The following is a 53,281-nucleotide window of genomic DNA, read 5'->3' as shown; positions in this document are numbered from 1 at the left end:
CTAAACCCCCCATAATGCCGGCGCGATGTCTATTAAGTAAAGTGGGGGGGTTCCCCAACAAAACCCCCCGTCAGAGCCCCTAAAAACTGTAATTTTCTTCGGCGCGCGCCTCCATCTTGCGCTCAGTTGTCGGCGCGCGCCTTTGTCTTTCGTGGCGTTGTCTATGAACCCATCATCTTTCCTTTCTCCCCCCCTCATGTACAGCATCTTTCCTCCCCTCCCTCCCATCCCCCTGTGCAGCAGGGATTGTGCCATATTGGAGCAGAAATTGAGTCTGCACATTTCTTATCCGAAATGGAGTCAATATGATTAAGTGCTTGCCAAGTGCTGAGCAAAATTGGATTTAACTTGGCAGAGGAAGAAAAAGGTATAGTGGGAGCGAATTGTTGGAAGAATGGATCTATAATCGAGTGTTCCCAAGTGCAACCAAGTGGGAAGTTTAAGCGGAGAATGGATATTCAGCCAAAGAGATCCATGTGACATCAGAAAGGCAAGGTGGTATTCTGGAAAGCTGGAAAAATTAACGCCTCCTTGATCTCTGGAGCATTTTAATTTATGTAATGCAATACGGGGCTTTTTACCGTGCCATAAGAAATTTGTGAGGAGTCGTTCTTTACGAGAGTAAACAGAGTGGAAAAAAAGGAGAAGGAGCATACTGAGAATGTAATTAATTTTAGGGGTTATCATCATGCGAATGGTGGAGAGTCTACCCCACCAAGACAGATTGAGGGGAGACCATCTATTCGTACACGTCTGGATAATAGAGAAAATAAAGTCAGAGTTAAGTTGTGAAGTAGATTCAAGAGAAGGTCCAAAGAATAAGCCAAGATATTTAATTTTAGCTGGAGACCAAAGGAAACCCTCAGTAGAAGAGTTAGTTTGAGCATCAATGCAGTTTAGCGGTAGGAGTTCAAATTTTGCGACATTTAGTTTATAACCCGATAGGGCACCATTAATTATTTATTTATTTATTTAAATATTGATTCAGTTATTTATTTATTCATCGATTATCTATTGGATTGACAAGCACTTTAATTGAATGTCACATGATACAAGTGACTTCCCAGTGGTCATAAAATAGCATAAGAAATTTTTGTTCTATTTTTGTATCACTGATGATGTCATCAGTGATGGCAGAGGAAGGCCCCCAGCAGGGAAGGCCGCAAAACAGCCCATTTAGAGTGCTGCTGCCACTGCTGCTGCTTTAGGAGGCCTTGGAGCGGAGGTATGTCAGGTCTCACCGGGGTGGAGGTCGCTGAATTGTTGAGTCTGGGTTTTTTTCAGCACTAGTGTTAGGAATGGAGTTGGGGAGTTTCCGGGGTCGATCTTAACAAGGATTAATTTTGGGATAGGGCTTATATTAGGAGCATTTTTAAAAATCATGCTAGGGCTTATAAGAACCACCTAAATTTAGGCACCAGCAGGCACATAGATCCTGCCTGCCAGTGACTAACTTAAATTGATTTAATCAGCTTTAAGCAGTGCAATAATTGATCGTGCCATTAAAAGCTGATTAAAAATACAATTTTAGAAATCCCTACGCTAGGTGCCTTCTGGGACTGACAGTTAACACCTGGGTGCTTAATAGCACCTAGTGATGCCACACTCCGACGTAGGCATGTTTAGGGGGCGGAGTTGTCTTTAGGTGTCACTAAGTGCTGCCAGGCGTGATTCTTTGATGAACCAAGGCATCGGAAATGTACAAGGGAGTACTGAAAAGTTCTCAGACCAACTAACCAACTTCCTAAATTCTGAGCGTTATTTTGCCGCTGTAGCTGAAGAGAGAGTATTGTCTTATTTCATTAAGGGGTCCTTTTACTAAAGTGCGCTAGCCGTTATGGCGTGACTAAATATTAGAGTGCGCTAAACACTAACGCATCCATAGACTATAATGGACACGTTAGTGTGTAGCGCATGCTAATATTCAGTGCGTGCTAAAACGGCTGGCACACCTTAGTAAAAGGACCCCTAAGTGCAAATTTGCAGAAACAAAATTCTGTTTTGACATTGTTTCATTGATTGAACTATCATTCTCTTCTTGGCTAAGCTGAGAACTTTTCAGCACCCCTCATATGTGCATTTGGAGCAGTTGATCCAGCAATAAGAATGTAATCATCAAAATTTGTTTTCTTTTGGGATAGTAGTGGAGTGTATAAGGACATTAGGGTATTTTGGCCACTTAATTGGCAGATAATGTTTCTTATAATTCCTTATATTCTATTCCCTTCGAATACTCTGTCTCCATGTTTCCAATTTGTATAGCAATATTTGGATTTCTTAAATATTACTGATGTATGTTACGGATCCCCAATGCTGTTTATTAGTAGTTATTATGACTGGTTAGCCATGTATTTTTTTCCTTTATATTTGTTATTTTTGAAGACTTAATAAGTATAAAGTTAAAAGCAGAAATGGCCCCTTTAAGATTAAAAATACAATAGGCATTTATTCAAGTCACTCATAAGATTCCCTACACTGTACAGAAACCAAAATATCAAAACACAAAAGCTACTACTTATGCCTGCAGCTACTCGGGCTAGATACAAGAGAAACAGCAGAGAGACCAATTCAAAACTAAAACGCAAAACTTTCCAATGCACTCTTTAACAGAGTAAATACATAAAATAACCCAGGTCAAAAAATCTTTGCAAAGATGACATTTTAAAATGAAGACCTAAGCTTACCTTTCTCAGCATTTGTGTTCTTTGCCCTGTATCCAGATTCAGTTGACAATTTTATATTGATATTTATATTAGTGCTGCCTGATTCAGGAAAAAAAAATTTTGATTCAATTTGATTCAGCCTATTGAATCGATTTGATTCAGCCTATTGATTCGATTTTCCTGTCCAATTGGGTTGTTTTTTTTAAACATCCTGGTGGGTTTATTTTATAGCCTCTTCACCCCCTTTGCCTTCTCCTAACCATGCTGGCCCATTGGTGTAAACAAAATAAACAAACAAAAATACTTTTCCTCTCTCTATTAAATCCTAGCTCACGTTTGCGGTCTAACACCAGCTCTGGAAGGATATACATTTCAAATCTGACATATTGTAATCACAAAACAGAAAATAAAATTATTTTTCCTACCTTTTATTGTCTGGTCATTTTTCAAATCTTGTTGGTCTGGTTATCTTCTGATCAGGCTCTCCTTCTTTCTTCTTTCTCCGTGCTAACCATCCAACTTACATCTTACATCTCTGTCCTCCCCTTCTGTTTCCCTTTCCTCCCCCAGAGGTCTGGCATCTTTCCTTTTTTTCATTTCCATCCCCCCGCAGCTGCAGCGATGGACCCCACCATCCACAGATCTACCATCTCTCCTTTTCTCAACTACCCTTTCATCCAGCATCTCTCCCTATATCCTGCTTCTTTCTCTCTTCCTTACTTCTTGTATCCCCTTCCCCAGGTACAGGCTTTCTCCTACTATTAAGTGAAGACTTTTGGAAAGTCTCTAAATTGTAGGGTTTTTGGTAAACCCGCCGCGGTTACTGTCCTTTTGGCAAGGACAAATATTAATGTGGAGTTTTCGGTAAATTCCCACCGCGAAAATAAGCAGCTGCCATTCTTTCGGGAAGAATGAAATTAAGTGAAGACTTTTGGAAAGTCTCTATTGTGGATTGTGGATTTATAGAAACGTCTGCGCATTCTGTCATCTGTACCATTCTTTGCATGCGCTTTTCTCTTCTATCGCTTAGATAAGATTTTATAGAGTATAAGATTATATTGTATATTATTAATGTACCTCGCTTATAAGGTAAGGTAAGCGAAAATTTCTGCATTGTTATATTGTTTTTTTTATTGAAAAAATTCCTGCATTGTGATATTGTTTTTCTAATGGGTCATAAAGGCACTTAGGATTCTCCACCTCCTAGACAGATGAGACTTTGTTCACTTCAGTAATAATAATAATAATGGTAATAACTTTATTCTTCTATACCGCCACAATCTTGCGACTTCTAGATGGTTTACATTTAAGAGAGCTGAACATTCAGCGATTTACAATATGTGGAGGGAGTACAGAGTACAGAGACTATTAGGAATCAAAATTACAAAATATAATGTTTGCTAAGAATTTCGGAGCTGACCTGTAAAGAAAAATCGCAGCTTTCCTGGAAAAATTACAATGTACAGTTTGTTTAGAGATTCAGAAACAGCAAGAATTAGGATTTCAGAGAGCATTGTGAAAAGAAAGAGTACTTGGTGAGGTTCTGTTTAGGTGATGTATCTGTCGAATAGGGTAGTTTTTATGAGTTTTCTAAAGGCATTGTAGGTCAGTTCTGTTTTATTAATGTGACTGTCTAGCCAATGTTGTTGTTTATTTGCTTGGAGCATGAAGGTTCTGTCCAGAAAGGTTTTGTATTTTCAATTGGTTATGCTTGGGTATGCAAAAAAGATAGCTGTTTCTGGTTTGTCTTGTTGGGTTGTGGAGTGCGAAATGGGTTTGTAGATATGTAGGTGCTGGTCCCCAAACTAGTTTGAAACATATGCAGGAGAACTTGAATAATATTCTTGCCTCGACTGACAGCCAGTGCAGTGGTTTGTGGTGGGGATGACATGGTCATTCTTTTTTAATCCATATATCAAGCGGACAGCTGAGTTCTGAATGAAACCCAAATAAACGATATTACAATAGTCCGGGGTAGAAAGCACTAGTGACTGCATTAGTAATCTAAACGATAGTGGGTCGAAGTATTTTTTGATGGTCTTTAATCTCCATAACATCGTGAAACATTTTGTTGCCACTATATTCGTGTGTTCAATCATAGTGAGGTGTGTGTGTCCAATGTGACTCCCAATATTTTTATTGTGTTGGTAATTGGGTAATCGGTCTTTTATATGTAGCGTTGAATTGGCAATTTTATCCGTTGGGCTTGCAAGGAAGATTTTTGTTTTTTTCTGTGTTAAGTTTCAGTTTGAAGTTGCTTGTCCAATGTTCTTTTTCGGTCATTATATGAGTAATGTATTTTGAGGTTTCATTTGTTATGCTATTCACTGGGATTAGGATGGAGATGTCGTCTGCATATATGTACTAGATCAGGTTTGGTTTTTGCAGTGGGTGTCCTAGAGAGGATATGTAAATGTTGAATAGGGTAGGTGAAAGTGGTGAACCCTGTAGGGCTTAATATGAATTGAATGTGAGTGAACCAGGTTGTGGATGTGTGGTATGGGTGAAGTGGATGAGTTGGAGTCGGAGATCTGATTCTGATTCTGTGGCAGTCTTTGGCGGGAAGAGGGGGAGGGCAGCCCCTCCTTCTCGTCCTCCTTCTCCTTTGTTGTAGTGACAAGCAGGCTGACTAGTTTTCAGCACTGTTTGTAGGCCGGCTGAGAACTTTTCAGCAGCTTGTTTGATACATAGACAAATTGTCTGAAATAAGTTTTTAAGAATGATAAAAGAATATTGGAAATGTTATAAAATGTTAATGTATATTCAGTGGACAGAACGAATAAGAGCTCCCTGTAAGTAGGTTTCAGGTGTGTTTGGGGAACTTACCGAAACAAAATGAAAAAGGGTAGAAATACATTTGTGTAATTATTAAAACAGACAGTCAGAAAGGCATATATTTAAAAAACAAAACTAATTATAATGAAAAAGAAAGAGAGAAGGATCAAAACAAAAGGGAGGAAACAAAAAAAAATAAAAAAAAGATTAAATAAATAAATAAATAATCTAGCACTTTGTAGAAAAGATTAAAATGAATAAGAAAAGCAAGGAGCAAAGTCTCATTACAGTCCTTAAAAGGACTATTCTACTTCAAATGCGTCTTTAAAAAGAAAGGCCTTCAAGCTAGTTTTAAATTTATCAAGTGATGAACTTTCTCTTATATAGTTTGGTGCTGAGTTCCAGACGATAGGGGCCGTCACAGAAAAGATATTAGTATGCATGGTGCCAATGTGTCTTAAAGAGGGTCAGGATAAATTAACTTTAATTAATACAGGGGCCAGAATCAGTTTTACAGATAGAGCAAAAAAAATATGGAAACTTGTGAGATTCAAGTTCAAGTTTATTTTTAACTTATTGAATAGCTTAATTTAATTTGCTAAGCGATTTACAAATAAAAAACAAGGTGTACACATAAGCTTATTTATAGTAAATTACATGAGTTTGACATATTGACATACAAACTAACAGATACATAAGGAAAAAAGGGCAGAACTACAATTGTATTAATAAAGCACAAAAGAAGACATGAATGGTGAAAACAATAGGAATAGGGAATAAATAAATTAAAGGCGTCTTTAAAAAGGAAGCTCTTCAGATTGCTTTTAAAATGGTTTAGGTCATTTTCTTCTCTTAAATGCTGAGTTAAGGTGTTCCATAATTGTGGGGCCATTACAGAGAAGATATCATGATGACGAGTTCCGATAACTTTCAGTGATGGAATTGTTAAGAGTTTTTGATTAATGGATCTTAAAGAACGTGATATACTATGGGGAATAAATAGTTATTAATGAATTGGGGTTCGTTCAAAGACAGTGTTTTAAAAACTAAAAGTAGGATTTTAAAGGTAATGCGATGAGCAACAGGAATCCAATGTGATTCGATTAGGATTGCAGACAGAGCTTGATAGGTGTGGAAGAGGTTTAATGAAACCTGGACCCAAGAGGCAGGACTTAGTGCCCATGCAAATATGGATTCCCTACTTCAGACTTTCCTTTCTAACCTCCGTTCTCCTTTACAGATTCTGGTCAAACAAATGATTTCAGAATGGCCCACTAGTTCTCGTGCTTAATTTCAGATTGAAAAAAGGAGCAGTGCGGGGTTTGAACCCCCAAGCCTCAGGTTCCTTAGGCTGTAGCGCTAACCACTACGCAACACTCTCCTACGCTTTGAGATCTCTAAGCCTCGGGAAATCCTGCTTTATCAGGGCCAGCTACCTGGGGACCGCGCCTGTCCGCTCCTCGCGGAAGAGGGGGTCACAGGTTTCGTAGCGGGCGGGCCCCTGTCTCCGATTGAGATGGTAATAATCCATCTAGAAGTACTGGATGTTTTAATTGCGGAGACCCTGGTCACTGGCTTAATCAATGCCCATCTGGCCGGTGCCCAAAGCCGCCCTTCGGACGGACTTTGGTGCAAAGAGGGGAAACCCTGTATACCAGCTGCCCTTGTTATTGTTGACATGTTCTCCCGATAACCTGAAGTTTTTTCCCACTACAAATGAAACTGCTCAGACTATGGTGAACATTTTACTTCGCGAAATCATCCCTAGGTGGGGATGTCCCACACACATCAACTCAGATAATGGTCCTGCTTTCACTGCCAGAGTATGCAAAGATTTAGCTATCGCATTCCGCATTGAGTGGAAATTTCATCTCCCATATCACCCACAGAGTTCCGGTATTGTCGAACGCATGAATAGGACTATTAAAGATAAAATCTGGAAAGCCACAGCTGGCACATTTGTGAATGGAAAAAAATTCCTTCCTATTGTTTTAGCTGAAATTAGGATGTTGCAAAATTAAAATGTGTTTTTCTTTTCTTTTTCTTAGCAGCGGTTCAGATATATGCATGCCCATCCCAGTTTTTGGCACTAGGATATTTCTGGTGTTTTCCAGGGATCCTCTTTGTCACTGCAGAGATAAAGACGATCCAAAGAGACATTAGCTTTTCTAAATATGAGATGGTTATGCTATGCATTATTTGTCCATATACTTTACTCATGTGTTCATCTCTGTTTTGTTTTTCTATAACAATGTGTTTATTTCCAGAGATAAGTTCAGCTCTGAACACTTGACCGATGGAAGAATAGTTTGAAGCCTAGAGCTATGTGTTTTGTGTTTTGTCTGTGCCATGTGGTCTGTGTTTTGTCTACTTGTTTTGGTTTGAGGGGTACCCCAGGATACATAATATTGGCCATTTCTAGAGCTAGCTCTTTTCCCACTTTTTACTAGCCCAAATGCGCAATGTTCTTTTTCCCTATAATTTGCATATGCTAAATGTAGCTTAGTTAGGGGTTATATTTTAAGAAAAGGTTTTATTCTATATCTATATTCTATGGTGCTCACTTGATATGAACCATTCAGTACACATTTCTGACATAATTTTTTTAATATATTCAGTACAGAATTATGGTCTCTCTGAATTGCCATAATAGTTATATGCAGCACACAAAATCATATCTTTTTGGAATGTCTGATTAAGAACCTTAAGTACTTGAATATTGTCTCTCTTTTGCCATAACTATAACAAGTAAATGTATTAATATTGTCACATGTTGCCACATTCAGTACAGGCAACCTAGTCTCTCTCTCTCTCTCTCTCTCTCTCTACATTCAGTACAGGCAACATGGTTTCTCCTCCATTTTCTATCTCTTATTTGGATCACACTGAAGTACAGCTGCTGAATGATATCGGGACTCTTTTCAAATCCCTCCCTGTATGCACAAACATCATTCCATCTCAAGGGTGAATACCACTAATTTGCAGTGACTGAAAGATCCTGTGCAAACATCAGATCCTGTGCAAACATCATTTCATCCCATCTCACCAGTTTAAAGAGACTGCCGGTTCCTGCTGGACTAATTCATCTTCCTGCACCCTGACTGCAAAGACTTTTCCACACATGCTGTACACAATGTTTCCTGTTCATCGGAAATAGCCACCTTCCTAAGAACGCTTTGCTGTACAATTCCTCCTATTTAACCTATTCTATGGACATTTCAGACTTTATTTCATATGCTGTACTACCTCTTGGAATGGGGAATGAGACATTCCAAAAGCTGCTGAACTTTACTGAACTCCATACTTACATTGAACAACTTAAGAAAACCTCCAAAGAAGTGAATCATACTATCACTTTTGAAAATGGACAGATTGCACAAACTATAGAAAATTTGCTACGAGACGCTCATGTCTCAGTTTGGGAACTTTTCTTTGGGTATTCGCCCACTGCAAACCATGTATTTAATGTTTTAATTCATCCTATCTTAACTATTCTACAAATTTTGCTATGTATTGTTATGATTCTCCTTTGCTGTAGAGTGAAACACGTGTACATTTCTTTTCTCACAAAGTTCCTTCTAGTTTTAAGGCAGTTATACATGAATTTCCAGTATCTTCTCTGACAACTTGCTAATTTGGTTCTAATTTGGTTTTAATTTGGCATGGCCTATTGCATTACCATTACCAGGGTCAGAGATAATATTATCCCATATCCCATACTTACATACTCTCTTATGACATCCTTGTACCTTTTTGCCTGGGCCTCCTGAGAAAGTTTCCTGCACCTCTTATGCACCGTTCATTCGCTCAACGACGGGTAAGATATAGATACGACCTATGCAACCTAAGACAGAGGTTTGAACTCATAATGGGAACTGTTCGTCTTCATAGCTTGGAGGACAGCTATGATATACTGTTAGAGATTGGCAAGGCATAAGCGAGGCAAGCTGGCTAAGGGTACCACAAGTTTTCTTTCATTTCAAAGAATATGGAAGATGTCAGCATAGCCGTTGCAGGCGTTCAGCATTTTCAGTTGGCATAGCTGGTGTCACCGAGGGCCTATGGGAAATTGTATCAGTCTGACTCTGGCATGGGGATGCAGATAGACCCTGAGGGCAGGAAGACGGTTTCAAGTAGTCCTGATTAAATCATGATTAGCTAAAATGTGTTAATGTATTAATCAGAAACTATTGTTCGAGGCATACTGGAAATTTAACTACAGCCTAGTATTCTTTTTTGGAAATTATAGGTATGCTTCACTGTTGCCGCATTAGATTTTGCTTTAGGTGATATTTACTGGCTCTGTGGAGATCTCCGGCTCCGTGTTAAACTACTCAGCCAGTAGATAGGCCAGTGCGCTTTAGCTATGAGATAGGGGTCCCAAGAGGGGTCCCAGATGAATTCAAGGCCTGAGACCAGGTTAAGGCTAGGTTTGAGTCCCTTATTACTATCAATAAGAATGTTGATTGGATTAATTACATTTATTATAATCAGCAACGCTTTGTTGGGTGTCTGTAAAATTCTCCCCAGTACTTTATCCTGTTGCACCTTTATTCCTGACAATGCAGGTCCCACGGGTAAGGTTACTATGGCCATTAAAAAATTAGAAGACCTCTCTGCTGAACTTAAACGTAATTCTGGTTTATCTAATCCTTGGGATCTGTATTTTATTTGGATGCAGGGGTGGGTGAAAGACCTTCTTATTGTTATAATCTTTATTATTATCTGCACTCTTGTTGCTTATGTAATTTTTAGACTGTTCCTGCGCTGTTTGACTCATATTACAGCCCCTAAAACTCCTCCTCAAGAGACATATCTAGAATATCTCTCCCTCCACGCTCATGCTGTGCATTTATGACGTCATTTTCATGACGTAAGAGGGGATTGAAAGGACACATTTTAATGGATAAGTTTTCTGTCTCTGTCTAAAAGGATGTCTTTTGTTCCTGCCTGTGCTGGAGGTAATCAGATGCAGAATGTTTGTGTTTACTCTCTCGATGGTTTGGGAAGAGGTCATTTAATCATGTTAATGAAGTTTCGTCTTTAAGACAATACATGCTCAAACCCCCTGCCATGTACATATCCTGCTCACGCACCCCCTCCCCTCTCTTGTCCATCCCCCTTTTCCTGTGATGGTTACCACTGACCCATGTAACAGATATATAAATGAATGCACACTCATAATAAATCAGGCAAAATCTCTTTAGAATACTGGCTACCTATCTTTCTTTCTAAGGGGAATTGCCTCCAGATGACAGAGTGTTTTGCAGGGCAGTTTCGGGACCAAGAAACGGATCCTGTTCGTTTCATTGCTCCTGCCATCCTGCACCCCGCCCACCGTCTTTGGATCAGTATCTGTCCCTCTTGTACGCTTCCCCTTGTGGGCTTGCATTTCTCTCTCCTTCTCTCCCCATTAGTCCAGCACCTCTCCTCTGCTTTCCTCCCCATATTTTTGGTTTGGTCTCTCTCTTCCCTTCACTTCACTCCAGGTCTGGCATCTCCCCTCCCCTCTCTTACTCCTTCCTCCTCCTCCCTCTGCACAGGCCTGCCTCCCTGCCCTGAAGGCCTGCTCCCCACCACGAAGGCCTGCTCCCCCCAGGAAGGCACTTTCTTTCTTCCTCCCCGCGCGAAGGTCTGCTCCCTCCACGAAGGCCTACTCCCCCCTGCCACGAAGGCACATTTTCTCCTCCTTCCCGCCGTGAAGGCCTGCTCCCGCTGCGAAAGCCTGCTCCCCCTGCCGCGAACGAACGCCTGCTCCCCCGCAGCCTACACCTTCCCCGCTCTTACCTCCTTAACGCTAATAGGGCAGTCTGCAGGCTCGCTGATAATATAAGATAAGATAAGAATTGCCGCTGCTGGGTCAGACCAGCGCCCTAACTGACCATTTAACTCTACTCTCTGTTTGCTATGTATCTTTTAAACAGATCTTAATCCATAATAGAACATTACCTCCTATCCCATAACTTTTTTTTAATTTCCTCAGAAGTCATAGAAACATGATGGCAGATAATGGCCAAATGGCCCATCCAGTCTGCCCTCAGTAACCATTATCTCTTTCTCTCTTTGAGAGATCCCACGTTGCTATCCCAGGCCCTTTTGAATTCAGACACAGTCTCTGTCTCCACCACCTCTTCCAGGAGACTGTGGAGACAGTAAGGCAATAATGCACCTATAAGGCCCAAGGCAGCTAGTTAACCCCATTCTAAGGCCCAGGCTCTCGTAATATGGCAGCAGCACGGCTATAGAGCCCACTACTGACCGGTGGTGACTCTCTGCAGTCTCAGCACGTCTTCGGGGCTGACTGCTCCCCCACCTGCACTGCAGCTCCTCCTCCTCGGTCCGTTGCGGCAGTGGCGGGTTCCCGAAGGAGTTCCCGCCCTTCACCTGCATGTCCGCGGCGCTCTCCAGTGCCGGCTCCTGCAGCCTCCGGCTCCCGGCCAGAGAGTCAGCGGTACTGGGAGATGAGCAGCTCATCCTCCAGGCCTGAACCTGCCTCCAGGGTCTTCTTTCAGCGGGGGTAGCTTTCCAGGGCTCGGGTGCAGCAGAGAGGATGCTCTCCCGCTATAACACTCCTTGTGTTATAGCGATCCCTGCAGCTGCCCGTGGTCCTCAGCGGCACGTTCTCTCTGCTGCTATCCTGCCCCTGACGTCAGAGCAGGGGCAGGATCGCGGCAGAAAGAACATGCTGCTGAGCTGCCCTTTTAGCCTATAGGAGGTAAGAACGGGGAAGCAAGAGCGGGCAAGCTGGGGGAGGCCTTTCTGACCTCAAGCAGGAGCAGCAGCAGATGGCCAGCGCTGCAGCTCCTGCTTTAGGAAGGCACAGGGGAAGGGTCGGCCATTGAATTGGGGGGGGGGGCCGATTTTTTTAAAAATTGAATCGATTCTAATCGATTCACCTGATTCGAATCGGTGAATCGATTCGAATCATGAATTGGGCAGCACTAATTTATATGCCTTTGCATTTTCTCTTTTATAAGGTACTTACAATTCAGCTGTCAATCAACTCTACGAGGAAAAACAGTTGCATCTGCCACAAATGCAGATTCTAGGCACACTCTGTATATCTAACATACCTTAAACTCGCGAGAACTGACGGCAGCCATTCAGGGAGTGGCATGGGACCAGGCAGGAGTGTGAAAATCTCACACCTGCCTTGTGCGCCATTCTGCCACAAGAGATGATGACACAGCATCTAGCAAGGGAGGGGCAGCAGCGTTTGAGAGCTCCTGGTGATATAGCGCAAGACCACCAGAATTTTAAAAAGGTACCTTGGGGGGGGGGGGGGGAGGGGGGAGGAAGGCTGCCTACCACTAGACCTGCCCTGTGCCCTGTACCCTATCCCAGCCTTCTACTAGACCACCTGAGGGGGTACAGAGTACAGGGCAGGGCGGTAGGTTCAGAATTTTTTTAAAAAAATTTTCCTCCTCTACACGTAGGTGCGTCTTATAGAGCAAAAAAATACGGTTTATACATTCTACAACACTCTCTTTAGAACAGGTATTTTTCTTACAATGGACTTACAAATTAAGGATATACACAGACACACAACAGCATTCAATTCATATTGAAAGCCGCATGTTGCAGAGACCACGTAAATACTCTTCATTATCAGGGTCCAGCTCTAGGGCTCTCTCATAGCATTCAATCGCCTCTTTCTTTTCTCCATTCAGCTGGTGGACAAGGCCAAGGATGCCAAAACCTGAAGCATCTGCTCCTTTCCTCTGAATCTTTCTTTCAGCAAGCTTTTGCAGAGCTCTTTGGCACAAATCCTTTGCAAATTTTCCAGTCTGAAGCCTTAGCCCTGCTGTATAATATCTAATGGCTTCAGATTCTGACTTTTTGTGGTATTCTTCATATTGGCCACAGCTTAAATATATCTCTTGCTTTTCTACATCGGTAAGCTTCTCCATTTTGAGCATTTCCTGAAACATGTTTTCTGCTTTGTCATGCTGATTCGCTTCTACATACATGTTGGCTAAGTCTATCTTTGCATACACAAACTTTGTTGTCTGCTCCACCACAAATACAAAATGATAAATGGCATACCAAATTAGCTCTTGAATCTGCTTGGAAAAGTCATCCCTGGCACTGTACTTTGATCTTGAGGCATGGGTGTTTTTTTTCAGTTCTATCATCTTTTTTTTGTAGCAAATGCCTAGCTGGTGGTGCAGGAAACCAGAGAGTGGTGTAAAACTTACCGCCCTTTTCAACAGTTTAATGGCTTCGTCCACCATTCCTTGCCGCCGGTAAAACTTTGCAGCATAGCGCAACAGGTAAGGAAGATTGGGAGTTTTCTCCAATGCTTCTTTAATGTACTTTTCTCCTTCTTCTGACCGATTCATATCTTGAAGTTTCAGACCCAAGAGTGCCATCAATACTGTGTCTTTAGGATTCAGCTTTATAGCACGTCTCAACAGTTCTACGGATTCGCAATCCTCTTGGGTACATTGTTTGTTGTTAATACCTTTGAGACAGTACACAGCTGTTGCGTAGCCAGAATTCCATTCTGGGCCTTCAGGATCTTTTTCAAGAGCCTTCTGGAAACATTCTTTTGCTTTTTCATAATATTGTCCACAAAACTTTAATAAGGCCCATCCTTTTTCACCATAAACATCAGAGACTGGAACTTTATAGGGAGATGTGCTCAATAACATTTTACAAATATCTTCCACCTTCCCAAGGTAGGTATTGGCATTCTCAAGCTGATCCATATCATAGTATATCCACGCATAGTTCCCATAGGTGGTAATGATTTTTTTGCTGATATCATCATCCTGGACCTCTTGAATTAACTCTTCAGCTTTTTGAAGATTTGCAAGGGCTTCGTCATTGTTACCTTTCAGATGATTCACATAGGCAAGCAGATTATAAACCATTGACCTGCAATTTGGGAATAAAATTTCAATTTGGTCATGAAGTCTATCCTCCAGATCATTGAGATCCGAATCATCTTTCAGTAATCCCCATGTAAAATGGCATTCCAGCTGCAACAGCTTAGTTTTCAAGGAGTCCTTGGAAATCTCTCTGCAATGAAAAGAAATGGGTCATTAGGATGATGCAAAAGAAGGAAGGAATTAGTGCAAAGACCTCCTGTTTAATTGCTGATATTGCTTTGTTATTCCATAGAGAAGTACTATAGGTGATGAGCTTTAACCTCTCTGGCGTGAGCTTCATCTGGTGGCTTTTTTGACTGTTACTAAAAGAGGTTTAAAGTTATACCTCTCTGGTTTTGTTGTCTCTGATGCAGCCTTTGGCAAAACATGGCCAAGTCAGGCATATAATTTATTTTTGATTAAAGTCTTACTTTAAACTACGCTTGCTTGGTCTGCTCTGCGTCCTTTCGAGCAATTGGTTATTAAATTTGTACGTTTATACCTTATGTTTATTTGTAATAAAATTGTTTTATTTTTGTCTCCTAATTTTAAACTGTTATATGCATTGAAGTACTTGACATTGCGTGTACAACAAACTTTTAATATACTTGAAACTTGAAGTGGTTTTAAACATTATATACAGGTACAGTCAAACCTTGGCTAGAGAGTAACGCAATTTGCGAGTGTTTTGCAAGACGAGCAAAACACTTTCTTAATTTTTAACTCGCTAAATGAGCGTTGTCTCACTATATGAGCATGTATGCATGTGTTACGCACAAGCATGTCACGAGCGCGTCACACACGCACGTCGATGAGCACGATCCTGCATGGATAATGACTCAGCTAAGCAGATTTCCCACTCCGATCCCACCATAGCCTAGCGCCTGCTGGCGTCTGAAGTAAAATCTCAGTTTGGGAGAGGGAGAGAAGGATGAAAGCTAGGGGAAAGAAGGGCTGCTGATGACAATGAGTTGTTAACTCATTGCTGGCTTGACACCGAGCTGGCAGGCACGGCGTGGGGAGCACATTGGCAGGCGTTTGGCAGCTCGCTGCTAACGAGTTAATAAAGCAGCAGAGCCTCACGTGGGCTGCAGGCTCTGAATAATGCACGCACAATATTGAGCCCAAAATGCAGTCGCACAACCAGTGCATGGTATACTTATATGCACAACTTATGTGCACATCTTACACGCACAACTTCTCCCTCACACCAGGGAACGAATCGTCCGAGTTTCCATTACTTCCTATGGGGAAATTCGCTTTGCTATACGAGCGCTTTGGATTACGATGCTTCTGGAACGAATTCTGCTCGCAAACCAAGGTACCACTGTACTTATTTTATGCCTGGGGCAATGGAGAGTTAAGTGACTTACCCAGAGTCAAAAGGAGCGGCAGTGGGGAACTGAACCCAGTTTCCCTGGTTCTCAGGCAACTGCGCTAATCATCAGGCTACTCCTCTACTCACGAAGTAAAATGTTAAAAGAGATACAAGGAAGTGTATTTACACATTCATTAATTTCAATGCTTATCCCATTAGCCTTACAAAAAAAAGTGCAAGACAAGCCACAAAAAAATACTTTCACAACAAAACATACAATGAGGGGAGTTCTATAGGGCTCACCCATTTACCTATGAATTGGGGAGATAAATGTTAGCAGTATTTATGTGCACACATACCCGTGTAAGTACTAGGAGGGTATTTATGTAAGGAGGTATACACAGGGAGTTTCAAGTTTATTAAAAGTTTGTTGTACACGCAATATCAAATACTTCAATGCGTATGACAATTTAAAATTAGGAGACAAAAATAAAACAATTTATACACATAAACATACAATATATGTACACAAGTAATTAGCGATACAAAAGGGAAAAGGGGTGAACTACAATCTTTGAGGAAAGTAAAAGTACATTTAAGGAAAAAACAACATCATGAGGGTGATGAAGAATGTTTTATAAATATGGCTAAGCCTAAAAAGAGGATAGGGGAGGTTGTGACCTATACATAAGGTCTGGTTAAAATTAGGTATTTGAGCCTGGATTAATGATAGATGAATTATCCTATCTGTAACTCAAATGCGTCTTTGTACAGGTAGCATTTTTATGTGCTTTTAATTTTTTTCTAATGAGGTTTCTCCACATAGATAGATTGGTAAGTTGTTCCAAAGCTGGGGTGCAATGACTGAAAAATTGTAGATCTTCTGCTACCTATTATTTTTAGAGAAGGGATAGTCAGCAAATGCTGTTCCGTTGATCTAAGTGTCCTGGCTGGAGAATATGGTATCAAAAAACAATCTATAGGGTGTACGGGAGAGACTCTCACACGGTAGCATATAAAATACCATATATTATGCATTTCCCTGCTGCATTTAGTTATCAGCCCTATGGCTGGTGTAATTATAGGTACTGATCCCGGGTTATGCTAACATTCTATAATGGAACCCAGGCACCAAGTTTCCATTACAGAATAGGCACGAACCATATGGTCTTGGCATGCATAAATGGAGGCACCCACTTATAAAACAGCCTCCAACGTGACCATTTCCAGCAGGCACAGAGAAAAATCAGTAGCCAGTGAAACAAACTGGTAGTCAACCAACATGTTCCTTGTGGTTTGACTTGCTTTACTTTCCCCCACTCCCCTCACCCCTTTTACAAAAGTATGGAAGAGGTTTGTAGGGCTGAATGGTCTGCGCTGCTACGATGCTCATAAGAACTATCTGACTGTTAGAGCAGCAGAGAGCATTCAGCACTTCGGCCGATGCAAAAAAAAACCAAAAAACAACTCTTCCGTGCTTTTGTAAAAAAAAAAAAAAAAGGGGCGGGGTATTTTGCCCTTCTCAGTTGTTGCTTCTCTTCTTTTGCATACCTGAGGCCAAAATATAGATCACATTCATTAGGCCTGTATTCATTGGGATGGTCAATGCATAAAGTTCTACAGATATTTTATCAGCATAACTTCCTGTAGATTTTCAGCTAGGCTGTGTGTTCCAACCTGAATGCTGAAAATGCCAGCGTAAGTTAAAACCTTCACAATCCAGTCCTATTCATATTCAGCTTTCTGACTTCCCTTTATTAGAATTTGATTCAAATATAAATGGGAAGTGTCTTCTCGTATTTTAGGGGTAGAAAATAGATGGTCATTTAAAGTGATCAATAAAGTAGTGAAGAATGCTTTTCTGACTTTGAAGAAATTGGGGTATGCTAATAAATTCTTTGCATTTTTAACTTTAGACTCTGCAAGTTTGGTGCATTTGCAAACAGATTATATCAATGTTGTTTATATTAATTGTTCAAAGAATCAAAGGAGCAGACTTCAACTAATACAAAATACAGCTGTGAGACTAACCTCCCCCACCCCTTTTACTAAGCTGCGCTAGAGGTTTCTACCATGGCTTGGGGAGCTAAATGCTCCAATGCTGCTCTGACATGCATAGAACAAACTGCCAACATACCTAAGACAACCCAATTACCTTGACTTTCGGAAGAAACTTAAGACATATCTCTTTTCTCGTCTATAGCCAACTTTCTGTCCTTCACCTCTTCCCTCTAACAACCACAAGATCGGGCTTAAAAATGTAACGTCAAGAATTCAATTTAATTCATATTGTAAATTGCATATACAGTATTCCTTGTATAGAATCGTATTGTATTTTAATTTAATTATATGAGGGGCCGCTGCAAACTTCTCAGCCCAACCAAGAAAAGAATATGGAGCCATGAAACTTACAATTTAATCCACACTTTTCTTGACACTTTTCATTTCAATGATATGAAATGAAAGCGTCAAGAAAAGTGTGGAATAACTCCACATCATTCTCTTGGTTGGGCTGAGAACTTTTCAGCGGTCCCTCATATGATACAAACTATTTTAAATCTGCTGGCCATTGGTTTCATGGACTGTTATCTTGTTTTTGTGTTGTTTGACAGGCTAAACAACTGTTCCCTATTAGACTGTGCCATCTCAATCATAATTTTGTTGTCAAATCCTCTCTGTCTTTTTAGCCTCTTTTCTTAAGGCAGGTGTTCCTTGCCCTTTATCATATTTTTTTGCACTTCTATGACATTTTCAAGTTCATATATCTTCTTTGACATGGGGGAGCTGGAGTCGCACAAAGGATTCAAAATGCAGACAGAACAGGGACCAATATAGCAAAGTCACGATAATCTCCATGACTTTTTGAATAATTCCAACATTATATTTGTTCTATTTTCCCAGCATGGCTAAAAATGTCAATGTTTTGTGCAAAATGACTCCAAGATCTTTTTCTTGGGTGGTGTTTCCTAACTCGGAACCCAGCATTTTGTTTCTGTAGTTGGGGAGTCATTTTTTTTTTTTTTTTTCCTGAGCATCACTTTGCATTTTTCTGCATAAAATTTGATTTTCCATTTAGATGTCCAGTCTCAGAGTCTCACAAAATCCTTTTGCAACTTTGAATGATTTTATGTCATCTGCAAATATGATCACCTCAATCATTGCTCCTATCGCTAGCTCCCCCTTTTACTAAACCGCAATAGTGGTTTTTAGCACAGGGAGCCGCACTGAATGCTCTGCGCTGCTTCTGATGCTCATAGAGTTCCTATGAGCGTCGGGATCAGCACAAGGCATTCAGCGCGGCTCCCTGTGCTAAAAACCACTATTGCGCGCCGCTCAAAATTAATGTTTTTAGGGCTCTGACGGGGGGTGGGTGGGGGGAAACCCCCCCACTTTACTTAATAGACATCACACCACATTGTGGGGGCGTTGTGGGGGGTGTGGGGGGTTGTAACCCCCACATTTTACTGAAAACTTCACTTTTTCCCTGTTTTTAGGGAAAAAGTTAAGTTTACAGTAAAATGTGGAGGGTTACAACCCTCCAAACCCCCCATAACACCGGCGCGATGTCTATTAAGTAAAGTGGGGGGTTCCCCAACAAAACCCCCCGTCAGAGCCCCTAAAAACAGTAATTTTGAGTGGCGCGCGCCTCCGCGCTGTGCTCAATTGTCTGGGCGCGCCTTTGTCTTTCGCGCCATTGTCTATGAACCAAATATTTGTGTGACGGATTTGATATAATCATGACATGCAAAAAAAAAAAAAAAGACTGCTTTGCTGATATCAAAGTATACAGCACAGAATGTCTTTTTAATATATCATGATAATGCAGTATTCTTCACCTGAATAGTCAGAGGCGTGTTATCAACATGGGCTACTGTTAAGATGGGTTATTTTAACTCGTGTTATTTTAACAGAGTACCCATTTTATGCAATGAGATCCAGAGGGGAAGTTATCAACGATGGCTACCACTGAGACGTCTTTACCCCATTTATTACTAACTAGGTCTCACCACGTAAAATGGGACCTGTTGTAAAACAGCACACATTAGTGGTAAAATAAGCCTTTTTAACCTTAGTCCTTCTAGTTATAAATAACTGGGATTAACAGTAAAATAACATGCTTTAAAGGTAGCCCATATTGATAACTACTATATTCCTCAGTGATGAATAGTGTATGAATGAGGGATATGCAACCCCAAAATATTTGGGTTTTTTAAGTTGCCTGTGCTTTTTTTCACAAGAATTTTCATTTTCTATGGGTTTAAATTTTTTATTTGTCTGTTTCAGGGCCAATATCATTATTGTGCATTCGCCAAATTTCCCAGTACCACTACTTATCATTTCAATAGCACTAATAGATGAATACAGCACTGTACATGTTATGGGCCTCTTTTATCAAACCAAATAGTGTGGGCCGATGCGGAAAATGCATGGAAGCCCATAGGGATTGAATGGGCTTAAGTGAATTTGCTGCATGGCACTCGCTACCATGGCTTGATAAAAGTCCTGGTATGTGCAGGTACATTCTCTGTCCCTGGTAGGTTCACAGTCTAAGGTGTTTTCTGTACTTGGGCCAGCAGAGGGTTAAATGGCCTGCCCAGGGTCACAAGGAGCTCATGTGGGAGTTAAACCCAGGACCCCAGGATCTCAACTCACTGCACAAACCTTGAGGCTACTCCTCCATTCCACTCTTTTAGAAAAGTGTTCACCATGTACAACACAGGGTAAAAGTCTGAAGTTCGGTTTTGTTTCTCAGTTGTTTTGGACAAAACATGTCATAAAACAACGTGGAAAAAGTATACTATTTTCATTTCCACCCTCCTTTACTAATGCATAGCGTGGGTTTTAGCGCCAGCAATGGCGGTAACTGCTCTGACACGCATAGAATTCCCATGGTACTAAAACCCACGCTACACGTTAGTATAGGAGGAGGTTTGTTATGGTTTATACAAATCTTTCTGAAATTTATTTAACCTGTGATGTGGATCCTTTTCTTGTATTTGGTAAATTATTAATCCTTATGTATGCCAACTTATATTTTTTCCCCAAAATTTTGCTTCTAGAAAGGGTGGATGGGATCCCAGGTTTGTTGTTTTTTTTTAAATTCCTGAGTATCTCCTTCAGGAACAGAAGGATTGGAGGCCTGAACCTTGCTGGTGTCTGTTAGGAAACGGGGTGAGATTAATATGGAGTAATTTTATAAGTCAATCTTGTGAGTAAACACATAAAAGAGCTCTTATAAAATTGTGCAGTGTGATATGTGTTAAGAAGGCACATAATTTTACAAGGGGTGTAGCTTCTGGCAGTTTATAAAATATCCATTTACATGTGTGTGTATCATCCGTGTAAATTTACACCTGTTCCCAGCTAGTATATATGTACATGGCTGCCGTTAAATCATGATTGGCAGCCATTTGAGACTATTTTGTAAAGACAGCCTGGTCACCCTGAGTAGACCTCACTATCAGAAACTAAGAAAGGTCAGGCTTGGCTAGTATATGGATGGGGGACCACCTAAGAATGCCAGGCGCTATAGGCCAAGGGGGGGCCCCATGCTAGGCAGCACCAACATAGGCCTAGATTCACTAAACTTACCAATTTGGTTCATTGTTGGGCAAATCTTGACCAAGTTTTGCCAAGCGCCCGATTTACAACAGATTGCAAATGATCTGATCAGACACACTACCTACAGCAATCCCACAGATCACTATAGGGCAATCGAAACACATACGCAGAGTATCCTTGGTTTCCTATGCAATTTATGCATCCGCTTGCTCTTTGCACAAGCGAGCTCAAAAGAAAGGGGGAGGGGTGGCTGCAGTTTACTTTGCTGGCCCTACGAGTTAGATATTTAAAAGGAATGATTTGTGCAGTGAATTTGTGCAGCCAGATTATCAAACAGAACACGCTTTAAAACCGCGGGTTAAAACCACGGGCTCGCAATGCACTTTTCAAGTTTCAAGTTTCAAGTTTATTAAATTATTTGATTAAACGCTTTTCAGGATACAAAGCGTTTTACAAAGAAATAAAATTGGATTTCTTAAATCACAAATACATCGTAAATAAAAATAATTACTTAAAAATTAAAAAACGAACTGGGGTAACAAACACATGGAACAGTAGGAAAGGAGGGAAAAGAAAAAATACAATAAAAAAAAAAAAAAATGTGTTAATCAGATTAGGTTAGAACATAAGGATGATGTGAGAAAAGAATTTGCAAACTTGAAAATCTAAAAAAAAGGGGATATATAATCAGAGTTTAATACAAAACGATGAGATTAGGAATCAACCGAAAAATAAACTTTTAGTTAAAGGCTTCTTTAAAAAGAAAACACTTTAAACTATTTTTGAATTTATTCAAATCTTGTTCAAGTCTTAAATAAAGAGGGAGTGAGTTCCAAATAGTAGGGGCTGTAACCGAAAAAATCAGGTCACGGCGAGTACCGATGATTTTTAAAGAGGGAACATATAGGGACGCTTGTGAGGATGATCTGAGAACTTTTGACGGGCTGTAAGGAATCAGAAGCCTATCTATAAATGCAGGAGTATTATTTCTTATTGTCTTAAAGACTAATAGTGCTATTTTATAAGTAATTCTATATGAAATTGGTAGCCAGTGAGCGTTTTGAAGCAGAGGTGTAACATGATCAAATTTTTTTGAACCTGAGATTACCTTTATTGCAGTGTTTTGTATGATTTGGAGGCGCCTTATATCCTTAAGATATGCCCCCTTTAACAAGGAATTGCAGTAGTCTAGTTTTGAAATCACTAGAGAATGAATTAAAGTATTGAGCGAAAATGAATCGAGAAGGGGAACCAATGAACGGATCATTCTCAGTTTATAGAAACAATTTTTCACCAAAGCACTGATGTGTAATCTGAAAGAAAGATTATTGTCTAAAATGACGCCTAAGATTTTTGTATTGGTAGTGAGGTATAGAGGTTTGTTATCTATTAAGATTGGGTTGATGAGTTGTACACCTTCTTTCCCTGAAAAAAGCATAGATGTAGATTTATTGATACTTAAAGAAAGTTGATTATTGAATATATAAAAAGGAAATTCGTATGCATATGTATAGATATTTTACAGTTTTATTTTTTATTTGGATGGTTGTTTTATATGGAGTTGTAACCTCGATACTGATATTTCAGGGCGGAAGAGTACAGGAGAGTCGGCAAGGACAGTAAGCGAATGGTCTTCAGCAGTCGCTTCATTTCAGATCGGCAAACCCAATCAGTGTTTCTTCTTCTGCTTAGTGAATCGATGGCGTCCTACTTATGCATGCCATTTCCCCTTGTTTGTATGGGTGGATCGGATCTGGTAGGAGATTTGATCAGGCAGCAGTTTAGTGAATCGGGTCGGGGAACGATCAATCGTTGGGACAGGATCAGAAGTTTTAGTGAATCTATCCCCTGGTAGAGCTACACACTGTGCAGGAGAAGGCAATGGCAAACCACTCCTGTACTCTGCTGTGAAACATCACAGGGTGGATTCCTCACTGTGCAGGTTGCCATGACACAGTGGCATGATCCATCCATTGGTACCCATATAGGCTCAAAATAGGTACCTATTTGCATCCCAAGTTCCCAGCTTATTCTGCTTGTTATAAAATTACCATTTATACATATTGTTTTGCAGAGCTTCTCAAACCTCTCGTGGAAGCACACCTAGTTAGTAAAGTTTCCAGGATTATTGCAATGAAAATGAATGAGATAAATTTGCATGTGTTGGAGAACCATGTTATGTACTGAGGTAGTCCTGAAACACTACTCCAAACTAAACTAAGGACACAAACAATCACCATTTAACTCAAAAGGTGCCATAAATAGAACACTCCAGGGTCTTATGGGACACTGCAAGGCTACTCATATATCACACATACATCCACAGTATGAAAAAAATATATATAAGAACAGAAAAAAAATGGAGAGAAAGCCTCAGTTAAGCTTCATATGGCTAAAAAAAACTCCACTTCTGTGTCTTCATCATATCAAAAACAGTGATGAAAAAAATAAGGCACAGTAGCAGCCCCCCCAAAAAACACCTCACAACCAGCATGCCAAAATCTCACATACAAACATTGTGTGGAAAAAGTTTGCAATCGAGGCACAGTCAGAAATATTGCAACTTGAGCAAGGGAAATAGAAAAACTTAGCTGTCCTCGAAGTCCCAGCTGTCTCCAGTCTGGCTTACACAAATGCCACTGTCCGTGCCTTGTGGAAAATCAGCCCACCCGACGGGAAAATCTCCGTTTCACTCTTGCCAGGGGTGTACAGCTTCCTGCATCCACTACTGGCTGGCTGCTACTGTGCCTCATTTTTTTCATCACTGTTTTTGATATGATGAAGACACACAAGTGGAGTTTTTATAGCCATATGAAGCTTAACTGAGGCTTTTTCTCAACTTTTTTTTCTAAACTAAACTAAACCTTAAGTTTATATACCGCATCCTCTCCACGGAAGTGGAGCTCGGCACGGTTTACAAGAACTTAAAATATAAGAAGGAAAAAGTTTACATGAACTTATATATAGAATGGAAAAGTAAGGGGGAAAATAGAATTACATGTTAGAGAAGAGCCAAGTTTTCAGTTGCTTGCGGAATAGTTGGAGAGAGCCCAGGTTCCGCAATGGGATAGTAAGGTCGTTCCAGAGTCCTGTGATTTTGAAGAGAAGAGATTTTCCCAGTTTACCTGCATAGAGAATACCGCGAAGAGAGGGGAAGGATAGTTTATATCTTTGGGCGGGTCTGTGTCTTATATATATTTTTTTCATACTGTGGATGTATGTGCGATATATGAGTGGCCTTGCAGTGTCCCATAAGACCCTTGAGTGTTCTATTTAGGGCGCATTTTGAGTTAAATGGTAGTCCTGAAACCCCATCTGCCTAGGTGTAAAGAAATTAGAGGTATTATGAGGTAGTTAGTACACCTTTTCTAGCAAAAAAAGATGCCAGTACTCATATGCTAGGCCATTGATTTTGGTGGGAGGTGATCACTGATCACAATAGCCAGGCCCCCTGTAACTAAGAACATAAGAAATGCCTCCGCTGGATCAGACCTGAGGTCCATCATGCCCAGCAGTCCGCGGCCCAACAAGTCCAGGATCTGTGCAGTAATCCTCTATCTATACCCCTCTATCCCCTTTTCCAGCAGGAAATTGTCCAGTCCTTTCTTGAACCCCAGTACCGTACTCTGCCCTATTATGCCCTCTGGAAGCACATTCCAGGTGTCCACCACACGTTGGGTAAAGAAGAACTTCCTAGCATTTGTTTTGAATCTGTCCCCTTTCAACTTTTCCGAATGCCCTCTTGTTCTTTTATTTTTTTGAAAGTTTGAAGAATCTGTCCCTCTCTACTCTCTCTATGCCCTTCATGATCTTGTAAGTCTCTATCATATCCCCTCTAAGTCTCCTCTTCTCCAGGGAAAAGAGTCTCACTTTCTCCAATCTCTCAGCGTATGAAAGGTTTTTCATCCCTTTTATTAGACGTTTCGCTCTCCTCTGAACCCTCTCAAGTAACACCATATCCTTCTTAAGGTACGGCGACCAATATTGGATGCAGTACTCCAGATGCGGACGCACCATCGCCCGATACAACGGCAGGATAACTTCTTTCGTTCTGGTAGTAATACCCTTCTTGATTATACCTAGCATTCTATTCTAGCCACAGAATCCATGAAAAGGCAGCACTGAGAGGGAAATTCTGTAAGAGGCACCAGCGGGCACCTAGATCCTGTCTGCCAGTGACTAATTTAATTGATTTAATCAGCTTTAAGTGGTGCGATAACTGATTGTGCCATTAAAAGCCGATTAAAAAACAATTTTAAAAATCCCTAGGTGCCGCTGGCTGCCTTCTCGGACTGGTGGTTAACACCTAGGTGCCTACCAGCGCCTAGTGATGCCGCACTCCTAATTATTCCAAATACAACACCAGTCAAACAATTCTCATCAAAAATAACATAAATACTTTTTTTTAATTTATAATTCTTTATTCATTTTTTCATCTTACAAGTGAATTAAACATAATATAAACAATTTCCACATATCACTTGTATTTACAATCAAATATTCTTATATGATAAATTAAATACCCCCCTTTTTATTATCAATCCTATTCCAAATGATATACATTCCCCAACCCACCCCCACATATATACTACCCATGTGCTATGATATCTGATCATTAGAATAAATAGTCAATGGTCCCCATATTTTTTTAAAATTATGAATATTCCCTATGTAACATAAATACTTAACAATCCTCAGAGGGTTTAGAATGTCCCATAGGTTCTAATGATAACAATCACCGAACCATGATCGTCATAGGATCCGTAATTTATGTGTTATTTATATTATATTTTTAAAATATTTTTATCTTAGATTTTTCATCAATCAAATTTTACTCGAATTGGGAGCGCCTCTACTGATATGTACACGTTTCAAAAAGTCTTTTCAACAGGGTTGAGGCTCCCGTAATTAATTATCATGTTTGTTTAGCAGCCGCTCATCTCTATAAAGTATCATGGTTTCCAACCTCCTAATTAGGCATATTTAAGGGGCGTAGTTGTCTTTAGGTGTCAAAAAGTGCTGCTAGTCATGATTCTTTGATGAACCTAGGCATTGGAAATGTACAAGGGGATGCCGAAAAGTTCTCAGCCCAACCAACCAACTTCCTAAGTTCTGAGCATCATTTTGCTACCGTAGCTGAAAAGAGTGTAATCTTATTTCATTACATGCCAGTCTGTAGAAATGAAATTCTATGTTTTGACATTGTTTCTGATCGTTGATTGAACCATATCCATGTCATTCTCTTCTTGGGCGGGCTGAGAACTTTTCAGCACCCCCTCATATGTGTTCACTGAGGCAGTGCATTTGGAGCAGCTGATCCAGCAACAAGCATGTAATCATTAAAATTAGTATAGGTATTTGTTAAATATTATTGATGTTTGTTATGGATCCCCAATGCTGTTTAGTAGTAGTTATTATGACTGGTTAGCCATGCATTATTTTTCCTTTATATTTGTTATTTTTGAAGACTTAATAAATATAAAGTTAAAAGCAGAAATGGCCTCTTTAAGTTTAAAAATACAATAGGCACTTATTCAAGTCACTCATAAGATTCCCTACACTCTACAGAAACCAAAATATCAAAACACAAATACTTATGGCAAGATAGAAGAGAAACAGGAGAGAGACCAATTTAAAACAAAAACGCAAAATTTTCCAATGCACTCTTTAATAGAGCAAATATATAAAATATCCCAAGTCAAAAAATCTTTGCAAAGATGCCATTTTAAAATGAAGCCATAAACTAACATTTGTGTTTTCTGCCCTGTATCCCGATTCAGTTGACAATTTTTTATTGATATTTATATGCGTTTGCAATTTCTCTTTTATAATGTACTTGCAATTCAGCTGTCAATCAACTGTACGTGGGAAAGTAGTAGCATCTGCCACAAATGCTGGAAAGATTCTAGGCACACTCTGTATATTTAACACACCTTAAATTTTTGCAGTTAAATTTCAACAAGTGTAATAACTTGCTTCACTCTAGTCAAATTGGCTGGTCTGAACAAATTGGCTGGTGTGGTAAATCATAGGAAAAAAATGTATTATGTATGCAATTATTATTAATACAAACAATTATATACATTCTACAACTCTCTCTTTAGAACAGGTATTTTTCTTACAATGGACTTACAAATTAAGTATATATACAGACACACAACAGCATTCGATTCATATTGAAAGCCGCATGTTGCAGATACCACTCAAATACTCTTCGTTATCAGGGTCTAGTTCTAGGGCTTTCTCATAGCATTCAATCGCCTCTTTCTTTTCTCCTTTCAGCTGGTGGATAAGCCCAAGGAGGCCAAAACCTGAAGCATCTGCTCCATTCCTCTGAATCTTCCTTTCGGCGAACTTTTGCAGAGCTCTTTGGCACAAATCCCTTGCAATCGATCCAATCTGAAGTCTTAGCCCTGCTGTATAATATCTAAGGGCTTCAGATTCTGACTTTTTCTGGTATTCTTCATAGCGGCCGCAATTTAAATATATCTCTTGCTTTTCTACATCGGTAAGCTTCTCCATTCTGAGCACTTCCTGAAACATGTTTTCTGCTTTGTCATGCTGATTCGCTTCTACATACATGTTGGCTAAGTCTATCTTTGCATACACAAACTTTGTTTTCTGCTCCACAACAAATACAAAATGATAAATGGCATACCAAATTAGTTCTTGAATCTGTTTGGAAAAGTCATTCCTGACACTGTATTTTGAAGCATGAGCAGTTTTTTTCAGTTCTATCATCTTTTTTCTGTAAGAAATACCTAGCTGGTGGTGCAGGAAACCAGAGCGCGGTGTAAAACTTACCGCCCTTTTCAACAGTTTAATGGCTTCGTCCACCCTTCCTTGCCGTCTGTAAAACTTTGCAACATAGCGCAACAGGTAAGGAAGATTGGGAGTTTTCGCCAATGCTTCTTTAATGTACTTTTCTCCTTCTTCTGACCGATTCATTTCTTGAAGTTTCAGACCTAAGAGTGCCATCACTACTGTGTCTTTAGGATTCAGCTTTATAGCACGTCTCAACAGTTCAACAGATTCGCAATCTTCTGGGGTATATTTTTTGATGTTAAAACCCTCCAGACGGTACACAACCGTTGCATAGCCAGAATTCCATTCTGGACCTTCAGGATCTTTTTCAAGAGCCTTCTGGAAACATTCTTTTGCTTTTTCATAATATTGTCCACAAAACTTTAATAAGGCCCATCCCTTTTCACCATAAACATCAGAGACTGGAACTTTATAGGGAGATGTGCTCAATAACATTTTACAAATATCTTCCACCTTCCCAAGGTAGGTATTGGCATTTTCAAGCTGGTCCATATCATAGTATATCCACGCATAGTTCCCATAGGTGGTAATAATTTTTGTGCTGATATCATCATCCTGGACCTCTTGAATTAACTCTTCAGCTTTTTGAAGATTTGCAAGGGCTTCAACATTGTTACCTTTTAGTTGATTCACATAGGCAAGCAGATTATAAACCATTGACCTGCAATTTGGGAATAAAAATTCAAGTTGGTCATGAAGTGCCTCCTCCAGCTCATCGAGATCTGAATCTTCTTTCAATAATTCCCATGTAAAATGGCATTCCAGCTGCAACAGTTTAGTTTTCAAGGAATTTTTGGAAATCTCTCTGCAGTGAAAAGAAATGTGTTACTATGATGCAAAAGAAGAAATACAAATATTAAAATGCCATATTTAAGTGCCCACACGCCTGCCAGGTCTAGAGTTTATGTACTTGTAGGCACCTAAATGCTGATTCTGGGTTACATTAGTATTCTGTATGGGAATGCGGGTTCTTAGTTGTGGACAACACAAAGAGGTGATGATCTGTGAATAATCTCACAGGTAGAAACACAGAGCAGACTAATTTTATCAAAAAAATTGCAATTTATTAGATAAGCAAAACCAAACGTAGCCATGTTTCGCCCTCAGATTGCATCAGGGGGAAATGCTAGAAGGGGAAAAAAAGAAATCACTCCCCCCTACTTTTGAGGCAAAACACTCTCACTTTCTTTCATCTATGTAAAATCAAGCAGATTCAAAAGGCCAAGATTGCACCTTTACTCCTTTGAATCTGCTTGATTTTACATAGGTGAAAGTGAGAGAATGTTTTGCCTCAAAAGAAGGGGAAAGTGATTTCTTTTTTTCCCATTCTGGCATTTTTCCCTGATGCAGCCCGAGGGCTAAACGTGGCCACCTCAGGTTTGGATTATTTAATAAATGACAGTTTCCTTGATATCACTGGTCTGCTCTGTTTCTGCCAACGCTTAATTGTGGCCATAAGACAACAAAATTGAGGTACCTGCTTATAAAATTGCCTCCAAAGTAACCATTTGCAGCAGGCACAGAGAAGATCAATCATCAGAGAAACAAGTGGGCAGTCATGCAACATGTTCTTACTACAAAAACAATTAGAAAAAATAAGATAGGATCTGTATTCAATGGGACTTATCTAGTGATTGCCATCAAATGTATTGATTTCCTTTCCTCGGAATTTCAGTGTTGCTAAAAATCCATATGGCACCATAGGGATATTTTTGGAGTCCAGTTAAGGTGGAGTGAGGGCAGAGCATGCAACTTTATGGAAAATAGTGTTATTCAGCCACTATCCCCCTGATATTCAGACCATATGAGATTAGCTGGCAATCTCCTGCTATGATGATACCAGAAATTCAATGTCGTGCCATATCCGCCAACCAGCTTCAATCACATTGCAGGGAATTTTCTATATCATGCCAATGGGATATCAGATAGCCCCTAGAGTAGCATATCTCAGTGGGGTGTAGTTCCTCATTTCTCCCAGTAGACACCACTACATTTTTAAATATTTTAACATTTTTTAATATCTATAATTTAATTCATATTTAGTATTAAGTAGTGTAGATAAATAACTTAGCTTTTCAACCTTGCGATCAATACGTCTAAGTCTTAAAGGCCAAGGGGCTCATAATTTAAAAAAAACAGCAACAACTAAAAAGTGGCCTAAATGGGTACTTGGATGATCAAAAAGCCTGATCGTCCAAGTACCCATAATCAAACCCATTTCCAGCTTTGTCCCTGTAATGGATAAAAGCAGAGCACGGTCCCTGGTCAGGAGAGCTGACCAGGTTAAAAGTAAGGATATGGAAACTACTGACTAGCCCTCAGACAGTGAGGTAGAGCAGGAAGGGTTTAAACCTAAGAATATACAGCAGAGAATGCCATACCAGAATAAGTTCATCAGAAAGCCTGATAGGACTTTTACTGAGAAATGGAGACCTAGTCCTGCAAGGTATGCACACTATCAGCCTAGGAGAAACCAGAGTTATTTCCCTAGGGATTTCCTGCCCAACACCCCCTGCTCCTAGGAGAGAGGGGTGGGGCTATGACACACATAAAAGCAGAGCCCTGAATCACAGAGAGGAGAACAGGAATGGAGGTGAAGCTGAGGAACCAAGGCAAATGCACGACCAGCAGCATAGCAAACAGGCAGATGAGGAGAGAAGTCTCCCTTCTCAACCCCACAGCAGTGAGGATGTGGATATGACGGAAGTCTTCCCAAGCTTGAGCCCAGCTGCTGAGAAAGTTGAGGCAATGGACACTACTGAAGTGTGTCTGGAAGCTGACTATAACCCAGAGGGAATGAAGGCTAGTCCATAAGCTAAAAGAAAGCCAAGTATCTGTCTCACTAAGCTGCATTTGAGTGCTGGCTCTCTGTAACCAGAGCCCAGGTGTCACTGATTAGGGAGAGAAGAAAAACCTCTCACTCTGGGACTGCCTGGAGGTTGTTGTTTGCTAAAGGAACTGTATCTTTGATAGTGTGAAACCTCTGTGTTAAAGCCTTTGTAAACCTAACAGCTTATCTAATACCCTAGACATAGGTGTACAGCAGGTATAACCAAATGTTATAGGTTTTGACTTAGACCAAGTCAAAACAGATATAAGTGCCAAAAAAGGGACCGCTGAGCTGATGGCGGCTGGCGCGATCAGCTCAGCGGTTCGGCAACCTACCCACCCCCCACCGCAACCATCAGGGCAGGAGAGATGCCTCATCTCCCCTGCCGCAATAGCGATACTACCTAGTGTCGCCAAACACGGCACTTGGGATCACTAAAGCGGCAGGAGAGATGACCCATCTTGACAAATAAAAAATTATATATTAACACATAAGATGAAGAGTGATGGAATCTTAAAGAAATCTGAATTTGATAAAAGGCTAGGAGAACCCAGTAGCAAAAGGGTGTTTTTCTTGACTATATAAAATTATAAATGAAGACAAAATAACCAAAAAATCAAATATGAAAGCATGGAAAAAGATTTGGGGAAAGAATGGTCTATAGATGAGTGGGGGGTAATAGTATCACATATTTTTCAGACAGCTAGGGCTGCCACTTTGGTGGAAAATGCTATTAAACTCCTAGTTTGTTGGTATACCACCCCCGTCCTAATTAGTAAATGTACCAAGCAGAGTGATGCTACCTGCTGGAAAGGGTGTGGTGAAAGAGGTACATTCTATCATATGTGGTGGGAATGTCAAAGGGTCCAAAAGTTTTGGGAGCAAGTTTTTGATTATGTAAGCAGATTAATTCAGACACCACTTAAGCTGAATGCTGAAAGGGCATTGCTGGGAGTAAGAATAGAAGGTTTAACACTTTCGCAATCTAAACTTTTGGTCCTGGCATTTATAGCTGCTAGTTTGACATTAGCTCAGCAATGACGTATGTTAAATGTATCCACTCTGAGGGATGTGAGGGAACGTTTAGAAATAGTTTGTGAAAAATATACTTTCAGCCCTTTTAACTGATCAATGGGCAAAATTTAATGACATGTGGGAAACTTATATTGAGCTGGGGAATAAAAGCCTTATGAAGAATTCTCCTACCCCTAGGGTTTTGGAACCAGGTCTCCTGGAAGGGGTGGGGGGCGGGGGGAGATACGGGATAGAGAATGGGATTATTTCAATTGTAGTAATAATAAGATGTAGTACTCTTGTTAGTTTACTAAGTTTATGAATTATATTTAATGCTAATTGTGCATTTCACTGAGATTATTGTATTAAAATTATTAAATAAAGAATTTTAAAAAAAAAGTTTTTATAACTGACTTCATCCGTTCTCTTCTTGTGAGATGATCATTTACCTCACTATGTACTCATCCCTCTTTGACTGGTAATTATGTTTTCTGTACTCTGAAAAATGTATGTGATAAACCTTAAACGTACTTTCTTTGTAAACTGTAAATGCCATCCAAGTTCTTTGCTAATTGTCTAATTCCATTGCACATCTCTAAGTTTGCTTCAGCACAAACTTGTGACCTCCTCATTATCTGCCGGTGCCCCTCCTTTCAGCCCCGATTCCACCATTTTAAAAAAAGGTGCTTTGAAGTTTATAACTGACTTCATTCTCTCTCTTCTTGGGGGCAGCAAGCAGATTTATTTTTACCCATTCTTTAATCATACCCTCTTACCCTTGGCGCTCACATAACCATGCCTCTCGTCCATGAACTCTCCCTTATAAGTCTACGTTACCAAGCTACTTTTCATCTTCATCTTGTGACACTAGTTGCCAGGCAATTTTGACCATGACCACCATTGTCTCACAAGCCTCACTAGTCTTACTTATCTCATCAATTTAGGCCTAGGAAACTCTCCCATATCCAGGATAAATCTCATTGTCTATTAAGGAGACACCTAGTAGCCACTCCATCACCTTTCCCCCATGACTCCTGTGCACCAAATTCTCCTCTCCTCTTCTTTTCTTAATCTCTCTCTCTTTCTTCACCCAAATCATTTAACCCACCACCACGTAACTCACTTTTGGATTTCACCTCACTCTCCCTTTTGTCCTCCATCCTCTTCTCAGCTCTAAAGTTTCAACATTTTCTGCCTTTCATTAAGCCATCCCCACTCTACCTACACTTCCCCCTCCGAATCTGCAGATTCGGTTATTCGCAATTTTAAACAAAACAAAAAAAGACACATTTTAATTTTTTCAGGCTATTTTAAGCCCTGTAAGCCCACCCCTTAAGCCTTACCTGGTGGCATAGCGGGTTTTCAGGGCAGTAGTGATCTTCCCATGATCCTGCCCCATGCAGATTACTTACAGGAAATGGCTCGAGAGACTACAGGAGCTCAAGGCAGCCATTTCCTGTAAGCGATCTGCATGGGAAGGAGCGTGGGAAGATTGCTCCTGCCCCGAAAACCTTCTAGACCACCAGGTAAGGCTTAAGGGGGGGCTTACAGGGCTTAAAATTGCCGGGAGGAAGCAGGGGTTAGGGGCAGAACCAGCCCAAATATTATTCCCGTTTCTTAAATATTTGCAGGCCAGCTCTGCCCCTAACCCCCGTGGATACGGAGGAAGAAGTGTATATGCATCTTAACCACATCATGGCCCCCCCATGCCTCTCCCACAATCATCCGTACTCTTTTACTTCTTCTCTTGCTCTCTGCCAGGGATATCAATCCCAATCCCAGTCCTCTCAAGCAGACCTCACCCTACTCATGTGGGACAGACCGCAATGTAACTAATCTTCTTTTTTTCCTCTCTTCACCCCCCACCCCATCTGCCTTTCTCATGTACCCTGTGAAATGCCCGCTCAATCTCCAACAAACTTACCTTCATCCATGACCTCTTTATCTCTTGAACTCTCCACCTGCTGGCACTAACTGAAATGTGGATCTACCCTGAAGACTCTGCTTCAGCTGTTGCCTTGTGTCAAGGAGGCTACCTTTTCTCACACACACCTCGCCCAGTAGGTCATGGTGGTGGTGTTGGGTTGTTACTCTCGCCATCTTGATCACTTCTTACACCTCAGTCTCACTGGTCTCCCTCCATCTGTCTATTCACTCCTCTACCTCTCTGAGTAGCAGTCATTTACCGACCCCTGATAAGTTCCTCTCTTCCTTCCTCACTGACTTTGACCCCTTCTTTCTCAAACAGTCATTTCTTTCCCTCATCCTTGGTGATTTCAACATCCATGTTGACAGTGGCATAGTAAGAGTGGGCGGTCTGCCCCGGACACCCTCGTGGTGGGGGAGCTAGCACACATCCTCCTCTCCACCCCGCTCCTTCCCTGCCCCTCCCCCACTACCATGCACGCACCGTTTCCCTTCCACCGTACCTGTTCACGGCGCAAGCAGCAACCCCAGCCTACTGCTCGCACCAATGTCGGCTCTTCTTCTGATGTCATGTTTTGGACCCGCACCTAGGAAGTGACATCAGAGAAAGAGCTGACACTGGCGCGAGCAGCAGGTTGGAGTTGCTACTTGTGCTGCAATCGTTAAAGAGGTACAGGGGATGTGAATGGGGACATGTGCGACAGGAGGGGCAGATAGGGGGGGCGGAAAAGAGGGCAGGGGAGGGGCTCCACCGCCCGGACACATTTCACCCTCGCTACACCACTGCATGCTGATGATCCCTCTGACTCCTGCACTCAGGGCAGGATTAATTTGTCGAGGGTCCTTAGGCACACAAGTACACTGGGCCACCCTGCCCCGCCCCTCCCCACCCCACCATGCGCCCATGCGGAAACAGGGAGCTGCGTCAGAAGGAAGCTTTGGGCAAGCAGCACCGCTTCCAAAATTACAGTTCCCGTTGCCTTTCTTACCCGCATTGCTTGCTTGTCTTACTTTCCGTTGATGGGTGGAGCCACGTTGCTGATCGGGGGGGGGGGGGGCTGCATTGCCAATCGGGAGGAGCCCACGTTGTTGATTGGGGGGAGCCCGCGTTGTCGATCGATGCTGGAGGGGCCCATCGTCGTTTGGAAAAAACAAGGTTGATGCCCCTTAATGTGCCTACTGGGCCTATTGGTTAATTCTGCCCTGCCTGCACTTCCAGATTTCTTGCTCTGACATCATCATTTAATCTCCAGCTGTGCTCCACCACCCTAACGCACCAGAATGGTATTCTCCTCCAACTGCTCTGCCACAAAATTCTGCACCTCAGCTCTTCCCCTCTCTGACTATCATCTGATAACGTTCACAACTCCTCCTCACTACCCTTAGGCTATTGACCTTGGCACTCTTTCCACCACTGTCTCATCCCTCCCTTCAACTACTATGTCATACAAGTCTGTCGTTGAAGCTGCTTCTCCTACAACACCATTCTCTCCTGTTCTAATTATTCTCACTCCTCCCATTTTACATCCTGTAAGGCGCGTCAAACCCCCAGTCCTGGCTGACCCCCAACATCTGCTACCTGTGCTCCAGTGCCCAATCTGCTGAACATCTTTGGCTTAAATTCCATATACATGCTGACTTCATATACTTCAAATTCCTGATGACATCCAGCCCTTTCACTTGTCAAACAAGACTATTATATCCATTTAACTAATTCTCTTGGCTCTAACTTTCGCCGTCTCTGTCACACTCAACTCTCTACGAGGGGGGTTCTGAAAAGTTCTCAGTCCAACCAATCAATGATCTAAAAAAATGTCAGAACACAGAATTTTGTTTCTGCAAATTGGCACTTAATGAAATAAGATAGCACTCTTTTCAACTACAGTGGCAAAATAATGCTGAGAATTTAGGAAGTTGGTTGGTTGCGCTGAGGACTTTTTAGCACTCCCTCGTACTCAGTGCCCTCACCTTCAGTCACCCCTTCAATTTCCCCCCAGATGATGGCAGAGTTCTTCTATGACAATCTACACAAGATCCACCTTGAGTTCTTAACCAGGTCCCCCACCTCCCCCACCCCCGTCCAGCTGTCCATTCTGCCAATCTCGCCTCAACCCCTGACACCTTTTTTGAAATTATCTGATCCAATTCCCACCCACCAACTCAGCGCTATTTTCTCCCACTGTCATCCCCCTATTTTATTTTATTTTGCCTCTTGTCATTTGTTGTTGAGAGAGGAGGGAAAAGACAAAATGGCACAAGAAGAGATATCCCAGCCAGAGGAAAGTGATGGCTGAAGAGAAAACTGAACCCTCATCTGAGGGAAAAGAAATGGAGTATATCAAAGGGTAATTGTTAGTATGTTAAACTATTCAAAATTACTCAATTTTTCATCCAATAATACTTTAGTGGGGGTGGGTGGGTGGGGGTGGAGAGAGAGGAGTTTAAAGCAAAGGTTTATCTGGGATGCTACAAAAGGCAATGGCAAAAGGTGCAACATTGGTCATCTAATGTTCCTTGTTTGGAAGCTTCTGACTGTGCTCCCTCCAAATATTCTACACCTACCTGTCTATGACCCTAATAGCCCTTATGTCTTCAGGTGGCACCTATATGGCAATAGAGTAGGGTTTTGGTAGGTTTTAGTGAATTCACACTTTTTACCATAAATGTACTGGTTAGAGTGACTTACAGGCCTGGGTCTCCTCTTTATTGTTCACTAGCCCATCTACCAGGCAAACACCTGTGTGATGCTCTACTAGGCTTTCATATTCTAAGTGGCATCTGGTCTAGAGACAGGTATGTACTCTTTAATTCAAATTTTGGGGGGCTGGGAGGGGGTTAGTGAGCGGTGGGGGAGGGCCATACCTTAATGTCATCTGATCAGTGGTCATCTGATCAGTTTGTGAAACTTAGACGCTTCCAAAACAGGTGTAGCTCCTGTTGGAACATCCTGGGTGTAGCTCCTGGATGGAACATCTAAGTTCCATCCAGGATGTCTTGGAATAGGTTTGATTATCGCCTCAAGACGTCCAAGTTACACCTGCCCAAAACATGCTCCCTGGAACTCTGGATGCATAGTGGGAGAAACGTCTCACTAGGTATCCAGGAAAAAAGTTTTGATTATTAGTACAGGCAGCGTCCCGTTGGACTGGAGGACGGCTAACGTCATTCCACTCCACAAGAAAGGCTCAAAGATGGAGACAGCAAACTACAGACCAGTGAGTCTAACATCGATAGTGAGCAAACTAATGGAAACTCTAATCAAACACCAATTAGATAAGATCCTGGATGAGGAGAATCTACGGGATCCCCGACAACATGGATTTACTAAGGGGAGATCCTGCCAATCCAACCTGATCAGCTTCTTTGACTGGGTAACGGGGAAGCTGGATATTGGGGAGTCCCTGGACATCGTGTACCTGGACTTTAGCAAAGCATTCGATAGCGTACCACACCGCAGGTTACTGAGCAAGATGAGTTCTATAGGATTAGGTAACACATTGACGAAATGGGTTGGGAGCTGGCTTGGAGGTAGGCTCCAAAGGGTGGTCGTGAACGGCACCCCCTCCGAAATGACGGAGGTGATTAGTGGAGTACCACAGGGCTCAGTCTTGGGCCCAATCCTATTCAACATCTTTATAAGAGACTTGGCAGAAGGGCTTCGAGGTAAAATAACATTATTCGCCGATGACGCCAAACTGAGTAATGTAGTGGGCAAATGCACAACAGACGAAGATTCAGTGCCCGACAACATGATGCACGACCTACTCCTACTGGAGCGATGGTCTAGGACATGGCAACTCAACTTCAATGCCAAAAAATGCAAAGTTATGCACCTGGGCAGCCAGAATCCATGCAAGTCTTATACCCTTAATGGCGAGATCCTAGCAAAAACGGTAGCAGAACGAGACTTGGGGGTAATCGTCAGTGAGGACATGAAGTCTGCCAATCAAGTGGAGCAGGCTTCGTCCAAGGCAAGACAAATCATGGGCTGCATACGAAGGGGTTTCGTCAGTCGTAAGGCGGAAGTCATTATGCCATTGTATAGATCCATGGTGAGGCCCCACCTGGAATACTGTGTGCAATTCTGGAGGCCGCATTATCGCAAGGATGTGCTGAGACTGGAGTCGGTGCAAAGAATGGCCACCCGGATGGTCTCGGGACTCAAGGATCTACCATACGAAAAACGGCTTGACAAATTACAGCTATACTCGCTCGAGGAGCGCAGAGAGAGGGGGGACATGATCGAGACGTTCAAGTATCTTATGGGCCGCATCGAGGCGGAGGAAGATATCTTCTTTTTCAAGGGTCCCACGACAACAAGAGGGCATCCGTTGAAAATCAGGGGCGGGAAACTACGAGGTGACACCAGGAAATTCTTTTTCACTGAAAGAGTGGTTGATCGCTGGAATAGTCTTCCACTACAGGTGATTGAGGCCAGCAGCGTGCCTGATTTTAAGGCCAAATGGGATCGGCACATGGGATCAATTCACAGGGCAAAGGTAGGGGAGGGACATTAAGGTGGGCAGACTAGATGGGCCGTGGGCCCTTATCTGCCGTCTATTGTTTCTATGTTTCTATGTTTCTATTGGCACTTGGACGTCCCGACGATTAGGATACATGTACAAATGCTGACTTAAGTGTTTTTTTGGACATTTTAGATTTTTGATTATGAGTCTCTAATGCCATACTTCTATTGTAATCTGAATGTTTTTTTATTTTTTGCCTATTGCTTATGTTTGATTAATTCTTGCTGTACACCGCCTTGAGTAAACTCCTTCAAAAAGGCATTAAATAAATCCTAATAACTAACCCACCCCCCTTTTACTAAACCGCGATAGCGTTTTTTAGCGCAGGGAGCCGCGCTACAAGCTGCGTGCTGCTCCTGACATTCATAGGAACTCTATGAGCACCGGGAGCAGCACAGAACATTGAGCGCAGCTCCCTCAGCTAAAAATCACTATCGCGGTTTAGTAAAAGGGGGTGTAAATAACTGTAGCCCATATTCATAACTACACCCCTAAGTGATGAATGGTGTATGAACTAATGATATGCAGCCCCCAAAGTTTTAACTGCCTAAGATTATTATTATTTCTATAGGAATTTTCTTTTTTTTTAAAATTCTGTATTAATTTTCAAAACTACAACAGTGCAATACAACCAATGCAACTCATAGTAAAACTAAACTAAACTAAACCTTAAGTTTATATACCGCATCCTGTCCACGGAAGTGGAGCTCGGCACGGTTTACAAGAACTTAAAATATAAGAAGAGAAAGGAAAAGGTTTACATGAGCTTATATATAGAATGGAAGAGTAAGGGGGGAAAATAGAATTACATGTTAGAGAAGAGCAAAACAATAAAAGCACATTCATCTTTCTCATGTTCATAATCATCCATTTTCCTACCCCCTTTACCCAAATAATTATCATTCCATATAACATAAACATATATTATCATAAATATCCTATCTATTTTGAATAATGATATCTTCACACCCATCCCAATTATAAATATTCAAAAATCAATTTATGACATAAGAATCCCTCTCTTCCCCTGCCCTGGATATGTACCATAGCAAAGAACAAACTGATTCACAGTCAATAAACAATTACAATGAGCGAACATAAGATTCCAATGGGCCCCATATTAATTTAAATATTTTCATTTTCTTTAGGTTTAAGAAATTTATTTTTTTTTCATCAACAACAATATTGTTAGTGTATGCTCTGTAAATCTCCCAATAATGTACATTGTTTTAGAAGTCTGCACGGGAACGGGGATCACGGGAATCCCACGGAGATCCCTTTAAGGTCAACGGGATTCCCACGAGGACCCCTCCCAGGCCCACAGGACTCCCACAGGGACCCCTCCAAGGCCAGCGGGACTCCCACGGGGATGGAACTGGGATCTCCCATTCTGAGGTCTACCTAATTTTCAAGATACCAGTCCAACGCCATGGTGGGAATAGCCATTCTGAGCAGTGAGCTCAGCATGTAGGCGCTCAGTGTGCCTACGTGTGCTCACTGCATTGCTGCTGATTGGTCAGGCAGTGGTACGTGCAAGGCTAGAACAGGAAGTCAGCCTGTATGAAGTCCACCCTCCCCACCCATGCATTTACATAACGTCCGCCCTCAACCCAGCTGTGACCAATTGGAAACAAAGACACTCAACAGAGATCCACCTCCCCTACCTCCACCTCCTCCCCTTTTGGAGGAAGGCTGAGAAAGTTGAATCGGGGCTCTCCAGTGTGCAGGGAGTGCGTGAGGTGGGCCTGGAGAGGAAATTCTGTTATTCTTAGAATGCCTTCATTTTCAGCGTTTACAGATTTCTCTTTCGTGCAATAAGGTATCAAGTTAACCTGCGAGGCTGGTGCAGTCAGATTGCAGAGATCTTTATTTGCCTTATGTGTATATTTGGGGGGGAGGGGGGCAAATACTATGTCCGACACACTTCGAGCTTCTTGCATTTCTCAGAGTTATCCTTTGTGCAGTTGTGAGGCACTCACACGCACATTGTGCAAACAAAACTATGTCTTCACAGTGTAGAATTTATTTCAGAGGGCTAAGGGCAGGGGGAAGAGAACTGGATGGAAGAAGGGTCGATGGACAGCTGAGAATGGCATGCATGGTGATGGTATAAAGATAAGGTGATCATTTATTTTTTTCATCACAAGGGGACATCTATTAATTGTCAGTCCTGCCCCCAATCCCACCCTAGCCCCGCCCCCAATTTCTTCCATTCATTTTTCATGTACACATAATATCTTCATATTAATTCATAATGGTAACCTTAAAATTAAAAAAAAAACTACAAAGCACACTATACATAGAGAAATGTTAATTATCATTTATATTTGGGGGGTTTCAAAGATGTCAAGGCAAATGACTTTAAAATATGCAATGTCTCCTCAGTAACTATAGAAAAATAGATAAATATAGTGCAAAATATAGACAGAAGATATAAATTCTCAAAACTGACATGTTTTGATCACTAAATTAAAAATAAAATCATTTTTCCTACCTTTGCTATCTGGTGATTTCATGAGTCTCTGGTTGTGTTTCCTTCTGACTTTGTATCCTTTCTTTCATTTCTTTCTATCTGTACTCAGGCCCAACAATTGTCCCTTTCTATACCCTCCCTCCTTCCTTCCGATGTCCTTAGTGCCCCCAGTGCCTCCTTCCCATGTCCATAGTGCCCCAGTGCCTCCTTTCCATGTCCATAGTGCCCCCAGTGCCTGTCCAGTGTCCCTAGTGCCCCGAATGCCTCCTTCCCATGTCCCTAGTGCCCCGAATGCCTCCTTCCCATGTCCCTAGTGCCCCAGTGCCTCCTTCCCATGTCCATAGTGCCCCCTGTGCCTCCTTCCCATGTCAATAGTTCTCCCAGTGCCTGTCCTGTGTCCCTAGTGCCCCCAGTGCCTGTCCTGTGTCCCTAGTGCCCCAAGTGCCTCTGTCCTGTGTCCCTAGTGCCCCAAATGCCTCCTTCCCATGCCATAGTGCCCCAGTGCCTCCTTCCCATGTCCATAGTGCCCCCAGTGCCTCCTTCCCATGTCCATAGTGCTCCCAGTGCCTGTCCTGTGTCCCTAGTGCCCCCAATGCCTCCTTCCCATGACCATAGTGTCCCAGTGCCTCCTTCCCATGTCCATAGTGCCCCCAGTGCCTGTCCTATGTCCCTAGTGCCCCCAGTGCCTCCTTCCCATGTCCATAGTGCTCCCAGTGCCTGTCCTGTGTCCCTAGTGCCCCCAGTGCCTCCTTCCCATGTCCATAGTGCTCCCAGTGCCTCCTTCCTATGTCTTCCCTTGCCTTTGTCCCTCCCCCGAAGCCAGCCTGCCTACTTCCTTTCCTCCCTCCAGTGCCTGATTCAAACCCCCCCCCCCCGCGATTCAACCCCCCACGGATTCAAACCGCCCGTCCATCCGTGTACCGCCGCTGCCTGCCAGTCTGCCTCTCTGCCGCGCCAATTCAAACCCTGGGCCGCCGCCACTGCTTCTTCCCTTCTTCTCAACGTCAATTTTGATGTCGGAGAGGAAGTTCGGGCCAGCCAGGCAGTGATTGGTTGGCCCGGAACGTTCTCTCCGACGTCAGAATTGATGTCGGGAAGAAGGGAAGAAGCAGCAGCGGCGGCCCAGAGTTAGAATCAGCGCAGCAGGGAGGGAAAGTGATCGCCCGTCCTGGTGTCCCCGCACACAGCTTCGGGACGCTGTCCCTGAAAACGGGACATTTCGGTGTCCTGAAGCGGTGGGTCGGGACAACGGGACGGTCAGTCCGAAAACGGGACTGTCCCGTTGAAAACGGGATGTATGTAAAGAGAGACAGACTGCAGGAAAAGAATTCCTTGTTAGAGTCTCTCGTTTAACTTTTTTTTTAAAATTATGACAGCAAAGAGCGATGGCGAAGAAAAGCTGTCCAGAAGCCCTTGATAAGACATTAGCAGCACACTGCATACTGATGGAGAGAGATAGATGAATGAATGATGGAGTGGAGGGAGTGATGGTATGATGGACAGATTCAGGCTTCTTAGTCAACTTCTTTAAGAGCTTAAACAATATGGCCAAATAGTGTCAGACAGGTTAAAGAGTAGCCTAATTGTGCAGAGGCCTGAGATCCAAGGGAACTAGGTTTGATTCCCACTGCATCTCTTTGTGATTCTGGGAAAGTCACTTAACTCTCCACTGTCCCAAATACAAATAAGTACTAAAGGGACAGGTAACTTTTATGGGGGACGGCGGGGACAGTGGGAATTCCTCGTGGGGATGGGCAGGGACAGGGAGAATTCCTCGTGGGGACGGAAGAGATTCTGACGGGGACGGATGGGGATGGGTGGGATTTCTGTCCAAGCGCAACTCTCTACACTGTTTCAGAAGGGTTTCAGGAGGGTGAGTACTATTTACAACACAAGAAAAACTCCACAGTTTTGTTTTGTGTCTCAGTTGCTTTGGGCAAAAATTTCACCAAACAACATGGGAAATATCATTTCAAATGAGTGCGCATCTCCAGTATGTGCATGGATTATTTTTCACATTGTTTCAGTCAATAAAAATTCTTTTTTGAAAGTCATTTAACCTGTGATGTGGATCCTTTCTTCTTGTTATTTGGTGAATTATTAAAGTTAGTTTCCTGTATCCTCATAAAGCCAACTTCGCATCTTTATAAAGGTAGATGTGATCCTACATTTTTTTTCCATCAATATCTCCTTTGAGAACAGAGGGATCGGAGGTTTGAAACTTGCTGGTAGCTGTTAGGAAAGGATGTGAAATTAATATGCTTTTAGTATATTTAAGGGGGAATTCATCAAGGGGTACTAATGGCTAAGATGCCCATAGGAATATCAGATCAGATTCTATAAATGGTACCTAAATTGATAGGTGGCTAGGGAAATGGTGTCTACTATAAAATCCTGTGTGGTGGGGGTGGGCAGCTGCATTTGTACGGAAGGGAGGGATAGAAGCTAGGCAAGGGTTCTCCTGCACGAGGGATGGGAGGGAGGGATAGAAAGATGCTGTAGAGGGAAGGCACAAGGAGCTGGGTGAGAGGGGAGGAAAGATGCTGCACATGTGGGGGAGAGAAAGGAAAGAGGAAGAATTGGGGTGGAGGAGAGGAAGGGAGAGATGATCATTGTACATGAAAACAAAATAATACCTCTATGTTCAGCAGTTTAATTGACCAGACCACCACTATGTCTAATCTTAGAACACATTATCAACCCCAAAATTGCCCAAGTCCCAAACACCCAAAACAAGACTTTTAGGCGAAGGAGGGGCCAGTCCTTCACCTAAAAGCTGGATTCTGTAACCAGTGTTTGTCAAAAACAGAATCCCCCCCCCAGCAATGATAGCGGCAAGAGAGATGCCTCATCTCCCCTGCCGCGCTCTCCTGCCAAAGTCGTTGCAGTGGGGGGTGGGCAGGTTGCCAGGGCCTACCTCCTGCCTACCTCTCGCCCTTTCCCCTCCTCTAAAAACATCTCTTTTCGCTCTAGGCATTTAGAGGCAGGGTAAAGGCCTAAGCTGGTTTTAGATACATCTAAAACCAGCTTTGAGTATCGGTACTTGGACGATCTGTCTTTTTGATCGTCCAAGTACCAATTTAGGCCATGTTTTGAATGGGGGGGGGGATTATTATGAGCCCCCTAGTGTGTTTTTTTGGCCCAAAATGAATATATGACATTGTCTTATTTTCAGGGAAACACGGTAGTCGAGAGAGCACACACTAATTAATCATAGGTCAAAAAACTTCCACTCATAATTTATTTGCAAATAGTGACTTCAACAAAATTTGGGAGCATTATTCTTCATGCAGCAAGAAATCTCTCCCAAAAATAATCAGCACGGGTCAGATTTTCAAGTCCAAGAGACTGTTTGGATATATAAAAGGCAATATCTCATAGATGAGGGGGGAAAAGTGTTGCGGTTCATAAAACGCTAAAGTTCATAAAGTGGACCCAAACTACAATTCAATTGTATTTTGCAAACACCAGACATTCTACTCACTAAGTCATGAAAAATCATGCACTCAAAATGTCAAAAAACTAAAAACACTTAGCATATGAATCCACTACAGAAATCTCTTTGGTTCCTTGATGCTGTCTCAGCGTCTCAGTCTGCTTCCCACTCTCGGCAGCAGTTCACACATGCAAGGCTGTTAAAGGCCACCTCTACACAAGAGTCCGGCATGCTGTAAATAAAACTCTTGTACTTTCTTCACGCCTCTGATTTTATGTGTCCAAGTGACCTTTCAGTCTTAGCAGCACAAACTTCTCCCATAAAATGCGAAAGTTCATAAAGTGGCAGCCGTGCAAGTTTCAAGTTTTATTAAAATTTTGATGTATCGCAATATCATAAATTCAAAGCGATTTACAATTAAAAACAGGGTCTCAGATACTAACTACAACAAACACACAAACATTACAGACTTATACATAGGGGAAGTGGGGAGAACTACAATAAGCATAATAAAGTAAGCAAGAAAGGTAAGTACAATGGGGGGTGGGGGGGTAAGAATTGTAAAAGTGTAATTAAAAAAAAGTAAAAAGAAAATTAAAACAATTTTTATTTATTTTTTAAAATTTCTCGAGGCCTGGGACAAGGACATAAAAGTTTCTGCAATGAATGGGGTCAAAAAGAGAATCCGGCAATTATGTCTCAAAGGCATCCTTATAGAACCAGAATTTTAACAGTCCTTTAAATTTACCTAACGATTTTTCTTCCTTAATAAGTGCTGGTAAAGAGTTCCATGTTCTGGGCGCGGTAACAGCAAAGATCGTATCTTGTCTTGTATTTATTATACTAAGTGATGGAATTACTAGAAGGTTTTTGGTAGGAATATATGGAATAATATACCTCTCTAGGAATGATGGGGCTTTAGTTGTTAATATTTTGAATGTTAATAATGCTATTTTAAAGGTGATTCTGTGGACAATTGGCAGCCAATGAGCTTCTTTAAGAAGAGGAGTTACATGGTTGAAATTTTTTTTCCTATTCGTTATAATTTTTATAGCAGTTTTTCAGGTCTCAGTGTTATTTCCCCTGAAGTTTGTGCTGCCAAGTAAGAAGATTGTAGGCTCTTCTTATGCTCTTATCAATTTGGCTGCCACAGGATCTGTGGGGTCTGCAGGGTCCTCATTTCACCCCTTCCTGCAGATCCCACAGATCCAGTGGATCGGTTGCTTTTTGGGTTTGGTGGGATCCTCGTTCCAGCCCCCTCCCATGAATTAATGGAGCTCCAAGATGCAAATTTGTGTAAATATTCCTGAAATTTTAGGTGGCGTCCCGTCTCCTAGTTCATTTCTGGATCTTGTTCTTCCCTCTCCCATCCCTCCTCCCCTTTGGTTATTTTCATAATTCACACAGATGCAGCCGGCAGTATCGGTGAGAGGGATCTGCTTAGTCACTCAAAAAGTTTCTGTTATCTAAGTATAAGGACTCTGGTCTAATTTCTTAAAGACTATAGGCCCTTTAATATCAGGAAACAAAAGAGCATCAAAACTATATAAAATCTTAAGAGAGTGTGAGGGAGAAAAAGATATTCCCTTGGATAATATGTGGGCAACATATCTAAATGAAAATCCAAGAGTAATAGATTGGAAATCCTTATGGGCATTTTCAGCTAGACCTACTATGTCGGCATCCATATGTCAGTCTACATTTTTCATTATACATAAAGCTTACTGGACGCCTGCTAAAATGGCTAAAGGGTTACATGCGACTTCAGAGCTCTGTTGGTCATGCCAACAGCAACCTGGGACTCAAATACACCTCTTATATGAATACCCTAACTTACAAGTTTACTGGTCAGACATTTGGTCCAAAATCTGCTCAATTTTAAACATGAATATTAATGAGTTGCTCATGTCATATAAATCAATCATATTGCGTTCCTCTAATCCAGATATATCAATACCACCGTTATATAAAAATATATTTGATTTCATGATTGCCTTAGTTATCGATCATATTGTTTCCAATTGGAAAGACAATTCTAGGCTTAATTTTTACGAATGGTGGAATTGCCTTTGTGTCATCAGAAAGTATGAGGAAATAATAACATTCAAACAAAATAACATAGCCAGATTCACAAAAATTTGGACCCCTCTTGATGAATATTTAAGGACTTATGTAAATCCTAATTAATTTTACTTTGTATATTAACTATACTATATTTTGCATATTATTATTTATATTTTGGTATCTGCAGCTTATTGTTTTGTTTTATTCTTATACTTTTGTATTTGTAAAATTTAAATAAAAAAAAAGTTTCTGTTTGATTAGGCAGAAAATAGTTACAGCTGTACAAGAGCTGAAACTCGGTTCATAAAACCTGCCGGGTAGGTTGGATAAAGTAAACATAACTTCACTCAAAAGCTGATCATGCATTAACACTTAAATGATACAACTTGTTTCCTACATAAGAGAGATCTTAAAGTTAAGCAGCACTTTTGACTGGCATTTTGCAACAAAATCATGTTTCAGAGTTTTGTTCTTTTTGGGCCCCTTTTACAAAGCCGCAGTAGCGATTCCTGTGTGGCAAACGCGATGCAGCCCATTCCAATTCCTATGGACTGCATCACATTTGCTGTGCTGGGGACTCGCTACTACAGCTCTGTAAAAGGGGCCCTTTATGATTTATTTTGGTTTTGCAGAAAATAATATTAGTCTTTAAAGCTTTTAATCTAAGCAAATTGGGAGGCGGGGGAGACTGTTCATTTTCTATGTACTACTCTTGCCAGAAATCTGCAAGTGCAAAATTCCTCACCCCCTCAGAAAACATATACTATACTGTATTTTTCACTCCATAAGACGTACTATTTTCCCCAAAAAATGTGGGTGGAAATGTCTGTGCGTCTTATAGAGCGAATATAACAATTTTTTATTCCCCATACCTTTTTAAATCCACACACACACCCATCGTACCTTTTTAAATCCCCCTTAAAACCTGGTGGTCCAGCAGTGTATCGGTAGGAGCAAGCTTTCTGTGCTCCTGCTCCTTCCTCACAGGATGGCTGCCTCATTATCTTGGGGCCAGCGGCGCATAAGGCAGGAGCGAGCTTTTTGCACTCCAGCCTGGCACACGCCGCTCCCTGAATGGCTGCTGTCAGTTCTCGCAGGACTCGGGGGGAGGGGAGGGAGGATTTATAAAGGTATAGTGAAGGATTTAAAAAGGTGCAGGAAGAGGGTAAAAAACTGTTAGTCAGCTGGGACGGTTTCCTCCTGTCCCGGCATATCACAAGACCACCAGAGGGGGGACAGCATACAGGGCAGGATGGTGGGACAAGGTACAGAGCCTAGCAGGGAGGGGGAACAGGGTGCAGAGCCTAGCAAGGAGTGTGGGGTTAGGGACAGAGCCTGGTATATTTTATTAAATATATTAGTACACCATTTGGATCAGAATATTTTTTACTTGTTTTCCTCCTCTAAACCTAGATGCATCTTATGATCAGGTGTGTTTTATAGTGCGAAAAATATGGTAATTCTGGACATGCTGTGCAGAATTTAATGCAGACACAGGCACAGCGGGTCATTTTCTCCTCCTGTGCCGGCTTAGACTCACAGTGCATGTGAAGTTCCTGTTTATGTGGTCCATGCATAACGTAACCATTTATTTTTTTCATCAAAACGGGACATCTATTAATATTCAGTCCCGCCCCCAATCCCACCTTAGCCCTGCCCCCAATTTCTTCCATTCGTTTTTCATGTACACACTATCTTATTATTTCATAACCATAAAATTTAAAAAAACACAAAGCACCCTATACGCAGAGAAAATGTTAATTATCATTTATATTTGGGGGGTTTTCAAATTTGTCACCTAAGTAACTATAGAAAAATAGACAAATATAGTGCAAAATACAGATAGCAGATATAAAATCACGCCCAGAAGCCTTCTTCCCGACGTCAATTCTGACATCAGAAAGGACGTTCCGGGCCAGCCAATCACTGCCTGGCTGGTCCGGAATGTCCTCTCCGACGTCAGAATTGATGTCGGGAAGAAGGCTTCTGGGCGCGATTAGTGGCAGGGAGGTAAGCAGAGGAGCAGCGATGGCGAACCTGGAGGGAGGCTTTTTTTTTTGGTGCAGCAGGGAGGGACAGGAAGCGATCGCTTGTCCCATTGTCCCCGCGCACAGCTTCGGGACGCTCTCCCTGAAAACAGGACATTTTGGCGTCCCAAAGCTGTGTGTGAGGACAACAGGACAGGGGTTCCGAAAACAGGACTGTCCCGTTCAAAACGGGATGTATGGTCACCTTATCCATGCAGCATCTCTCCTTTCCTCCCCTCTATTATCATGTGCAACATCTCCCTGCCCTCCACCCAATGTCCAACTCTTTTCCTCTCTCTCATCTCTGTGTTTTCACTAAAATGTTACTTAAATTCTATTCGAATGCAGAGGAAAATATTGCACAAGACAGGGGAGAAGGGATTTTGTAGACATAGAGGGGTGGGAGTTTAATTCTCTTCAAATGTTAAAATTAATGCATTTACTTGTAGTTTTGCTGGGAAATTTATCCCAACCTTTAATCTAGCTATAGAACACTGCAAAAGCTAAGCAGCATTCCAAACATATTTCAAATCCAGATCATATACTTACCCCATGATTTTGATAAGTTCGCCAGCAGTCTTTTCTGAGCTACCTGTCTCTTCAGGTGCAAGGATGCTTGCTGCAGCAGCAACTGCATCTACAGCAACAATTTATAAAACAGTGGTCATGTGACTCTCAAAAGACTTCAGCAAAGATCAGAATAGAAACTCGAAAGTGAAACAGTTCCCTAGCTTGAGAGAGCCAGCTAGGGCTGGGAAACTGAAACTGCTCTGGATTCCATTCATGTTTATGTTTCATTCTTCTGACCACAAAACAAATCTACTCCAGATTTTCTTCCTTCACCAACACTACCCCGAAAATAAGACAGAATCTTCTATTAATTCTGGGTCCAAAAAATGCATTAGGGCTTATTTTCGGGGGATGCCCTTTTTTATCATGGTACAACAATCATCTCTCCCTTCCTCTCCTCCACCCCAAATCTTCATAAGAACATAAGAATTGCCACTGCTGGGTCAGACTAGTGGTCCATCGTGCCCAGCAGTCCGTTCCCATGGCGGCCCCTAGGTCAAAGACCAGTGCTCTAACTGAGACAAGCCCTACCTGCCTAAGTTCTGGTTCATCTTATTTATCTTACAGACCTCAGCGGTACTGCCTGTTTGCCAATAAACTTTTTAAACATGTGGAGGGGCATAATTGAAAGGGATGTCTAAGTCCGTTTACGTCCATCTCGCAAGTTGTCCAAAGTAAAAAAACAGCTTAAGACACATTTTCGAAAAATACGTCCAACTTATTTTTCATTTTGAAAATCGTCTAATTATACGTCCTGCCGATCTGATCGTCCAAGCCACTAAATCGTCTGCAAAGTGATGGTCTGCAAAGTAATGGTCTGCACATCCAGACATGCCACCTAAATAGTGGGGTACCTTACAGGGCACTGCTGTGAACTTCACATAAAGGGTACCATGTCTTCTCCTCACTACAGCTCCCTTATAGGTTATGGTGAGCCCCCCAAACCACCTCCAGAATCCCCTAGACCCACTTATCTACCACCCCAATAGCCCTTATGGCTGCAGGAGCCACTTATATGCCAGTAAAAAAGGGTTTTGGGGGTGTATAAGGCAGTGCACATGTTTAAGGATCAATGCAGTGATTACAGGGGCTTATGGGCATGGGTCCTTCTCTCTATGGGTCCCTAACCCACCCCCAAGAAGACTTAAGCTGTCTCTGGGCTGGACGACTAGGCTTTCCTATGCCAGGCGACCAGGTGATGATGGTCTGGAGGCTGAATTTTAAAGTTATGATTAAAATTTTTATAGGGGTGGGGGGGTTGGTGATCACCGGGGTCGTGTGTGGGGGTCTGTTTTATGTGTTTGCAGTACTTATCTAGTGACTTTAGGTGGGTTTTTGTGACTTAGACCATGTTTTACATGGTCTAAGTCACAACGTCCAAGTTCCGTCTCTAGGCTCTGTTGTAAAACTTTCGGTTATACCTGCTGTATGACTAAGTCTAAGCCGGCCCATGTCCTGCCCTCGACACGGCTCCCGAAACGCCCCATTTAGCTTTGGTCGTTCAGTGGCACTATGAAGGCCTAGTTCGTTTAGAAATACGTCCAAAACCCGTTTTTATTATCGGCACTTGGACGTATTTGGGAAATGTTCGTCCAAGTGCCGACTTAGGACGGTTTTTGGACGTTTTTCTCTTTTGATTATGAGCCCCACAGTGTTCAGGCACCCATAGTCATCATTGGCCTCAATATTTCATGCTTTAAATAGTTTAAATATTTATTTGAATATAGATACTCATCTTTATCTACGTGGGTGGGAGTAGGCACTCCGACATAGACCTATGTTTCGCCCCAAAGGGCTTTATCAAGGAATTCCCCCTTAAATCAAATGGTTCATGTTCCCCGGGCTTGTAGATTTAACCATCGCGGGGAATATGAACCATTTGATTTAAGTGGGAATTCCTTGATAAAGCCCTTTGAGGCGAAACTTAGGTCTATGTCGGAGTGCCTACTCCCACCCGCGTAGATAAAGATGAGTATCTATATTCAAATAAATATTTAAAATAAAGTATTTAAACTATTTAAAGCATGAAATATTGAGGCCGATGAGGACTATGGGTGCCTGAACACTGTATGTTTAAAAAGTATATTGGCATACAGGCGGTACCGTTGAGGTCTGTAAGATAAATAAGATAAATAAGTGAAATAAGACTCTCTTTATGTGACTTATTGTGATAGTTTGAAGAGGAATCTTGAAAGTTAAATATAAACTGAGCTGGCTGTTCAATTAAGTTCTGGTTCAGCAGGAACTTGTCCAACTTTGTCTTGAATCCCTGGAGGGTGTTTCCCCCTTAACAACTTCCGGAAGAGCGTCATCAGTGACATAGAAACATAGAAATAGACGGCAGATAAGGGCCCACGGCCCATCCAGTCTGCCCACCTCAGTGTCCCTCCCCTACCTTTGCCCTGTGAATAGATCCCATGTGCCGATCCCATTTGGCTTTAAAATCAGGCACGCTGCTGGCCTCAATCACCTGTAGTGGAAGACTATTCCAGCGATCAACCACTCTTTCAGTGAAAAAGAATTTCCTGGTGTCACCTCGTAGTTTCCCGCCCCTGATTTTCAACGGATGCCCTCTTGTTGTCGTGGGACCCTTGAAAAAGAAGATATCTTCCTCCGCCTCGATGCGGCCCGTAAGATACTTGAACGTCTCGATCATGTCCCCCCTCTCTCTGCGCTCCTCGAGCGAGTATAGCTGTAATTTGTCAAGCCGTTTTTCGTATGGTAGATCCTTGAGTCCCGAGACCATCCGGGTGGCCATTCTTTGCACCGACTCCAGTCTCAGCACATCCTTGCGATAATGCGGCCTCCAGAATTGCACACAGTATTCCAGGTGGGGCCTCACCATGGATCTATACAATGGCATAATGACTTCCGCCTTACGACTGACGAAACCCCTTCATATGCAGCCCATGATTTGTCTTGCCTTGGACGAAGCCTGCTCCACTTGATTGGCAGACTTCATGTCCTCACTGACGATTACCCCCAAGTCTCGTTCTGCTACCGTTTTTGCTAGGATCTCGCCATTAAGGGTATAAGACTTGCATGGATTCTGGCTGCCCAAGTGCATAACTTTGCATTTTTTGGCATTGAAGTTGAGTTGCCATGTCCTAGACCATCGCTCAAGTAGGAGTAGGTCGTGCATCATGTTGTCGGGCACTGAATCTTCGTCTGTTGTGCATTTGCCCACTACATTACTCAGTTTGGCGTCATCGGCGAATAATGTTATTTTACCTCGAAGCCCTTCTGCCAAGTCTCTTATAAAGATGTTGAATAGGATTGGGCCCAAGACTGAGCCCTGTGGTACTCCACTAATCACCTCCGTCATTTCGGAGGGAGTGCCGTTCACCACCACCCTTTGGAGCCTACCTCCAAGCCAGCTCCCAACCCATTTCGTCAATGTGTTACCTAATCCTATAGAACTCATCTTGCTCAGTAACCTGCGGTGTGGTACGCTATCGAATGCTTTGCTAAAGTCCAGGTACACGATGTCCAGGGACTCCCCAATATCCAGCTTCCCCGTTACCCAGTCAAAGAAGCTGATCAGGTTGGATTGGCAGGATCTCCCCTTAGTAAATCCATGTTGTCGGGGATCCCGTAGATTCTCCTCATCCAGGATCTTATCTAATTGGTGTTTGATTAGAGTTTCCATTAGTTTGCTCACTATCGATGTTAGACTCACTGGTCTGTAGTTTGCTGTCTCCATCTTTGAGCCTTTCTTGTGGAGTGGAATGACGTTAGCCGTCCTCCAGTCCAACGGGACGCTGCCTGTACTAAGGGAGAGGTTGAAGAGCGCGGACAGTGGCTCCGCCAAGACATCACTCAGCTCCCTAAGCACCCTGGGGTGCAGGTTGTCCGGCCCCATTGCTTTGTTAACCTTGAGCTTTGACAGCTCACCGTAGACACTGCTGGGCGTAAACTCAAAGTTACTAAACGGATCAACTGAGCCAACCCTTGTCTGTAGCTGAGGGCCGAGCCCTGGCGCTTCTCGGATGAAGACTGAGCAGAAGTATTCATTTAATAGTTGGGCTTTTTCCGAATCCTTTTCCACATAGTCTCCGTCTGGTTTCCTAAGACGTACAATCCCGCCTGAGTTTTTTCTTCTATCACTGATATACCTGAAGAAGGATTTATCTCCCTTCTGGATGTTCTTTGCTAGAGACTCCTCCATGAGGAATTTAGCCTCCCTGACTGCTGTTTTGACGGCTTTTGATTTGGCCAGGTAGTCTGCTCTAGAGTCCTGCTTCCCTGATTGTTTGTAAGAGATGAATGCTTTTTTCTTCTCCTTGATCAGGTCTGAGATCTCCGCAGTAAACCACTGTGGCTTATTGTTCCTTCGCCGTTTACTTACTGATTTTACATAGTGGTTTGTTGCTTCTTGTATGGTTGCTTTCAAAGTCGA

At 42.0% G+C, this 53,281-nt stretch overlaps 1 protein-coding gene across 2 annotated transcripts; it reads right to left on the bottom strand.

Moving 5' to 3' along the window:
* Positions 1 to 12,824: 12,824 nt before the first annotated feature.
* LOC117358642 (interferon-induced protein with tetratricopeptide repeats 5-like) lies at positions 12,825 to 48,953 on the bottom strand. 2 transcript variants are annotated; one of them, XM_033940094.1, is made up of 2 exons: positions 48,862 to 48,908; positions 12,825 to 14,462 (listed from the first exon to the last, which is right to left on the bottom strand). In XM_033940094.1, the coding sequence occupies exons 1-2, from the start codon at positions 48,864 to 48,866 to the stop codon at positions 12,998 to 13,000; spliced, it is 1,470 nt and encodes a 489-aa protein (XP_033795985.1). In that variant the 5' UTR covers positions 48,867 to 48,908; the 3' UTR covers positions 12,825 to 12,997. The 2 variants fall into 2 exon arrangements, with proteins under 2 accessions (XP_033795985.1, XP_033795987.1); XM_033940096.1 differs by lacking the exon at positions 12,825 to 14,462 and adding an exon at positions 25,676 to 28,821 and having other exon boundaries at positions 48,862 to 48,953.
* Positions 48,954 to 53,281: the final 4,328 nt, after the last annotated feature.

The sequence above is a fragment of the Geotrypetes seraphini genome, chromosome 4 (genome assembly GCF_902459505.1).
Source record: "Geotrypetes seraphini chromosome 4, aGeoSer1.1, whole genome shotgun sequence".
Classification (NCBI taxonomy): Eukaryota; Metazoa; Chordata; class Amphibia; order Gymnophiona; family Dermophiidae; genus Geotrypetes; species Geotrypetes seraphini.
The sequence above is the reverse complement of the archived record's forward strand: the minus strand, read 5'-3'. Positions and strand labels throughout refer to the sequence as shown.